Raw genomic sequence first — 64,948 nt, 5'->3', positions numbered from 1 at the left:
CCGGCAAGATGGCTGATTCCAGATTTTTCTTAGCTTTTTCACAGTGGTCTGTCCCTCACAGCCCCTCCTTACATTTCAAAGAAATAGAAGCTAAAAGAAATTTTAACCCTTAAACCCCTAATCCATGTATAAATAATAAAACTGCAAGAAACATTTATTTATTTTTAATTCCTGTAGCTAGAGGTATGGCGTATCCTTTGCCTACACACTGTACTAAAAAGGCATCCTTCCTTCTCTCAGAAAGTTGGGAGGTAAGCTTATTGCAGTGACCTGTTACATTGGTTATTCTGCTTTGGCTTCAGTTAGTGTCACAGATGTGATGTGTATCCATAGAAAGCAGGAAGTTCTGACCTCTTACACTAACAGAAATATGGAAAATCTTTCATTACATCAAAGACCCTCTGTATATCAGATCTTTCATCCTTGGGAGCTGAAATGGTGTCATCCCAGCTGGGCATGTTGAAAATATAAAGGCAAACAAAAGTAATAATTAGCTTCACTAGTAGTTCCTCTAGAGAAAGTCACACGGTATTTGTATTTTATTGATACAGTATATAGAATAACAGTCATCCATCAGAATGGGTAGATCCACAGGCAGCATGTAATGAAAGCATGTCATAGTCTTGAATCTTTGGAAAACCTTAAAATACATTCTGCTCTTCTTTTAGGTATTATTTACAAATGAGCAGCAGCATTAAATGGCCAGCACCATCTTCGTTATTGAAAGCTTTTTTTTTAGTTATTTTAAAATTCATAACCATGGTCACAAACGCAAGTATACAGCATTGGTGACGCATTGGGAACTCTAACCTATTCAAGCCTAACTGTCATCTCACACAGCTTGATATGAATAAATTAAAGTCATTTTAACAGAAGATAGTGCCAACCATTTCATGCCGTACAGATCTAGTGACCAGTTGGATTAGGTCAAGTCAGCTAATTCACTGGGTGCCTCTGGACTACTTTAACATACAAATGAGCCAATGCATTATACATCTTTTGACTTATAATGTTGTTTGCTGATCTAAGCTGAGATTTTACATAAACACATTCCATACACATCCTGCACATGTCCAATATGTTCTATGCGCAAAATCTTCTTTTGCTGACCTAAGATAGGATTTTGCATACATAGCTTGTAGATGTCCATGGTGTTCCAAGCAGAATATTTTGTATAAACTATCTTTGTTCTTATCAGTACTTTCATATAATTTTTGTCCTAGTTTTAAAGCTGATCCCTTTATATTGAGCAGGGGCACTTGAGTAAACACAGTTGGTGTGCATAGACCCGAAATGTTAGTTCTAAGCTCCACATAAACATCCTAAATCACTCAGGGCCCATTCACACTTTTGCATGGGGTAACCCATGGCTAAATTCATTCTGAATGGCACCCCAACACACCTTCCAGATGGATGCGTGTTGTGGTGCACTGCCAGAAATGTTACATGCACATTGTTTTGGTGCATTTTCATGTGTTGGGCAGCCCAGTGAAATGAATGGGATGCTTTAATGCAATGCACATTAATGCATATGTGGGAATGCACCTCAGTGGTATGAATGAGTCCTTATAGTTACAAGCATCCTCCATGCGAACAGTTCAATCGGTTACCACTAAAATAATGTTAAGGACCAATTAAACTTTGTTTTTTTTTTTCAACAATATTTCTTTTATTGAAAAATGTTTTGTTTTTTTACAACATAAGGAAGTTAAAACAGCCGTGATACATGAGAATGAAGTAGATACAAATAAAGAACTTTCAGTTGGTACATACATAAGGATCATCATGTACTTGTGACCAAGTCCTATATGTGGTGTGGAGAGGAGGTCAAAGTGTAGATGGTATAACGAGTCTAGTAACACCTGTATCAAAACTAAACAACACAAATACAAAACAAAAAAAACACCCAAAACTCTAGTGAATATGTATGGCCACCGTGTGTAGTATGAGCTTGTAAGCCATTTGCATCATTGCCTATAAAATCGATGGAAAGTGTGATTTTTTTTTTTTTTTTTATATATATATATATACACACACGTTCGTATGAGCATTGTAGATTTGGTCATGTGGATCACGTCTGAGAAGTTAGGAGGCGAGGGGGAGAGCCATTATCTTGAGATTAAAGACTGCTGCATAGAGAATATGGGATACGATAACTCTGGAACATGGGAGTTCAGGTCGATATGAAGCAATGCTAGTGAGATAGGTGAAATAGGGGTGGATGTGAATTGGGAAATGAGTTTGAATACTTTGTTCCAAAAGGAGCATAACGATTTACAATGCCAAAAAATATGGGCTAGAGATCCAATGTCACCGCATAGTCTCCAGCAACTTGTTGAAGGACCAATTAAACTTTAATTTTAAATTAGTGTGATACTTTCCAGGTGCATCAAAATAAAAGGTATGCACAGTCTTGCAGTTTGTATTCATTAAACATTAACCACAGCCTAAGTAGAAAAGTCTGTCCCCTGCCAGCATGCTGCAGAATGGGAGTCTAGCTCTCTGTGGGGAATAAGTAATCCCTCTACAGAGGCCCGACACACCCCTTGCTGAGTCCGAGCTAGAGTTCTGCAATCAGCAGGAGTTGAACTTTGCTTATTGCAGGGTTATAGGTCTGACTCAAAAGGACCGAATGTCAGACCATGGCAATGAGACCACTGCTTCCACAAAAAGAGCAAGGGTCCCACTCAGCAACTGCTGACAGGGGACAGGAATTCTACTCAGGCTGTGGCTGTAGAAAGGAAATGAACTGTAAGACATTGAACACAATTTGTTTTGATGAGCCTGGAATGTATATAGCTGATTTCAAATAAAAGTGTATTTTGGCCTTATTTGGTACCAATTCATACAACAGGTGGTTACATGAAAACATTACTGCTAACATTTTGCTGTCTTGAAAAGCAACTAAACTCTGAAAGTTGTGCCCCAAATGGCAGGTGCCAAAGGACTAGTCAGCAGTATTTCCTGTGGTCTCTCTGCAGCAAATCTTTCTCTGTCTGACTTACCATGTCTTGTCCTGAACTGTGTCTCTGTGTGAAGTCGGCCATTTTATTAGAGGCCAGAGTCTCCAGCAAAGAAAACAGTGAGCAGCACAGTAGTGATGCCAAATCTTACTCCAAATCTGCTAAGACTAGCAGTTAGGGCCGGTAGTGCCTAAGATCTTACACTGCAGATATACAGTTATGAGGCTGTAGACACAGGGGTTCCTAGACACACTCACAGACCAGGTTGTGCATTGTTTTTTAATTCAGAAAGAATCGCAGACAAAAGGTAAATTTTCAGGGTACTGAGTATAGTTCAGTTCCACTTTATATGACCCTGACATTATAGAAGTACAGGGGCAAGTGCTGGCTGCCTTCTATAAAATACCCCGACTATGTCTTAGAGGATGCCATTGGTAGCCATGCTTTCTATGATTCCCTCATGACAGGTTTTCTTTCGTCACCCCTCCCACAACATGCTTTTTGGACAATGAAGGAGCAGCAGAACACTGATAAGGTCTTTCCTGAGCTTTCCCCTCCTGTGAGCATTTTTGTTCACAGTTTTAAACTGACTAATGCAGTGGAGCCCTAACAGCCTCAAAGTGAATGTAACATGAATACAGCCACTCTATTAGGTATTATATTGTAAGTATGTTTTGAATAAAGTGACCCTGTTGCTTTACAAAATTAACTCAGCCAAGTTCTCCATGTTGAGCATAACCGTATATATTAATGTCTGCTGCCACCCGTGCCGACCAACATCGCTCCATTCAGAAGAAATTATCCTCTTAAACCAACACTTTCAGAGCTGTTGATTTCCCTGTGACCTCTGCTGCTCTCACTGGTTCCTTCTGCTGACATCTGTGTTCTACTATATGATGTGGAGGTCAGCAGGATAAACCAGAGCATGGGATCCAGGAGATCGGCAGTCCTAGAAATGTGGGTTCCCTATGGATCTTCGGGGGACCATTTTTTCTGAGTGCAGAATTTTCAGGTGATGCAGTTGAGGTAAGTACTGTATATACTGTGTTCTTTTACAGGGAGTGCTTGGCTGAGCAAATATAGTATAAGATCAGGGTTGCAGTAATATTTACTAGTAGTTCAGCTTCAAATTAAACTGTTAAATCATCCACATGTCGTAGTTACAAGCTACATCATTTTTGGTGATGGGAAGTCATAAAAAATTCCCACCTACTTCCCAACCAGTGACACAAGACCTACCTAAGGGATGGGTGGTTTTAATTTTTAAGAAAACCAAGTTCTCTTAATCACTGTATGTAGGTGTTTTTGCATTGTGCTTGGCTAATAAAATGTTTCATTGAGCAAGACCTCCTAAATGTGAATAGCTGTTTTTCGGTCAGTGTAGACCATGGACTTACAAATTCTGTCCTTGCAGTGAAATTAGTCTTTGAATGGTGCTTAGGTCCATAAAGGCAGCCATGCATATCTTTGCTTCTGTTACTTTGGTTTCAATACTGTACTAGACACTATATTGGGAACTTTTGCATCGTTATCTTGTATCTCAAACCTCAAATATTGGCTTTACATATACGGTGCAAAGTTTTACATGCTACCTTAATCAGGGCAAAAGATTTCTTTAATAATGAAGTGTGACTGTACTGCATATTTAGGACATCACACTCTCTATATCAATAGAAGAATTACAGAGTTTACTCCTTGTTTGTTAACATTATATTCGTTTCCCAAAGAAAGAAGAGATCATGATGATTTCATATAGTACAGGTGCCTGGCCATTGACCCAGAAAAATTATCCTATGCAGAAGGAGCTTGAGTCCACTCTGCAACATGCATTTTCAGATCCAGGAAAACTGTGGAGAAATATGGGTAAACAACGCGATTTAACAGCCTTTGAACGTGGGATGATTGTTGGCGCTCAAGCCATGGAGCGAGTATCAGCAAAACAGCAGAATTTATTAAATGTTCAAGAGATGCTGTTAAAGTGTTTAAAGACTGGACTGTCAGACGAAAAGCTGGGTCTGAACATGTGAATTGTGGCCGTCAGCGACTAGTCAATGTTAGGGCAGAACGGAGAGTGGCAAGACTGGTACAAGACAACAGAAGGGCAACAGTGCAGTATCAGATTCCTCGCATCACCTTTCAACATCTTGTGGAGTCACGAGGCGGCCCAACTAAGTACTGATGGGGTGGTCATCATAATAATCTGGCCACTCAGTGTATAATACATGTTTTGCTTGCCCGCTATATATTCGACATGTTCTTTTTTTTTTTTTTTATAACCCCTTTATTACAATATAAAACCAATCGGAAACAACTGTTGTTGATGGATAAAGGTAATGCTGAGCTCATCAGGAGCGACATGGTCCTTGATGGCTATACTTATGTTCTTGTGTCTATTATTATTTTGGGATAAAAGAAAAGTGCTTGTTACTCTTTAAGATGACGAAGTAAGATTTTATAATGACTCTGTCTCAAAATTCATTGTGATCATTTCTAAACCGTGCTACAGGTAATCATTTTTTTGTGACTAGCTACTACAGGGATTCTATGAGCTGTTTAGAGACAGGTGTGCCCCAATTAATGCATGTTTGTCGAAGACGTACACACTAAATTAGAATTTGCTCTAGTAATTGGTATGTGAAAAAGAAAACTTGTTGAGAGGCCAGTTTAACCATCTCGCTGTGTCTCATCATGAGTGAAGGGAAGTGAAATATTTGCACATCCTCTCTCAAATCGACGAAGCATCAGATTATCGCCACTAACTCAGTGGGTGGTTGCATATGGCACACACAGTCAACACTTTTTTTTTCTTCTACCTCCTTAAAGAACACATTGTAAATTTCCTGGTAATAAGAACTTTTTAACATCTTGTCGTGCTGGCCCTAGTGAACTTTTACATGGCATGGAGTAGTGGGAATGGTTTCGGCCCAAAAAAGTTTTTGGCCTTAAAGAGATGAGCAGAGGTGCCTGGCGAGGAAGCATGGCTGTGGTTTCATAGGGTGAGAAAACCCTATGAAGCCACAGCCATGCTTTTTTACAAGGCGCCTCTGCTCATCTCTTTCATGAGAAAAAGTTTTTTGGGGAAAAACCATTACTACTACTCCAGACAACATTAGGTCCATGAGCAGTCCTGCCCAGCCCAGGGTCACCCAAAGAACATTCCTAAAGAGCATTGAGTACCACTTTCTGTGTGGGGACAGACACATTCCCCACAAGCCTATTTCCAAGGTTGCTGGAGATCCCACATGGAAAATCTACAGCACAACAGAAGAGAGTATTTTGATCTATTTCTATATACAGGTGAAACTCGAATAATTAGAATATCGTGCAAAAGTAATTGCAGTAAGTGCTGCAAAAGGGGCCCAAACCAAGTACTGAGTACATATGCAGGGCCGGCCTTAGGGGTGTGCGAGCAGTGCGGCCGCACAGGGCGCCATGGCAACAAGGGCGCCGTGCGGCCGACACAGCTCGTCCTGGGGGCGGCTTCTCTCCCCCTCACCGCTGTTGATGTATATTACATCACGTCCGCATTCTTGTGTCACTCTCCAGCTTCAGATGCTGGAGAGAAGCTGATGAAGCAGATCTGTGCTTCATCAGCTTCTTCAGGGGGGTCCTAGGTGACAGGGGTCTTGGAGACCCCTGATGTCTCCATAAAGAGGACCGGTCACATATTTTGCTATCACATAAGGGGGTTAGAAAACCCCCCTATGTGATAGCAATAAAGTTAAGTGGAAAAAAAAAAGGAAAAAAAAATTAGGTTTCCCCCCAAAAAATTTAAAGTTACAAATAAAAAAGAATAAAACATTTTTTTAAAGTCCCCCCCATACATACACGCATGCAAACAGGCGTCGGGTGCTCATACGTGTGAAAACGACGATTTCGCCCATTACGCCGCACAAGTTACATATCGCCGTCGGAATGAGAGCAATAATTGTAGGGCTATCAATCACTGATAACACTAAACTGATGAGCGGTAAAAGCTTTTAAAGCGTCACCTATGGTCAATTTTGGGCATGGTAGTTTTTTTCGATTTCGCGGGTGCGCGCAATTTTAAAGCATGACATGTTTGGTGTCTATTTACCCGACGTGACCCCGCTTTTTATATTTTACCAAAAATATGGGTAATAAATGGGTGTAGTTACTAGGGGTGTGGTCACTGAGGGGCGCTGTAAAGCTTTCTCGCACAAGGCGCCTAAAGACCTAAGGCCGGCCCTGTACATATGCATGCTTGTACTTTTCAGAGGTCCGATATTGTTCTATGTACAATCCTTGTTTTATTGATTGCATGTAATAATCTACTTTTTTGAGGTTGTGAATTTGGGGTTCTTGGGGTTTTCATGAGCTGTAAGCCATAATCATCACAATTATGACAAATCACGGCTTGAATTATCTTGCTTTGCATGTAATGAGTCTCATATATTAGTTTCACCTTTTAAGTTGCATTAGTGAAATAAATGAACTTTGCACGATATTCTAATTATTTGAGTTTCACCTGTATACATTATATCCAAAAGAAAGCTCATCGGGCTCAGATAATACTACACTTTCTCTATTTTTCGTCTCTCCTCCCCCGCAGTAACCCCTCCTCCATCCTACATGGCCTGATAGTCTTCTGATAGTTGCAAGTCATGCTGAAATCTGTTGCAGCTATTGCAACCACTGGGCCATGAATAGCTTCCCTAAAGGCCATGTCAAACTAGCAATTTTGTAGCTGCTACAGAGGCTGCCCTGTAATTTCTACAAACTGGCAGAGAAACTAAGCAGGGATATGTCACATTAACAATCCAGTCATTAGTGCCAGCTTCTGAGAGCACTTACTTGTACCCACGACATTGCTCTGAATGCTGCACAGTCTCCTTCACCCGCGAGGGAGCAGTAACCGAATGATACCTCATTGATACAAAGTGCTTTGGGCTAGAAGTAATCTATCATAGTACCAGAGTATCTCTCCACTTTCCTCCACCGTGGCAGTCTCCTCTAAATCCCCCCCTAAACTTGTTTCTCGTTTATCCTCCTTATGGGTATAGTGGGGAAATAATCATTGTATATCATTATAAATGTGCATGGTGGCCTTTATTACTGTTCATGACCTTGCATGTGAATGAATGAAATATATATATTTTTACACACACACAAAATCATATTTATTGGATCCCTGGTCATTTCCTAATTTCAGCATTGTGTCTTGAGTGGGGCAAGTAACAGAAAGTGACGTGCTTTTAAGAGTTGGGTGTGCAGATTGCACTTATTGCTGATCTGCTGCTGAGTAATCTCTCACTACAGCAGGTACAAGTACAGTCATTTAGAATTCAATCCATTCTACCTGTTTTCATTAAAAAAACACTTTAAGGTCTTCACTTCTCCTTCAGAGGTCCGGACCTCATTTATACCATGGTTCTGGCTCTTCCTTCTTTACCCAACTGCGAAAAAACAGCAAGACAAAGAATGAGTCAAATCAAATTATTATTATTTTTTTATCCAGTAATGGAACAGATAGGGCACATTCATCGACTGATCATGTGATATTTGAAAACTGTGATTGTGTTAAGATTACCTGGGAAGTTCCTTTTGATGCCAGTTCTTTGTGGTTGATAGAATCAAAAGCAATCAGCACCTCTTGCAGCAGATGTGGTCATGATACAAACAAGCACACATCCCTGGCAAGGAGCTGAAAGTACTTTGAGACCACATTTCGAACACCATCTGCATGCTATTATATGAACATTTATCTAAGATTAATAGATATTAAGATATTATTTTACATAAAACTTATATTTGGAGAGAAATTATCTAATTTACAATTAGAAATTAGTAATTTATTATTTTTTTTGAAAAACAGTAAAAATCAGTCAAAGTGTATGTGAAGCCAAAACTTTTTTTAGTTTTAGGTAGAGTGGGGAGGGGATAAAACCCCTGTAAGGCTGGGCACACACCTTACAACCATCGCAAGACTTTTGTCTTGCGATGGTTGTAAGGTAATTAACACCGGCCCGTCCGGCTTTTATCTTACGAGCATGCTACACACCTGCCGAACATCGTACGATTCTCGTCGGTTTTTTGACCATGTTCGTAAGATAAAAGTCGTGCGATCTTACAGTAGTAGAGGTCGCACGGCTTCCACACACCTTACGATAATCGTACGATCGCGGGATTTCCCACGATTATCGCAAGGTGTGTGGGCACCTTAAGTCTATTTCTTGCTGCCCCTCTTAGTTGTAACCAGTACAGGTGTCCTGATAATCTAAAGCCAAAACTTTTATTTTAGATTTAGATAGGTGGTAAGTGGTTAGAATACTTGTCAAGTTGTTATTGCTAACATTCGACATCCTGTAAGGCACCATTGCCAAAAATCAGTGTAGTAGGGTGAGTGGCCAACAGTGTCATTCCTTAAAAGAGAACTATGGAAAAAACTTTTTTTGGCCGTAGATCTCTATAGGGTCACAGGAGGACATTTACTAATGTCCTCCTGTAACCTAAAATTCAGCATATAGCAGGCTACAGCACAGAGCCGCACTGCAGCCGGGAAAAATCCTGACAATATTGTCAAGATTAACCCACCGCCTGATTGACAGCTGGCTCTGCCTTTCTAGAAGCAGAGCCAGCTGTACCCGCCCCCTCCTCCCTCTATTCCTCCAGTCAGGGCTGGAGGAACGGAGAGGGGAGGGGGAATCCTTGTGGGGGAGTGGTGACTGACACTCACTGCTTTTTGTAGGAAGAAGATGCCTGCGCTGAGTGATTAGCGGTATGTGACCGCTTAGTTGGGTCAAAAGACCCAACTTGTGAAAGCTTCAGTGTCACACGGCTCTAACTATGGGGATCAGCGTATTTTACTCTCCCCATACTTCTCCTTTAAACAACATGTATTAAAATCATAGGCGTTAGTAGCATATATTTAATTTGCAGCAAATCTATGTGGAACCCACACAGCCCCATCAATGCCAGTCTGTACAGTATGGTCCCTAATCTAAGGCTGGGCACACACCTTACAACCATCGCAAGACTTTTGTCTTGCGATGGTTGTAAGGTACTTAAAAAACGTACGATCTGCCTATCTTGCATAGGCAGATCGTACTTGCGATGAACGCAAGCCACGCCCCCTGAGGGGCGGGCTTCCGAGGACCGCAATGCCGAACGGGCAGTGTGCGCTTGCGCACACCGGCCCGTCCGGCTTTTATCTTACGAACACGCTACAGACCCGCCGAACATCGTACGATGCTCGGCGGGTTTTGAAACATGTTCGTAAGTTTAAAGTCGTGCCACCTTACAGTAGTAGAGGTCGCACGGCTTCCACACACCTTACCATGATCGTACGATCGCGGGATTTCCTGCGATTATCGTACGATTATCGTAAGGTGTGTGGGGACCTTAACAAAGCAGTGTAGGTTCCACATAGATTTGTTGAAAAGATATATGCTACCAACCCCTCTGCTTTTAATACATGCAGGGGAATTCAAAAAGAGTGTAATTAAAACAAACACAGAAGAAAAGTGTCATTATATGCAGCAAATTCACATACAAGGCCGCATATGCATTGCTTTCATAAATGTGGCACAAACCTATGAAACTGGTGCTGGCTTGCGAGACAAACTTTGGGACAGGTTTATGCACATTGATAAAGTACATAGATGTGTCGCATATGTGTCTGAGACAGATTTCAGTTGGCACCTGAGGTATGTGTTGCATACTGTTACAGACATATACAATATGAACATGCAACAGACTAGTTATGCTAAAAAGGACTTGGTCTTACGTTGCATCACTGTTCTTATTACCAAAATGTCAGACTTTATTGAATATGTTACAAGCACAGCGCAAGAATGAAATACGGTGCAAATAAGAAATGCTTGAATTTGGTGCTGGAGTTGGCAGTGGTCTGGAAAATGACGCAGTATGTTTCAGAAATTGGTGCAGACGGGCTGCATTCATTATTTAGCGCTGACTATTTCTACTTTGGATTTATACCATCTGCCAGCATTGGCCATGCACCCTGATAGTTTTGAACAGGATGTAGCATGTTAATTACTTTCAGTGGCGGAGCTAAGGAACAAAGGGCCCTGGTGCAAGATTATTTTTTTTTGGGGGGGGGGCCCCCTCCCCCCAAAAAAAACCCACAAACACAGCACTCTCCTTCTGCAGCACTTGGCCGGCTGTCACTTTCTCTCCTCCCCGCTGGGAGACGGAGCAGCGTCCAGCGGGGAAAAAAGAAAGCACGGATGCACCGCTGTATCAGCAGAAAAATTGCACTTTCGGCATTATGCCAAAAGTGCCATTTTCGGTTAATATGTTTTGGCGGCCAATATATGGTGCAGCCCTAATATTTACAGCAATACAGAATGGCACAGGCTATAGAGGACTACACATCCCTGCAATACTTTATATAACAATAGCATTTCTGTATAAAGTACTGCCGAGATTTGTAGTCCTCAGCAGGCGATTGGTTGTAAGTCATACAGCAATCGCCTGCTGTTAAAAGCAGTACCAAGAGCAGCCGTGTTCTTGTTTTAACCACTTCTGCGGGCCACAGTCTATAGACGTACTGCGGCCTCGAAGTGGTTAAAGTGACATTAAAGTAAAACTAAACCGGCGCGCTGTGTGCAGCTTCTGAGAAGATACGCTATTAGCATAGCGGATCATGGGGATGTTTTATTAAAAAAAAAATGTTTTTTATATGTTAAAATTGTCACCTTACCTTAGCCTTGACATGTTGGCATTGGTTACACCTCTTTTTCTAGTGACAATTCTAAAATTTGCATTCAGATTTTGCTTTAACAGATTTCAGAATAGTATGCAGCAAGGGAAGTCCGATCATCTGCTCTGCATACTGGGACTGCGAAAGTCTTAACGCTTTGGATCAGCATCAAAAGCAGAGATCAAGCATTTTCAGAAGGAGATTAGAAATGGCAGACCTTCTACTTCTCTTGTGATGGGGTTTCTAGTAAATAATTTTTAACAAATGATAAAAAAAAAAAGAAAAATGAGATAGACGCGTGCAACACCGCTCCGTCCCGTTACAGAATCGATCACACCGACCGGCCTCTATCTCATCACAAATAGCCTAGACGAACCGGACTACTATCCCCGCTGATATGGACAAATTTATATCCCGTCCGAACCAGCCGAAACGAGCCATTTTACCACCGACTGCGGACACATCGGACCCAGCCAAGATGGCGGATGAGGATGACATGCTGGCATCGTCTGGCGGCGATACCGAAGGTGAGCCCTCGTCAACCCACTTACTTAACCCTGATCACCAAGGCATAGCCGCAGCAGTGGCAGCTTACCTTAAAGCCGACATGAGAGATATAGTGAGGGACGCCATCCAGCAACATCTGGGCCCACTCAAGGCCACGCTCGACACACATACTAACAGCATCCAGGCAGCGGAGCATAGAGTGAGTGATCTGGAAGACAAGATGCAGGCCACGCAGAGATCATGTGAACACGCTAACTCCTCCATCCAACAATTACTGGAAAAGGTCGATGATCTTGAAAACAGATCGAGGAGGAACAATCTGCGGGTCATAGGCCTTCCGGAAACAGCCCCCCACACAGATCTCATTCGACTATGCTCCACTGCCATACCGAAGGCCCTGGGCCTCCTAAACACATGCAGAGTTGAAAGGGCCCACAGAGTAGGTGTGCGAAGGGCAGCTGACAGGCCCAGACCTGTGATTGTACGATACCTAGATTTTGCGGACTGTAAACAAATACTGCAGGCCTTCCGGGCACAATGCACACTGATGGTAGAAGGCCAAAAACTGCTACTTTTTGCAGACTATTCGGTGGCTCTCACTAAGCAAAGAAAGTCATTCTCTGAGGTTTGCAGCATGCTGGTGGAACGCGGTATCAAATTCTCACTGGCATACCCTGCCGTCCTGCGCATTTCTACTCCAAGAGACACCACGGAATCGTTTCTCTCTGCTGACCAGGCCAAGGCTTTCTTGATGGCCTAATCTGATCCCTACCCTGCTTCACCTTCCAAGAGCCCCCCAAGGAAGAAAAAAGCCTGAGAGATGACATTTCTTCAGGACTACCACCGGCTTTCAACCAGCACCTGGCTACGAGGCGACTCTGAGTTTCAGGACATGCCACATACTTCACGGCCGTGATCGTTATGTACTCCAGTATCTTCTGGCTTAACACCACTTGCTTCACGGGACGGAGCAGGCTTTCGAGACTCTACCTTTGCGTGAGTATACGCATTTAGTGCTCCCATGTGCTGACATTAGTTGTGTGATGTTAAACATGGTACCCTCCAGTTGCACCCCTCATTGGGAAAAAAGGAGGTCATTCACAAGGATTGATTTTAGTTATTGTTGCTTTACTGCTGTTCGTTCTACGTTGTTTTTTACTTTTTTGGGGGAGACTAAATATGATCACTACCTATATTACCTGTTTTGCCCGACCGCAGAAGGGAGGAGTCACACGGGGTCCTCTCACAGCCCCGGAGTACACCGATTCCTATGTTTCACCGCTCGGTGATCTCTTTCTTCTTGGGACCTACTTATCTAGGGCCGATGTGAGCGTAGGGACACTCATCCGCCCACATCCTATCTGTTTTCTGATCCACAACACTATATCTCAACTCATTCCTCTTAAAAGCTGGGATCCCCACTGAATATAGTGTCGTGGAATGTCAAGGGCCTTAAATCACCGAATAAACGCACACAAGTCTTACGGCACCTTAAAAAATTGAAAGTGGACATCGCCCTACTCCAGGAAACTCCCTGAGGAGGATTTCTTCCGCATGCAACGATCCTGGGTAGGAAAGGTGGTAGGTGCACCTGCCAAAGGAAGGTCGGCTGGTGTTCTCATACTACTTAGCAAATCGCTACCCCACTCCCTCTTGTCTCATCGCAGTGACCCCCAGGAGGGCCGCTGATCGTGTGCATTGCTCCAAGTGGGCACCAGCACCCTGGGCGTTTGGAATATTTACGGACCTAACTCTGACAACAAACTGTTTTTTGATACCATATTGTCACAAACCTCTCAATCTGCACCACACGCCCACCGCATACTAGGGGGAGACTTCAATGCGGTCCCTTCCCCCCCAGAGGACCGATCCGATGGACACGGAATCCCACGCACATCAACTTCTCCTCAAGACAAAAACCTCTCCTATGATTTCAGCAGGCGGGTTGATCGATGCCTGGAGGTTCCTCCATCCGCTTGAAAGAGATTACACTCACTTTTCGCACGCGCACGGAACGATGTCCCGCCTGGACTTTTTTCTTCTATCACCGACTCTTATGGGCAAGCTTAATAACATCCACATCAGAGACATGGTTATTTCGGATCATTCCCCAGTGCTCCTATCATTGCAGGATCTTTCCATTCCAAGATCACCTGTCACATGGAGGTTCCCCACATACTTGTACAAAGACGATTCATTTCGAGCTGAACTGAAAATGTGGTGGCTAGAATATTTAAGCCATAACTCTATACACCTCGATAACCCCATTCTATTTTGGGAAACAGCCAAAGCCGTATTGCGCGGTAGGATCCTGGCGTATGTTTCTTCCCGCAAAAAAAAACACGCCAACAATATACCACCTCTTGCTCCGAAGCTAGGGATGCTTATGTGGCTTATAAGCGCTCCCTATCTGATTCAGATAGGACCAGATGGATACAGGCTAAGCAGAGCTGTGATCACTGGCTTCTCCAATACGACCAACTAATTCGCTCTTATAAGACAGTAGAGCTATTCAGATTTGGAATCAAATCAGGTAAGCTTATGGCCAATTTGGTGAAGGGCACGCTACCCACCTCCCACATACTCAAACTAGCAGATAACGCAGGCAAAATACACACTGACCCAGAAACCATCTCCGACATATTCTGCCAATACTATAAGACACTTTACAGTAACGATCACTGCGCCACAGGAGATGGATCTTCATTCCTAGACTCCCTCAAACTGCCCTCTTTGTCTGCTGAGCTTGAGTTAGAAGAGGTTATACGCACAACCCCATGTTCCAGAGCACCAGGCCCGGATGGGCTTTCGTCTGAATTTTACAAGATCCTATTGGAGGATGTGTCTTCACCTCTGCTTGGCCTGTTCCAACACATCTTACGTGACCGTAACTACCCACCAACCTTTAATGAGGCCTTCATCCGCCTCCTGCCCAAAAAAGGCAAAGACCCACTACTGCCAGGATCCTACCGCCCTATCTCATTGTTAAATGTGGACGCTAAATTCTTGTCAAAAATTATGGCTAGGCGCCTCTCCTTTATATTGCCTAATATGATTTCTACTAACCAGGCGGGTTTTATTGCAGGTAGATCAGCAGGTATGAATATTCGAAAGGTGTTATATGCTGTAGATGGTTATCGCTTGTCAGACGCCTCCTCACGCCCAATGGCACTGTTAGCTTTGGATGCCGAGAAGGCGTTTGACAGCATTAGCTGGGAATGGCTTAGAAAAGTATTGATTAAGATGGGGTTTACTGATACCTTCCTTCACTATATCACCACCCTCTACTCCTCTCCTGAGGTGCGGATCTTCACCTCCACATCAATTTCACCCTCATTTAGGCTGCACAGGGGCACAAGACAAGGTTGTCCGCTTTCCCCCATATTATTCAATATTGCTGAGGAACCCTTGTCTCTATCCCTTGAATACAATCAGTTATTCTCCGGATATCGGAGAGCAAAGACAGACCTTAAATCCATGCTTTTCACAGACGACATCATGCTCATACTATCAGACCCAGAGCTACAGATCCCCACAATACTACAACACATATCCCTCTTTGGTACCTTTTCTGGCCTAAAAATAAACCTAGACAAGAGTGAAATATTGCCCCTCACTAACAATTGCCCTCCGTCACTATTATCTGTCATCTCCTCTCACAAACTCCAGCTCAGGAAACATGCGATCTCCTACCTAGGCATACAAATCCCCCGCAACACTTCAGAACTATATAACCTGAATTTTAAACCAGTCATTAATACCATAATACAGGAACTCTCCTCCTGGTAACACCTTCCCCTGTCCATGACAGGGAGATGCCAGCTGCTACGCATGGTCAGTTTTGCCCGTCTCTTATACCCCCTACAAACCCTTCCTATCCTGCTCCGACACTCAGATATAAAACTCTTGAATTCGACCTTTTCAAGATTCATATGGGGCGGTAAAAAGTCACGAATTGCTCTAGCCAAAATGCAACGCCCAAAATCCCACCTAGGCATGAATGTCCCAGATATTCGGCTCTATAACTTAGCCAGTATATTCCGACACGTAAGGGACTGGATACTGGATACTTCGTTTTACTCTAATACACCACTGGAACGACAACTGACTCACCCGTGGTCTCTCGCAGGCATCCTTAACTCGCCCCTGCACACCATACCCCTGCATGTTAGATCACATGTGCTTATTAAAGACACTGTCATAACGTGGAGGGAAGTCAGGATACTGGCAAGGCTGCCGGGCACCATCTCCCCATGGCTGCCTCTATTGACATCGCCGGTCTTTCCGGCAGGGGCTGAATCCCTAAACTTCCGCACCTGGAATGCCCGGGGTATACATACCATTCACGACTCACTGTCGCCCAAAACTCCTGCTTAACATTCAACGAAATAATTTCCAAGTTCCGCGTACCCCCCACACATTTCCTCCAATACGCACAACTCTCACGCTTCATACATACCAACAGACTACAGGTGAAAGACACTTCCTCTCAAACCTTTGCAAGATTGCTGACTCCCACACCGTCCAAATTATCCCTATCCAATTTATATTTGGCTCTTCGCGACATTCACCAACAACCTGACAATCACATCCCTGCATTTGTACACCTCTGGGCCCAATTACTGGACATCTCACCGGAAGATGCGTTTTGATAGCATATTACGGAGGAGGCAACACATTAGAAATCACATCATCAGTGAAACGTGGAGGGAGGTCCAATTTAAACTACTCCACCGGGCATACTATGCCTTCAATTATGCTCCGGTCTCTGCATCACCGGATTGGTTACAACATTGCCCCAAATGCAACATACATCACCCCGACTTCCTGCACCTGATATGGTCTTGCCCTCTGATCCAATCCTTCTGGTCTCGGGCGATACGATACATGAACTCCCTGTCAGGTGAAACAAGGGCCCCACGACCTGTACTGTCTCTACTACACGACATACCCCAGGGGGCATCTTCCCCTGGCCCTTCCATCTCGCGATGGGAGCACCTTTGCATATTAGCATCTAAAAAAAACATTCTCACTAAATGGCTCCTGCCAACAACCCCCATGATAGAGGACCTGCAGAACACCCTACGTAAGCTTATGCTCCTGGACAAGGCCGACACACACCTTGGGAGCCCTAGATGTGCTCTAGACACGCCCTGGAGGGCCTCTGGGTCCCCGTTTGTGCGATAATTACTCTTGATGCCCTACCAATCACTTGTTCGATTTCGGTGTTATTTACGTACATGACTGTATGACACCCCTTGATATTCATGTAGTCCCACGAGAAAATAAAATTGCTACACTCCAATGTATATCATAAATCTGTAGATATAGGTACTGGCAATACTGCTTCTCATGTTACTACTTTTTTTCTTTTTTTTTCTCTCTCTTGTGTACTCCGGGTGGTGATCTTAATTTAATTTCGCAATGTTTTCTTATGTTGTATTCTGTTCTGAGAGGTAGCCTTGAACCACATGCTCCAAACTGTCATTATACACACGACAGTGAGATGCAAAATACTTTAACCATACCGACTCAAGTTTTCTTCAATGTTCTGCATCTAATCGCAAAACTGCATGAATACCCCTCGTTGTGTATGTACATTCATTACTGAGATATGGTAACCTCTTAAGTTATTGTTATGTGTGCTTTGAAAATTTAATAAACACTACATGCTCAAGAAAAAACAAAACAATATTCCGCTACAGTCATGTTTCTACAGAATGTTTATATTTTGTTATTCATTTGGTCATTTAACGGTGTAATCAGTTGAGACTTAACAAAGTATCTCTAAGCAATATTTTACTTTGAGCCCCCTACACCATTACATTTTAATAGAGAAGCCCCTGTCGCTTCTCTAAGAAAATCCAATTTGTACCCCGTAATGGAAGAAGATAAACACATACCCCTCCAGCAGGTCCATTTCCAGGTGTGTTGGATAACATGTGCCCTGCTGGGTGCCATGGCTCCTTCCACTGGTCACTAATTTCTGTAGTGATGTTGTGGCTTAGGTGGAGGAACCAAGGAAACCCAGCAGGGTAACACTATATTCAACACACCTGCAAGTGTTGGAGAGTAGCAGTGCTGCTAGCTCTGTAAAACAGCAAAGGATAGACTCTGCCTCCTGTTGGAATCGAAATTATTCATCCTCTTCTATTACATGGTACAGCTCAGGGCTGTCCCTATAATAAGGCAGCCTCAGAGTGTTGACTCAGGTGGGATCACTTTAAGTCACGTGGGGGCATTGGCAGGCAGAGTCTGCCGCCCCTTTTCAGCTAGAGCAGTTTAGATTAGATGTCATCAGCACACCGGCACGACGGAGACTCATAAGTCAGTGGAAATCTATTTAATTATAAATTTCAAGCGCTTTCGGGGGGCCACACAGGGTCCCCTTCATCAGGCTCAGAGTAGACGTCATCAGGCTCAAAGTGACACGTCTACTCTGAGCCTGATGAAGGGGACCATGTGTGGGTCCCATTCAGTACAGAGCTAGCTGGTATGCTGATGACATCTAATCCAAACTTTTCTGTGTGCGACGACATCCGCTGTCATTTTAAGCACCCATTACATTATTGGGATTTCCAGTAAGGAGTGCTACAAGGACTTCATGACATTTTTTTTCAGCCAGAGCCCCCCAGGTTGCTAAGAGATGGGCAGAAAGATGTTCAAGGGCCATACACATCTCGCCTCAAAGCTCTCGGCAACCTGGTGGGCTCTGGCCGGCGTACCGCCCAGATCCTGGCGACCAGTGATGTCACTTGCCAGGAGCAGAGTGGGGATGCTCGGTCTGGTGTCAGTGAGCTGGGCTGGATGCTGGACAGAGCCTCTGGAGTGGTAACGGGCATTCTTCCAGCCACTCACTAACACCACCCTTGCAACACCAACCTCCCCGGAACAGCCATTCCCTGACAGTACAACTACCCCCCCTTCATCCCGGACTGACCATTCACTGACCGCATCCACCCATCTCAAGTGGCAAATAGTGTAGGGACAGTCCTGGTTGAAACTCATAATAGTTTCTACTATCTACTATGTTCATGTCTTATATGACTATTGAACTACTCTGATGTTCTTACAAAACTGTAAATTATTTTCCTTATGCAACTCTGGGTTAACAGCTATATTTCTACTGTAAGTACCTGTGTATTTTTTTTATTTTAGTATGGGGTATACCTTAATTCTGGGTTGAACAGAGTATTCTTCACCAGGTAGATGGTAACATTAATCATTCCCAGGCCTGTGAAACCAAGCAATGGTACCAGCTGTATGAAAAATAGAAAGCATAACATTAATAACGTTAGAATGACAATGATAAATATAACTCATGTATATCACTTTGTAAAGTTATCATTTACCTATCCTTGGTGGGAAAACAAAACAATTTGTTGAGGTTGACCATATCAATTCATCTGGAACCTATGGCTTTATTAAGAGATCAATGAAACCAAGAGCTGCTTGTAACATGGATACATTGGTGCTGAATCTAAGTATACTTATACCTGTGCTGTAAACAAATTATCTGGCATTATTGTATTTTGCTGTAAAAACTAGTGTTATATTACATTAGTTTTCAGTGCTGGTAATTTTTGGCTTGGAGCTCTGAGAGCAAAGAACAAGTGGACATTACAGTGAATACAGATTTCCCTTTTTCGTGAATATTCACTATGCAGTGAAAGACTCTTGTTCTCTGAGACTCTGAGTGTTTTTCTAAGGAGTCTCAACTCTGCCTCCCAGCATAGGTCACACGAAGTTTAAACATATGTTGTTCTAGACAAGATATGTTATTTATACATCAGAAATTGCTTAGTGAGAGCTTTTTATGTAGTCGCAAAGAGATGCAACATTTGAGGGCCACACTGGCTCCCCTTTTTCAGGCAACTGTTGTTTGATAAAGGGGAACCCTGTGTGGTCCTAGAAATGTTTCACACCTTTTATTGTGATTACATTTCTCACTGAGCAAATTCTTATGTACAGGTGCGATTATGGAAATGGTACCATCTGTTTAAGTTGTTCCAGCACCAAGATTACATCGTATGGAGTATGGCCGGTGATTTCTCCAATTATTTTTATTCTGCTGTCCAGATATCCTACCCAAAAGGAGTGTATGTCAATCACCCCTACTCTGCCCTTCACATTCCAGCCACCAGAGCAATGACTCCCTCTGTCAGTCTAATTTGAAATGTTAAGGACAACTTCACTTTAATACATTTTCCATCCTTTTAAAGTACCCCTCTGACTGGCAGTTGCCTTCCTAAACACTTCCCTACGAGTCATAGGAATGAGTTGGCCAAGTGACATACATGTGCATTAGGAGCTGAATGTAGCTGGGACTTTTTTCTGCAAAGGCTATGTGGCACAGGGCCACACCATGAAGAAATAGAGAGTGAGGCTGAAGGTAAGTATGTAGGTACTTGCAACTCATAGAAATTGGGGGGGAACATTTAAAGGTTGTCATTTAAACAGATACAGAAAATTATGGCAATTTAAATTTAAAGAATATTTCAAGGTATTTACACAATGCAGTTCAATGAAAATAAATATACTGTTGCGCTAAACTGAGAGTTAACATTTGCTTACAACATATCAATGCTGTCAGTACAGAAAGTTTGTCCTTAAAGAGAACTATGGGCCAACCTTTCTTGGCCATAGTTCTCGAGGGTCACAGGAGGACATATACTAATGTTCTCCGGTGATCCAAAACTCAGTATGTAGCGGGCTATTGCTGCTATAAGCTGAGAATGCAGAGCCACGCCGCAACCAGGACGGATCATGACAATACTGTTGAGGTCTGACCTGCTGGCTGATTGACAGCGGGCTCTGCCTATCTAGAGGCAGAGCCAGCTGTGCCCGCCCTCTCCCCCGTTTGTTCCTGCAGAGAGCGCTGGACAATCGGAGAGGGAAGAATCCCTGTCAGTCACCACTCTCTGCAGGGAGAGGAACAGGAAGTCAGCGATCGGCGGTAAGTGTTCACTGACTTCCCTGTTAATAGAGCCGACCTGTGACAGCTTCATTATCACAGGATGGCTTGAATTATGGGGAATTATGGTTTTCATTCACCACATAATTCTCCTTTTATATGTAGTGTTCAGTTACTTCTAATTGCACAAAAATGTTTTCTGGATATCATATAAATGCAATTAAGTTTTCATGTGATGTACACTTGGAATTATCCTGGGAATAAGGCTGGCCATGTCTCCTATTGTATGATGTTATTTGATGACATGTTACTTATTTGTGTATCACACAGAATAGATGACCAACAAACAAACTGATGAAACTTTACTAGATGAACATGAAATTTAGATTTGGTGTATATATCTTTTTAAACATTTTTCAAAAGAAAAATCACTTCTGATAGATAGACATGCACTAGAAACAGCACTAAGTGGCTGTAGCATTCTAAAACTAAGGCCTTGTTCTAAGCAATTCCACTTGTCAGTGGGAAGACTAATATTAATTTCCTTCCAACTGTGTAACCCAAAGTAATTGTATTAGTCAGGGCTATGATGTCACAGCTATGAATAATAATCTGGCAGAGCCATAGGTGATAATACAAGCTCTCCTTTCATTCTCGCCATTGTTCTGCTTTATCAATTTTTAGCAACAAAAAAAAAAACTATCTTATAATGCATTTTATATGTGAACTATTAAGCGTATTTATCCACACAAGTATTCATCACAGAAAAAAAATCACAGCATTTTTTGTAATTGTAATTTTTGTTTTAAAGATACATTTGGATCTGATTTTAGGTCACACAGTAAAAAAAAAAAAAAGTGTACCTGTCCCTCTTGCACAGCCGGCTTCTAACAGCTTTTGAGAGCACTTCATGCTTCAGTGATCACAGAGTAGGTCGGCAATCACAGTTCGGACAGAACTGCCACTCTACCATTTAGTTACGGCTAGTATACAGTATATTAGTAATAAAACAGCAGCAATATGGAACAGATAGAGAGAAATGTTCTGACTTATTTTCTGTTAACGTTATCACTCCCACAGTCTGGTGGGCATCCAAAAGTGCTGCAAATATGTAAAAAAAATGGCTTGTGATTTACAAAGGCATATTTACATACCGTCATTATTTCTATTTTAATTTGTTTTCCTGCATGTTGTTTTCTTCTGGCTATACTGTAGATGTTTAAAGGGTCAGTCCATCCACAGCAGACATTTCAGTTTGTGGAAAATGCTCTGGAGTTGAACCACCTGATAGTAACTGGATTTGGTACTTTTTGTAGACTATGTGATACACAAGACTTCTAAAATAAAAAAAAAAATGCTTTAACTTCCTTGAGTGAGTCAAATCCTCCTTCCACATACTGAAGCTCACAGTGGGAGGGTTTCAGCAACAAAGGCAGTGCTGTCAATCCAGAACAGTGGACCAGTGGACAGGTGGTGACTAACAAGATACAGTCACAATATCGATTGCCAAGTCCCCTGCAACATCTTCTCATTCACTATAGGCAAGCATGTGCAGCATACATGAGAGTAGCAACTCTGCTCTAAATTCAGGAGCAGTGCACCATGGTTGCCACCCCATCCCAGGAAGCTCCATCAAATCACCTTCACTGGCAGGATCAACAGGTATTCATGGGACTTTGCAGGGGGACTAAGAGAAAACTGCAAATGCATATATTTTTTAATGGGAGGCCACAGTTGTAATTTAGCTTCTGGGTAGGAGTCCCAAATTTAAAAATACAGCAAATTAAGAGGCAGCAGAGTGATTAATCTTGTAGCATAAATGAGCAATTCACACCCTGCTAGGTTAGTGGTTTTACAATGGGAGAACTGCTATCATGACCAGGGAAACTCAGCAGCCTGCAGTGCCAAATGTCTGCAGGTCACCCTGCTGGGGGAAGTCTGACACTGCAAGACCTAGGACTGCTATTTTCTGTAACCGGTTGTATACAATGTCCTTTTTCGTTTTTTGTTGTTGTTAAATTGTGTACGTGTTGATCACTGGCGTCAAGAGATTTAAAGGGTAATTCCACTTTTCCAGGTGAATTTGGGAAAATCAAATTACCCCCTTGCTCCCCCTGCTATATTACTTACCTTTCAATGAACACTCCTTTCCCTCCGCTTGTGCAGGTATACTATCTGTACTTCGTACTGCCGTCTAGCACAGCCGTACACTCTGGATTTTAAATTTCGCTCGCAAGTGGCGAGCACCGATTAGTCACTGCGATCAGGTTGGAGGGGACCAGATTGAAGGGGGTAATTCCATTTTCCCAAATTTGCCTGTGAAAGTGGAATTACCCTTTAAATTGCATATACTGTATAATCAGTTTCCTTGGTGTCATGGCAAATGAACTTTAAGATGAATACTGCCAGGCAACTGGAGATATTGCCAGGATCTGATGATTAATGTAAAGGTGTAAGTCCAAGCACTACAGCGGATGAGGAATTTTGACTTCTTTTTCATTTCTCTTTATCTATTTCAGGTCTGAGACTCAGAAATCCAAGAATCCTAGCATTTTCAGGAAGGAGGTCAGCAATTAAAACTTACATACAGTATTTCTTAAAATACTTATTTCCTGTAACATTTATCTTTTACTTGTACCAGTACTCTTACAAATGTATTGCATGCAAATAACCTGCATTTAATACATAAATATCATACTACGTAACTGCAATAAACAATTCTGGCATTAGATCAATACTACAAATAAGTATAACCATGCATATATACAGTAAAATAATTTTATTTTGCCCATTATGAGACTTGCTATATATTTTGATATGTATCTTTCCTGATCTTGTTCCAAGATGAATGGCTTGTTAAATGAAAGCCGACACAAAATCGTATTGTAATCTTAGCAGTGCTATACCATCTCCAGCCTCTCCAGCACTCGATGGGTCAATCTCCTGCATCCTTGGCTCTCTAATAAGAGTTTTGTTTCTCTATTTCTCAGAATAATGGCTTTTGTTGCTGTCTCTAGGTCTACTTTGCCTGTGTTTATCCCAGGGGACAGAGAGCTTTGCCCTCAATCGGATACTATACACAAGCACTTGACCTTAAGTAAGCTAGAGTCCCCTGCCAGGTTGTGTCGTGCTGCTGATTGCCTCATTTAAAATGGACCAATTGCACAAGGAATACCACTCGCAAACGCACCCTGGAAATAATGACAATAAATGGGGAGGGTAGAATGTGATTTAGGGCAGGTGGACTACCTAGCTAAGTAATCATCTGGAAGTCTAAACATTTAAGCTTTGCTGCCATTATTTTCCAGCTCTAGTTTGTTCTCTTTTAAAACATGTCTTACATTTATACCATTTAATTTTTTCAACTCTCCATTTAAAGCATACATAAACCCAATCACTAAAATGTCACTGTCATTTAAAAAGTCATTTTTCAATATTTTTACATCTGCAGCTTTCATTAGAATAATACCTGGTGATCCTGTTATGAAGGACCTTCCTATTCTAGAGTGGCAATTTGCTGTCTCTGGTTCTTAGTTGTGCAGTTTTACTGTCGCAATGGCTTCTAATGAAGCTAAAAGTAGCTGTTTTTACATATATGACACTAGTATGGTCCACCTTTGTCATAATCAGGAAAACCGCTCGCTGGAGTAAATGCACGTAGACAGGAAGTGGCTGAAAAGAGGTTCCTGAAGGTCAGTAGCACTGAGATGAAAAAAGCTGGAAAAAAATTGAATTTGTTTATGATAATTGTTTATGGCCCTCCTTACCATCTTGTCTTGAATTGCATTGTAATTGCAATGTCTTCCTTATATATTGTAAAGCGTTGCGCAAACTGTTAGTGCTCCATAATGATATGCAGTGCTTTCGAAAAGTAAATGGCATTTAGTTAGGGTTCACATCTACCTTTTCAACATATTTTGTCTTTTTAATAGAAATACATGACATCTAGAACATTAAAGTGACACTTAACTCAGAAGTTAAGTCTTAAAAACACATTCACATACCTTGATAATTATCAGTAATGTATCTTATTTGTGTATTATGTGGCTGTAGATCCTCAAATCATCTCTGAATTCATGCTGACACTGTACTTCCTTCTGGAGGGTGGCTACTTTTGTTCCCCATGCTCCCCATGTGTATTGTAAAGTAGCCACCGCTCCAAGCTTGCTCCGATGGACTACAATCTCAATACAAATTAGTAAACTAACCATTCTGCTCCTAGAGAAGCTCATGTACTTTTTCAAACTACAGACAACAAGCGACAGAACGTTCAGATGTGAAGAGAGGCCATTGAAAACAATTGGATTCCGCCTGTTGATTTTGCAATCTTTTTTTAAGCACTTCTACTGAAGTCTGTTGGGGCCAAAATGCTTGCCTAAAGAAGCTCATGTACTTTTTCAAGCTACAGGCATTTTGCTTCAAGTGACAAAATGCTCAGATGTGAAGAAGGGTAATTGAAAAGAGAGGGATTACTCCCGTTGAGTGTAGTTGTAGAGCTTAAGCTTTCAAGCTACAAAATGCTTAGGTGTGAATGGGAACCAAAATTTATTTACCACGTTTTTAGAAGTAAAATTAAAAAAAAAAATTAACAAATGGGTTATACAATTACGGGTATGCCGCTGGGGAAGTCAGAAATGGAGAAGGATTTGGGGGTCATTGTAGACCACAAACTGAAAGGTAGTTTGCAGTGCCAGGCTGCTGTAAACAAAGCTAGCAGGGTCTTGTCCTGTATTAAAAAGGGGATGTATTGCAGGGACAAGTCTATAATTTTGCCACTTTATAGATCATTGGTTCGACCTCATCTGGAGTACGCGGTCCAGTTCTGGTCACCAGTACTAAGAAAAGATGTCCTTGAGTTGGAAAAAGTCCAGCGGAGGGCAACCAAACTAATTAGGGGTATGGAGGACCAGAGCTACGAGACAAGGCTACTAAATTTAAACATGTTCACATTAGAGGTGAGGAGATTAAGGGGGGATATGATTTCCATGTACAAAATGTTCAATGGTGGTAGCAACATTAGCGATAAACTGTTTAAAATTAACTCCGTTACAAAAACTAGAGGCCATCACCTAAAATTGGTGGAAAAAAAATTCCAGCACAAGGGGCGAAGGGGGTTCTTCACAGTAAGATCAGTTAGGGTCTGGAACTCACTGCCACAGGCGGCGATTTCAGCAAATAATGTGGAATTGTTCAAGAAACTTTTGGACGATTTCTTAAGGGACCGTAATATACAGGGGTACAGGTATTCCTAGAATGAGATCCTAACAGGTTGGACTTGATGGACTAATGTCTTTATTCAACCTCAAATACTATGTAACTATGTAACATTCCCACCCAGTAACCTCCGCAGAGACCACAACATTACTGTACTGACATAACCAGAAACATGTCTGCAGGGACGCAATCAGCAGCATACTGAAACAACCAGAAACAAGTCAACAGACTTGGAAAAAAAAAATCAATGCTGTACTGACACAGATGGAAAAATGTCTGCAGAGACGCAATTAGTATCATAGTAACCGTCCATAGAGAAAGAATCAGTACCGTACAGTCTGAAATCTTTACACAGTGACACAATCAGTATTGTACTGACACACCCAGGAACATGTCTGCAGAGACACAATCAGCACCACCATACTGACACAACCACGTCCTTAGAGACACAATTAGTACCTTACTGACACAGCCACAAGCATGTCCTCAGAAACACAATTAGTACCTTACTGACACAGCCACAAGCATGTCCTCAGAAACACAATTAGTACCTTACTGACACAGCCACAACCATGTCCTCAGAAACACAATTAGTACCTTACTGACACAGCCACAACCATGTCCTTAGAGACACAATTAGTACTTTACTGACACAGCCACAACCATGTCCGCAGAGACACAATTAGTACTTTACTGACACAGCCACAACCATGTCCGCAGAGACACAATTAGTACTTTACTGACACAGCCACAACCATGTCCGCAGAGACACAGTCAGTACCATACTGACACAATCAAGACCCAAATTCTCAGGTACACTACCACAACCAGAAACCTTTCCACAAAGACAAAATCGGTTCTATTCTGGCGCAAGCAGAAACATTTCTGCAAATAAATATTCAATACTGCACAGACACAACCAGGAACATGTCTACAGAGACCAATTTAGCATTGTATGGACGTAGCCAGGAACATGTGTATAGGGACAGAATCAGTACCCTACTATCACACTGGAAACAGGTCTGTAGTGACACAGGCAGAAATACAATAAATACGATACTGACACCATACTGAGACACAATCATCACTGTGCAGACACAACCAGGAACATGATGGAATCAGTACAATTACATTGCCATAGGAACACCTGTGTCTTAAACCAGCTCTGGCCTCTGGCAGAAAAAGGAGTTTTTCAAATACTAACTTTGATTAATCTTATAGTTATTCTGTTGCCTTGGTGAAAAAAAATAACGTGGGCAGCCTGTACAAAAATCAGATGAATGCTCATCTTTTCCGGCAGGTGTTAAGTCAAATCTTTGTTTTCTTCAATAGATACTGCTGTCACTGCTTTTCAACACACTTCCAGTTGTGTTGGATAACATGTCCCTGTGACAAGCTCTGGTTCCTCCTGCCGGCTACCACGTCACTGCAGGACACAATAGTTCGAGGGAATGATTAAGGACTATTTGGTAAAATTTGTTCAGGATAATGGCATAGTTAATGACATTCAGCATGGGTTCAGGAAAGACCGTTCCTGCCTGACTAACTTGCTAACTTTTTATGAGGGGGTAAGTAGAGATATGGATAGAGGGAGGTCGGTAGATGTGGTATATCTGGATTTTTCAAAGGCATTTGATACGGTACCACACAAACGCTTAATACACAAGCTGAGAGCATTGGGCATAGATGAAGTGGTGTGTTCGTGGATAGAGAACTGGCTACGGGAACGTGTCCAGAGAGTATCTATAAATGGCACCTTTTCAGACTGGGCTAGTGTAATGAGCGGTGTGCCTCAAGGATCTATGCTGGGTCCCATACTGTTCAACCTATTTATTAATGATATCAGGGAGGGAGTGAATAGCCATGTTTCTGTGTTTGCAGACGATACAAAAATAGGGAGGGTATTAGAAACGGATTGTGACAATATAACATTACAGGAGGACCTGGATAAAATAGGGGAATGGGCAATAATATGGCAGATGAGGTTTAATGTCAATAAATGCAAAGTAATGCACTTTGGAAATAAAAATAAACAAATGGATTATACAATTATGGGTATGCCACTAGGGAAGTCATAAATAGAAAAAGATTTGGGGGTCATTGCCAGGCTGCTGTAAACAAAGCCAGTAGGGTCTTGTCCTGTATTAAGAAGGGGATGTATTGCAGGGACCAGTCTATAATTTTGCCACTTTAGACCCCGTTCACATTGAGCGATTTATCGCGCGGTAATTCGCGAAGCCAGCTTCCTAGCCAATCAGGAAGTTGGTCATAATGTGCTGCCCCAATGATTGGTCAGGAAGTCAGGCTACCTAGCGACAAGTGAAGCTGGCTTCGTAGCCAATCAAGAAACTGGGAGGCGGGGCATGATGTGCTGCCTGGCTTCCTGATTAGTCGGGATGCCCGATCCATGTTCCTTTGTGGCACTGTCGGTCAGAGGGAATCTTCCTCTGACCAGAAGTTCCTGTATCGGGGTAAGTATCGGAGCATACACTGATTATTATTATTAGGGATGCAACGATACCAATACTGGGTACTCTTACTCGCCCACTTACTCAGTATTAATATCGGTGCATCCCTAATAGTAATAATCAGTGTTAATGCCCGAATAGTAAAGGTTTGTGCATGTAGCAAGTATATGCAGCAATATTAAAGCAGAACTGTACAACAAACCTTTTTTTTTATTGTGAGCACAATGGGTGGGATTTGATCCCTGCTAGGTCTTTATTGCTGTTGCCCTAGAAAGAAAAATCACACCCCACCTTTAGTATTGCTGTGACAGCCAGACAAACTGCTGTGATATAAACTAGGGGCTAGGTATGTCATTTTGATTGCAGACTGCACTGCCAAGGGATAATCCAGGGAGTTCACAGAAAAGAACTGGCTGTCACAGACAGGACTCCGATTGAAGAAATATATATACAAAGTTTGAGAGAGGCTCAAACCCTGCCTTACTCTACCAAAAACTGGGTAGAGTTTCACTGTAATACCCATATTAATAATATTATTTAAAAAAACTTCCCTAATGATGAAACTATTTTACAAAAGAATAGGTATTTCTATATAGTCTGCCAGGTTTCAGTACATCAAATTCAACAGAGTTCATAAGAGAAGCAGCTAAGGATCATGAGACTGCTACCAATGGAATGATAAAGAACCAACACAGGTTGTTATCATGTGATAATTCTAAAGGACATTAATGAGTTTGATGGGAAAACTGTGTATAATCAGCTACTCAGGGATGACTCTGGGGAGGAAGCAAGGTCCTGGGAAGTGTGCTCTGCTTCTGGATAGCCTCCAAATGAAAGACCTTTCACCCTGTAGTGTTAAACATTAGAATTCCAAGCACACCAGTATTAACATAAAGGTTTACTTTCATCTTCTCAAATATTTGCAATGTATATCCATCAGCAGTAACATCTATAACAAACAACATAACATTGCTTTATTCTACAATGACACAAATAAATACAAAATAAAATTTACTAAAATGAATGCAGCAAAAACAGCCATACAAAGTTGTAATAAAATGCTTTCTAAACTTACAGATCTTTCTGCTCCAGATGTGACTATTATAGGAGTAGAATATTATGCCAGTAACTAGTTGACATACATAACTGTAAACTTTATATGAAGAAAGAATAGGGATATGGCATCTATTAACCCATGTTTTGTCTAGAAATTAATATTATCATAGGCATCACTAGACCCTGGCACGTGGGGCAAACAACCAGATCCACTTGTATGGCTTAGCCTAGTCTAGCAACAAGTAAGTTACCACTGGTGCAAATGGTCTATAGTATTTAGCTACCATTTACTACCAATATAGGGGAGCACTACACAACTAACAATCATCATCATGGAGTACTATTCTTACTGACTGACAATGAAAGATATCGCTTCTCTGCAGCCACCAGTGTTAGAGTGCAGTGCAGTACACTGACAACCATTGTAAGGGGCAACTTCACTAACCAACACTTTCTTCCAATGTGTAAGTGGGCATTTCTCCCACTGACCATTAATGTGAAGAAAACCGTGCCACTTACCTCCAATGTAAGGGGCACTTCACCAGAGACCACCAATATAAGACACAGTTTTCCACTGACCATCAATGGAAAGGAGCACTACACTGACCACCATTGTAATGGGACACATCCAATGACAACCAAAGTAAAGGGGTACTTCTTCCACTGGCTATCAATGTGAGGGTGAAAACCACTAATTTCCAATATAAGGGAGCACTTAAATAGCCACCACCACTGTAATGTAATGTGAGGGTCAACTTTGCCAATTGCCACCAAAGTAAGGGGAACTCCACCACTGATACCCAATATAAGGGAGCACCTAACTAGCCACTACCAATGTAATGGGACACTTATCCAATGACAACCAAAGTAAGGGGTCACCGCTTACGCTGATCATCAATGTGAGGGTGAACTTCACCAGTGGCCACTAAAATAAGGGGAACTTCACCACTGATTTCCAATATAAGGGAGTACTTAAGTAGCCACCACCAATGTAATGGGACACTTCTTCCACTGGCCATCAATGTGAGGGTGAAAATTGCCAATGGCCACCAAAGTAAGGTGGACTCCACGACTGCTTCCCAATATAAGGGAGCACTTAACCAGCCACTACCAATGTAACGGGGCACTTTACCAGCACCAGTGGGCACTTCTCCCCTTACAATCAAAGGAAGGCAATACTAAACTCATCAACACTACAAATGGGAACTTATTGACTCACCACTAATATAAGGGGGCACTACACTGACCACCAGCATAATCGGGCATTTCTCCACTGACCCCCAATGTAAGAAGGTACTTCTCCACTGAACACTAATGTAGGGAGAACGTTCCCACTTGCCACTAATGTAAGAGGGGAACCTCCACTGATTATTAATGTAAGGGGTATCTTTGCACTGAGAATGTAAGGTTGCACAACTCTAACCACTTAGTGCAGTGTATACCCCAGGCATACTGCTAATCACTGCACTCTGTAAGTTTTGCTGTTCATTACATAGTCCATATCACATCACTTTGGAAGCTGTGCAATACATTACATACCCCTGATGCTGCACGCTGTAAGCTGTGATGTACATTATATATCTAAGTCCAAAGTATTCATTCTCCCTAGGAGTTGGTTACTAATTAGTGCCTATCTATTTTAAAGAAAGTTATTTTTTAAGGGAGACTCAAAAATGTGTTAGCTCTTTGTTTATATTCTGAAAGCAGAAAGGTCCCATATAATTGATTGTATGCGAAAAAGAAGAGTATCATTTTGTTAAAAATATTTTCTGTCTTGAGATTTATGTACGTCTTTGTGATTCTCATTTGTGCCACAGTAACTAAGTCAGAGCACCAGCCAGAAACAAAATAAACACGTATAGGCCATAAAAAGCTCAATTTTAAAAAAATCAGCTTTTGTTGCAAAGTTCACTTTCAATCTGGAGCTGCCCTCTTCCCAGGACTTTATTTCCTCTACAAAATGTCGTCAGTCTGATATTGAGCATCATTTAGCCCACTTCGTCTGAGCCCAGACCGCCCTTAAACACCCCAGCCTGTGACTAAACCGTGAAAGGAGCAGCAGCACAGTACTGAGCTAAAATCTGCTTTCTCCTCCTATCAGCATGTTCACTGTCCGCACATGAACTTACTGCCTCCTTCTGCTGCTTCTTCCTCTTGAACACCAACCCTGCTGAAGAGGGACTGAAAATGGCTTCTATCAAATCAAATGTAGGTACTTACACTGTCTACATTAAAAAAAATGTTACATTTGATGATGTATTAATGATTAATAAGCTGCATTCGTTTGTATATTTTATATCTACCTAGAGTTCAGCTTTAAGACATATTTTGTGTGTGTAAGGACTTTGGAATATGGGTGCAGTATATAGAAAAGTAGGCTTAGTTTTTTTTTTTTTTTTTAAATGCCCCCATAAACCCCTCCCACTGGTCAATGTGATCTGGCCCCCTGCTCTGGTAATTGCAGTTTTTCTCTCTTTAGTGAGCTGTTCCATTTTTTTTTAATGTCCCTGAATATCATGTGGAATCACAGAAGCATTGCTGTCTGGAATGACTGTATATGAGTTATTTGTCCCAGCTGTCTAATGCTATTCCCTCCAATGGATTGACATTATACGTCTATGTGTAGGGCTGTCACAAATGTTTACAAACTTTTTAGACTGGTAGAGAACTAGACTAAGGCTAAATAACTTCTTTTTAATGAGCCGTACTATTTTCAGTTTGTACTACACATGAAGTACATTTTCATTGTATTATTATTTGTTGTGCTGTATCATATTTTTATAGGCAAATATTTTACCAGCTGATTTGCATGTCATCTTTTATTACCCTATTAACATTTTATCTGTATACAGCACCTTTGTTTAGAATCTGTATTTTTCTTTTTTGTACTCTGCCAGTTCAGCTTTGATCTGTCAATAGACCTGAAGAAGGAACCTAGCATTCTGGAAGCTTGTATGTTTAATACGTTTAGTTAACCACTAAAATGTATCACATGACAATACTTTTGCCTTCTCTACCTTTGCATTCATTTGACAATTTCAGGGATTAAAAAAATCATTATAATGCTTCAACGATTTTGTATACCTATTCGTAGTAACCAGATATAGAGCTCTGACACATACAGAAATGTAAGTTTAAAAAAAAAAAATCATATTGATTTTCAACAGCTAATTATTCAGCAAGGGAATATGGAATTAGGAAGTGGAAGCAATTTCTATCCATTGTACAAAACTGCAATTTTTCTTGAAATTATGAATAGTATGTAAAGCACTGCAAAAATCCATGTTGCTATATAAACACTTACATTAACTTAAAAAAAATAAAAAAATAAATGTGTATGTACAAAAATGTGATGTTTCTTTAAATAATGAATAGTATGTAAGGCATTGCATACATTGATGGTGCTATATAAATATTTATAATACAAACAAATACAAAATGTACATACACATACATATATACACAGTATATTAAAATAAAGATTTGCTTTGAAATAAACCTGCAAGGAAACTAATTCAGAAGTTGTATAATGTTCTGATCCTGGTTTCACAACACCTGTGACCTGGAGTATGTAGACAGGGTGACACTTTAGACTATTCAGTCTTCACTGGCTGCATACTTGCTCTGGGTTTCTGAGCCACTAGGCAGTGAAACAAGATATAGTTTACAGCCCTAGAGCTTGCCAGTGGCAGCTCCTATATTTCTTTCCTGACAGGGTACCTTTAATACACTAAATGTTCTCTTGCTGATACTTTTCATTCTGAAGTGCTGAAATAAGGGGCAGCAGTTTGAATACAGTTACATCATTTACAATAGGTCATTACTACTTGTCAGACTGGCTGCAGTAGTATCATACAGATTTTATTCTTACAGCAGAATAAAAGATGCATTGTACCCAGTACACTTCCCAAATAATGAACGGTGACTATTTTCTCACCTTCTTTTCATCTGACTTAAAAAGCTTACAACAGATGTACATTATGAAGTGCCTACTATCTTTGTCAATACTAGAAATCTAAAATAGAAGCTATAACAATAGTAAATGCAGGACTTACTCCAGGGTGCTTCTTCACCTGCTTTGAAAATGATGACATCTTCCACCACATTGTGACTCAGTAGGTTCTCTGCCTTGTCCCTTCTGACTTCTGCCAGCAACAAGTCTCAGTTAAGACTCGGTTCTAGACAGGGATATTTAAGGATGGGGTGATAATAGAGGGAGGTGGGTGTGTATAAAGTATATTTGCAGCCTTCCTCTCTGGTATCCCTCCTCCTACACCTATTAACATAATTTTGTTTAGAAAAAAAAAAATGAAGGGGATGTAATTTAATTATTTTCCTACTATTTCATTCTGAGTGTAGTTTATGGTACACATAGCCCCTGGTCTCCTTGTATGTATTGATCTTTCTCTCCCCATTGCAGTGATCATTAATTACTTTGCTGTAGCCTACTGTACATGCTCTCTGTAGTATCCCATACAGAAAGAATCACCTTTTCCCTCAATTGCTCAGCTTTATTTTGATCAGTCCTCAATGAAGGTAGAGTTGTATAAAGTGCCTGGATAGCTTAACCTGTTGGTCACCATATCATTCTGCAACTGGAATTCTTAGTGGCCCCACTGCATTATCCAACTGCCTGTATTCTGCTTTTCTGCAAATGATATACAATGTTTGCTTTTTCCCAGGGGATTCTTGTACTGACATATGCTCCATCCGATAGACTCTATCGGATAGAGCATATGTCAGTACAAGAATCACCCTGGGAAAAAGCAAAAAGTGTATATAATTTGCAAAAAAAGTAGAATTTGCAGCTGCTTCAGTCGTTTTGATGGTCAAAATTACATTTAAGATCTTAGTTTTAGAGGCTGTAATAGGGAAACATTAACTACATATTCTGAGGGGAATTTATACAAATCTGGAGCAGCTGTTCACAGCAACCTATCAGCTTCTCTCTTTCATTTTCAGATCTGATGGATAAAATTAGACAACTGTTAATATTTTCAGAAGTCTAAAGGGAACTAGCAGTGGTGTTACAAGGGGAGTGCGGCCCGCACCCGGGTGACACCATGGGGGGGTGGGGGGGCGGGGACACCAAAATGACTGACATTCATTTCGGTGTCACCCCCTCTAAAAAGTCGGGAACTCGGTCATGGACCGAGAGCCCGACAGTGTAAGGAGGGAGGAAGGGACCCTGCGGCATACCTCACCCCACCGGGTGAACATCCCCTCTTCTCTCTATCGGCGTCCATCACCAAGATGGCCACTGACAGGTGTCAATTAGATGGCCTGACATGCGCGATGACATCACGGTGGAGTGGCACCTGGTTTCCGCTCCAGGTGACACCCGGCCTCGGGACGCCCCTGGGAACAAGCCCCATTTTTTTCATAAGGTAGACAAGGGGAGTAGTGAGGAACCTTCTAATACATCAGGTAGTTTCAACTTAGAGGAGGTTGACCAATTAGAAAAGTATGGGTCGTGTTTGCCTGGTGGGAAAAAAATCAGACCCTGTTAGAGGTATAAGTATTGAATTATAAGGGTAGTTAAAAAGGTAAAGTAGAGGAAGATAAAAGGTCTCTCTGAAGGACGAAGCCAAACAATATCAACTAGTGGGGCTTCACTTGTAGTGATTTACAAAGATACCCAGAACTTCTGTGAGGTGTTGAAGGACCAGTCCGTCACCCTTGTCAATTGAGCTGCAGTAAGATAAATGCAATGTTAAAAAGAAGAATTCTTGGGTAGAGTGGAGAAATTCTTTAAAAGCCGTATCTGATCTCCATGTTTCCCGCCCATATGCTCCTGTACCCTCTACAGAAGTACAAAGCCAAAAAACCTTTGCATATTCTCTGATGCTTCTGTCAAAGCAATAGCAGCTGTTGCATACTTAAAAACTGTAGATGTTACAGCACAACGCCACGTTGGATTCGTCATGGGCAAAGCAAAACTAGCGCCCCGCCCAGAGCACACTCTCCCTAGCCTGGAACTTTGTGCTGCAGTATTAGCTGTTGAGCTAGCAGAACTTATTTCCTCAGAAATGGACATTGATCTCATAGATGCCAAGTTCTACACTGACAGCAAGGTAGTTTCAGGCTACATCTACAATGAGACCAGACCGTTCTATACTCATGATAACAGCAAAGTGCTAAGGATCAGGAGATCCTCCAGCCCAACACAATGGCACCATGTTCCCATGGCTCATTTTCCTGCAGACCATGCTACGAGGGCTGTTCTGCAAGTCATCCTAAGAACACAACATGGCCTACAGAGCCTGCTCTCTTATATGACACAGGACAGACTGTGTCCCAGAGTGACACGTTTGAGCTGGTGGATGCAGACTCAGGTGCTGGGGTCTGTCCTGGGATCTCTACACACTTCAAGAAGTGAAGTCAAACAGTAAAATTAAATTTCGCAAATACAAGAAACTCAACTTGGAATTCTTTCCTTTTGAGTTGTTGCCTACCTTGCTCGCATCAAAGCTAACTTACAGAGAGTCAACAACCACCTCAGTGGCAAAGGGGACAGGGGTGGGTGTGGGCAGAGGGGTAGATGCATGCAGACAGGCCCAGCGCTACCGCAAGTCAAGTCAAGCGGCCGCCTGAGGGCGCTGCATGATGAGGCCGGGAAAAACAGGGCATTTTGACAAGTACTTGTACTTGTCAAAATGCCCCGATGCTTGCGCTATGATTTTTTTTTTCTTCACTTACCTTCGGTGCGGGAGAGCAGTGGCGAGTCAGTGCTGGTCCAGTGGGAGGACCCCACCTGGAGCTCCTCCCACCGGACCAGCGCTGACTCGCCGCTGCTCTCCAGCACAGCGTGCCGCTGACTACAACCTCACCAGCGAGGCACCTTCATCGAGCAGTAAGTGAGGGCAGGGGGGGTCCCTAATAAGAACTAATGATTATTAGCAGGTGATAATTGTGCAATGATTATTAGCAGGTGTAATTGATAATTGTAGAATTATCCTCTGCTAATATGAATGGATTAAATGATCTATAGTAATATGTACAGAACATGTAGTTGTACTACGGGTCATTTAACCCATTCATGTTAGCCGAGGATAATTGTAAATCTATTGTCTGCAGTGTATACTCTATATGTAGTACATAGTACATGTACGTTACACACGTCCACTGCACTACAGCAATAGATTTACAATTATCCCATGCTAACATGAATAGGTTAAAAGATCCATAGTACATAACATGTAGTTGTACTACGGATCATTTAACCCATTCATGTTAGCAGGGGATAATTGTAACTCTATTACTGCAGTGTACGTGCTGTATACGTGTATGTGCTGTATATGTACTGGATGGATCATGATTTAACCTATTCATGTTAGCAGGGCAGAATTGTGAGCGCCTCCCACAAGCTGAGCACCGAGACGCGATGCAGCGATCCTGCCCAGCGACGACTACAAGAGGCACCGCGTGAGGCTACAGGGATCGGAGTGAAACTGTGGGTGAGGGAAGCTGGGACGGGGCTGGCTGTAAATCTATTGCTATAGTGTACTGGACGTGTGCAATGTATATGTAGTACATATATACAGCACACACCTCCACTACACTCCAGCAATAGATTTACAATTCTCCCCTGCTAACATGAATAGGTTAAATCATGATCCATAGTACATAACATGATAACATGTAGTTGTACTATGGATCATTTAACCATTTAACCAGTTAGTGGAAAGGGAGTGCGGCTAGTGCTAGTTTATGGTCCTGCTCAACATATTTTGCGGTTCTCCGTACTGTTATGGCGGGGGGACGGGGGTGCAAAAATGCACCTTCGCCTGTGTAGGCAAAAATCCTTGCACCGGCCCTGGTCAGTAGGTATAGAGTATTCAATCTGTAATTGGATAGAAAACTGGCTTAAAGACCGTATTCACAGAGTGGTGATCAATGATTCATACCGTGAATGGTCTGAGGTTGTAAGCGGTGTCCACCAAGGTTTAGTGTTGGGCCTCTTACTGTCAGTAAAGTAAATCATACACAGTGTAATATTATATTAAATACAGTTTTTCTTGCCCATGATTGCTGTTTCTCTGAACTGAAAGTCAGCTTATTTCACACACTTGGCAAATCAGGCTCACTAATTAGCAATAAGGCCAACCAATCAAATTTGAAAATATGTGTTTAAAGGACAGTTATTGGTTTCTTCATAGCAATACAAACAGTTCTCACATCATACACTGAAACATACATTAACCAGTTGCCGTCCGCCCGTAGAATTCTCATTTTGTCTCTCATAGTTGAGGTCTACCTATGATACCAATTACAGGCCTCTCTCATCTTTTTAAGTGGGAGAACTTGCACAATTGGTGGCTGACTAAATACTTTTTTGCCCAACTGTATATGTGTGCAGGGCTGGCGTTAGCGCAAGGCAACATGGGCAGCTGGGAGAGCATCCCGGTATTTAAAAAAAAACATTTTCATGATCCTGCTGTGGCAGGATCATAAAAAGCATGTATAGATATGAAGAAGTTGTACAACTGACAATACTAGTGTTATGGGACTCGCAAAGCGGAAACATGTCCCTGAGCATATATATTGTTCTAAGGGAATGCAAAAATAGTCTAAAGATGGAGCAGATATTGATTCCAAAACATGTATCAACAATGTACTTCAATCAACGAGGCGGACAATCATTTTATTCTTGTCTTTCTGCCTGGAAACAATTAACCACTCCCGCTATCTATTTTTATGACAAGTGTATGCTTTGTGAATGTTCACAGCTATCTATGTAATTACTTTCCACATTAGGAGATAATTTGCAAAACAGTAATTGACCAACCCACAAACAGACAGTAAACAATAAAGTAAAAATGGCTAAAGCTATAGAGCCACTCCAGGAAAAAAAAAAAAAAGTATTTAATAATTGAAAATGTAATGATATTCAAGAAAACATTGCAATCGTACTAACTAAAATCCACACGCTTTCAAGGACAAATGTCAGGACAAGATGAAAACATAAACAAATTCAATACATTTCTCCAACACATGCCTATGCTTTGTCCCTTTAAAATGCTGAAAGTACAGAAAAGTACTTGTTGATCTGCCAGAAATCCAGTGTGTGTCCCTGCCTGCTGGACTACAGAGGACCGCCTATGCCCCATCCTCTTGGTCTCGTTTCACAAGCATACACCAATTTCTTTGGTCTCATTCCACAAGCATACACCAATTTCTTTGGTCTAATTCCACAAGCATACACCAATTTCTTTGGTCTCATTGCACAAACTTGGGAGCTTCTGGGGGCATGCCTACATCAAAAAGAACTGAGCTCCCGACAGCTGCCCCTGCAAACATTTTACAAACCTGGTAATTATGTCACAAGAATAAAAAAAAGTAAATTCCTGACACAAAAACAAGGTGTGAAAAAACACTGGGACATGATTTAGAGGGGGAGGTTTGAGGGTACATTTGGGTAATGCATGGACATATACTTTGATATAATCTGAGTTTAAATAATTATTTGCTTCAGGATTCATAACACCTCTTATGGAGGCACCTGGTCATGACAACAGCCTCTTGTGATTCTAAGCTATACAACCTCCTTTCTGTGAGTGTGGGAACCAGAGAACAAAATGGCCTGAAATGTGTTTGGTTTATATTTAGGGCCTTCTAGAAGATGAAGTGCAGAGGATGAACACTAGAGCTTTTTGGCATATATTCTGATACTGTTGAGTAAATTAACTGCAAAAATGTTCATGTTTGACTGGAGTACCAGTCAGAATTGAAGCATGGAGTAAAATATTAGCTGTGAGAAGTCCACAGTGTTGGTTACTTTTCAAGATTTTCTTGGAACACTAAAGCAGGCACTCAGTACCCATCTGCTAAAATTACTACAGCACTATGCATTTCCCATAAGCATAAAAGCAACATTAAAATGTTTATCATTCTTAACCAATGTATGCAATTTAATTAAAATGTTAACATTAAAAATAACAGGTTTATTGGATGATGTTTTAATCCCATTTACAGCCGAAGAACAATGTGCTAAGTACAGTAACGCATAGCAAGCAATCATTATTCACTACTGATTGATGTGACTTCAGCAAAGTGAAACTGAACTGTATGGTGACTAGTTAATGTACTCTGTATGCTTTCTTAAAGCGGACCTTTACAGTCAAAAATCAAATTCTACCAATGCATCTCTCTATGTATGATGATTAATAATAACATAGACATCTCAGGTGTAAAATGATATGATTTTAAAATACTTACACAGCATTCACTTCCTGCTTTGAAAGCACAAAATGACTTCAGTTTGCCAAAGCAATGCACACTGGGATTGCCTTGTCATCAGCAGAGCATTGCTGGGAAATCTCCTCTGTAATCTCAGGAGATCTCAGAGAAAGGCATTTTCTTCCCCTGAGATAATGTGCATGGCCTAGTCACATGTGCCAGAAAACCAGGAAGTAAAAGAGCTAGTAATCTGCCGTTAGTAAACATGGCCACTGTTATGTGTATGTAGATTGTCATTACTAAACATTTCTAAAGGTGTGTTTGTTGTTATTTTAAAGATACGGGCAAAGGTCCTCTTTAGTTTACTCTTATAAATAAGTGTCACCTACCAATATGGCCAAAAGTTCTGGACAGCTTATCATGACACCTGCAGTATATGGCCAAAAAGTATGTGGATATCCATTCAAACTAGCAATTTATCTGTCTTCATTGAAGGGTAGTTAATGCTACAGCATGCAAAGAAATTTTCGGCCAATATAGTTTTAGTGGATACACATAAGACCTTGTTCAAAAGGCAATAAAAAGCTCAAAGAACAATGAACTGAAAATGTGAACAGTGATCAAGGTCCTGAAATGTTAGGGGTTGCCATCGAAAGATAAGCTTACAATGCAGGGTTAGGAGCAGCGAAAGGAAACATGGATCAAAAATAAGGTTGAGGGGGTTATTGTGAACTCTTGACCAATGGGGTCATGTATATTACTAATTCAATGCCCTTCATTCTGTAAAGCAAGTGCATTTGTTACGGGGAGGATCTATCTGGCAAGCTGCATGTTATCAGAACAACATTATCATACGCTGATTCATCACACAGACAGATTGAGCTGCGGAGTTTGGATGCTCGGCAGCCAACGTTTATTTACTGCTCTTCTATTATATATTTATATAGATTCCATGTCATCTTGGCTAGTAAAGTATCCAGTCATTTTCCAGGTTCAACAAAATAATTCAGTTCATATTCCTTCTACTAACAAGACAATTTGAAAACTTTAAACTTGTAGGTCAAATAGGGATAGGACATTTAAAAGGAAATAGGAACTTATAGATGAAATAGGGATGGAACATTTTAAAATAAATATTCATAACTTTTAGGTCAATTAGGGAGCCGACAGTTCAAAGTAAAGATTCATATCAAAATCTGAACCCTATGTAGTTGTCAACAAGGGTCTACCGTGCTGTTCACACGGGATCTGCAATTTCAGATTTCCCCTGCAGGTAAAGATTTTTAGGGCTCATACAAATGGCCATAAAAAACACAGTTTTTATTGGTGCAACATTTTTATTTTTATGGATCTGAGCACAGTTCTATTGTTTGCTATGGGCCCATGCTCACAATGCATAAAGATCAGTAAACATTTGCTGCGTTCAGATCTGTAAAATCAAAATAGAGGAAAAAAATCTGCATTGGAGATCATTCATTTACTTGTGTATACATATAAAGGCATGTACATGTGTATATGCGTACGAGTGCAAATTTAATATTTTTTATTTTATTTATTACAGGTGACAATTTTACGCATGCGCTTTACATCAGTCCCTGCCCTCAAAGAGCTTACAATCTAAGGCCCCAATCGTATATATATGCATAAAGGGCCACCTGGAGGAATCCCACACAAGCACAGGGAGAGCATGCACATTTTTTGCAGATAGTGTCCTGACCAGGATTAATAGAATGGAAGTAAGCTTGTATCCATCTAAAGGCTCTTATTATTATTATTATACAGGATTTATATCGCGCCAACAGTTTGCGCTGCGCTTAACAATATAAGAAAGACATTACAATCACAATACAATTCAAGAAAAGATGATGAGGGCCCCTTTTGAGCGTTTACACCCATGTAAACAAATGCACTTGGACCAATTCATGTTTTTTTTAAATATCTGTTTTACATCCTATTTCATCTGCATAGATGGTCAGTATTTCATTGCACATGTGTGCGAGAGCCCTTATAGTGGCATGGCCAGTCAGATATATTGACGTTTCTTACGCTGGAAAGCCCAACTCCAGCCAATATCTTCTTTTACTTTTGTTCTTATTGGGAAGCTCACCCCACTCTTCATAAGGACAAGAAGTGATGGGAGATTTCTCTACTGGGGGCACAGACAGCAGCAAAATATGTAGTAAAACAGAAAAAGTTTAGAACCTGGGTCAGGTTTTATGAATATTGGGTGTCTTCATGTCTTATTTCTTGTCCTGGTGTCACCAAGAGAGAAAGTAGGGATTCTTAAATGGGGTCACAGACAAGAATGAAAATTGACATAAATGTTGTGTCAATCTTCTGGCTGGACTTAGGTTAAAGTGTAACTATGGGCAAATTAAAAAATGACATATGGTATATGATGCAGTTTGCCAATAGCATTAACACAGTGGTTTTTGTTACAGGAGTCTACCCTGCAGCATAATTTTATGACATGCTGATCCTGCCAGTAGATATTTTTCCACTACTTTTAACAGAATGGCCATGCTGTTTGTCCTGTAGTGAAATTGTACAGCAGAGTTATCACTAATACTTTTTTTTCTTATACAAATAGATGTACATGGATCTTCTTTATTTTGTCCAACAGCATTAATAACAGTGTGAATGCTTTAATTTATCGCATAAAACTGGCAAGAGAAAAAAACGGGGGCTGCCATTCGTTACTTTTGAAAAATGCTATTTGACTTATATACTGGCCCTTTAAAATCACTGAAACAAGTATGCAGATGAGGAAAGTCGGAGAAAAGTCAGAATTCTTATCTGCATACTTGTTCCAGTTGAGTGATTGAAAGCATTGAAGGAAGAGTCCCAAAAAGGCCAGCATCCAAACTTGATCTGATCTTTAAGCTTTTATTACAGCTTGTTAGATAAAAAAGACATCAAGGCAAGATGTGGCAAACATGCATCTAGTGATGATGTCCTTTTTATCTAACAAGCTATAACAAAAGCTTTCGGATCAGAGCAAGAGAAGTTGATGCCCTGCACCACCTGCTGTGGTTCAGACCTGAGATTGCACTAACCACGCAAGCTGATGACAACCTTCCTATTGAAGGAAGCGTCCCAGCATTGTAGACAGACAGATGTATAAATATACTTTAGGTCTGCTATAAAGACTATGCACTTATACTGAGCAACCAGCTCCAGAGGAGGGAAAAACAGACATCTTTAAAATGGTGGATCATGGCAGCACAATAGAGGTAAGGAAGAAAGAGTGAATGTTCTAAATAGTTACATGACACTAAGGGGGTTATTCACAAAGCTGCCAAAGGGAGCCGAGTCAATAACCCAGGCGAAGTGAAATGAGCCGAACGCTGTTCGGATATTCAATTCTAGCCTGTATGGCTAACATCAGCTGTACATCGGCCGCCATAAGATCAGCTGAGCCGAAGTGCAGAAGGAGTTCGACTCAGCCGATCCGACATCTGGAGTGGCATTCGGTTCGGCTATTCTGCTCGGTACCATTGCTTAAACATTTTTGCTTGGATTATTAATCCTCTATAGCTGATTATATTATTCTTCAGTGGCAGAACTACCAGGATCACAGCGGTTGCAGCTGTCATTTGTCCTCCTGTAAATATCCGATTTCCCTAGCCTCACTTGCCCCATATGCAGAGACATTGTCTTGCAGTCAACCACTGCTGTTGTATCACATGCTCCCTTAGCAGAGAACCGTAAACCAGATTGCAAAAAAAGATCACACTTTTTCCCAATGCAGGTTTGTAAATTTTGATGTTTAGCACTAATTTCAGTTCCTTGCTACCTATATTAGACATTTCTATGCTGCCTTGTATACCCTCCCGCTTTTGGTGCCTGCTATTCATTTCCATCAGCTAGCTAGTGGCAATGAGTTGATACCTTTGCCATTGTCACACATTATGTAAGTATAGACATTAGGCAGGGTCAGTTCTCGTCAAGGTGAGTTTCAGGCAGGGACTTTTTAGTGAACAAGGGTTAATGCTCGGCCCTAGGACTGAACATTTTAAAGACATTGGAGATTCCTGCTTAGTCGTCAGCCAAAGATGTTCTAAAACAGTGACCGGTCTCACTGAACTTTTTCTGCTATTGTTGGCTGACAAAAGCCAATCATATTTTTTCCTGATGTTCTAACATAAATCTAAATAAATCTGTCCTACCAATATATCTTTTGTATATTCAGGCTGTAGAGGCAGAAACAATTCCTGTGACAGTGTGGGGTGTACAGAGTGCTTCATCATCTTAGACACTCAATCTTCCACAATGGCTATTAAATAAAATAATAAAAAATGTTTATACATGTATTTGAATAGTTTAACTGTGTGTCCACTGGGCCCCTATAGCAAAACCCTAAAGGGCACCCCATCTCTCCATCTCAAAAGTCATTTCTCTAGCAATGCCAAATACTAATTGCTTTAACAGTAATAATACAGAGCAGGGGTAGTCAAACTCCGGACCTCCGGCTGTGGTGAAACTTCAAATGTGGTGAAGCTCCAAATCTCATCATGGATCTGCCTCAGGGAGTCATGACTATGTCTGTCAGAGTCTTGCAGTGCCTCATCGGATTTATAGTTGCACCATAGCTGGACTGCCAACGTTTGCCTACCCCTGATATAGAGATTTCCATGTTTATTAGTAGCCAGACATTTCAAGTCATCCTGTGTTTCTGGGTCCTATAACAGTTGCATGACCTATGTTGGCTATAGTTACACCTTTTATTTACTGCTTTTATTGGCCCCCAAATACTAGCAGTGCTGTGCATTTTTCTAAAATTCTAACAGAAACGTTTCCTAGTTAATATGAGTCTTTTAATTTTTGGGTGCCACAGAGGAAGACTTACACTGGACCTAACGTATACTTCAGGGTCACAGTCTTTCATCCTTCAAGCATGCTGTCAAGTGAATTAGCATTGCCACATATGATTATACAATTAGCTAACTGCTGTTGATAGCTCACAATACTAACCACAATGTTACATGGTTACAGGGTGAAAAAAGATATCATCTGGTTCAACCAGAAAAAAAAACATTGTTTCCTCGACATTTGAGATCAAATTTGCTGTAAGAGGACAGAGGGCTAATCACCACTATTGCTTGTGGTTTCCTTGCATCTGATCTTTTCCCCAATACTTACCATGCCTTGTTTTGTACTGTGTCTCTCAGGTGCATGCAGCCATCTTGGCAGAAGCAGGGCTTTGCTTTCTTATGGCAGAGCTTCCAGAAAGGAGAACAGTGGACAGTAAATAAGTGAGATCACCAAATCTAACTGCAAATCTCCTAGCAGAGCTAACGCTGCAGGTATACAGCTACAGTATGAAGCTGTATGCACAGCAGATCCTAAGCACTCTCGCATACCAGCACATGTACTGCTATTATTCAGGAGAAATACCAAACAAAAGGTACATTTCTAGGGTACTGTTTAGGCAAAATTAACATTTTACATGTCCCCTGGAACATAGCAAATATACTTTTTGAGTTCAGGTCTACTTTAGGCAGGTATGTTTGAGTTGATCGAGGGCATATTTTTATGCATTGAGCAGATTCACTGGCTCAAGCTTTATTTTAAGGGACCCTTTCTCAGTAAAGGAGCCTCAGACTGGCCTGGCTTAGAGGGTTTGACAGGTACTGTTTGGGGAAAAATGTTTTTATATATGTATTAGGGATGCACCAATACCTGCACGAGTGCCGATATTTATATTTTGGTATGAGTGCTGATACCGAGTATCGATACCAATATTTCCGCTAGCATGGAGCCGGCTTCCTGGGCAATTAGGGAGCAAGGCAGCATGTTATTAACCACCGCCTGGCTCCCTTATTGCCTGTGAAGCCAACTCCATGCTATTTGGTCAGCTCGATACTGATTGGCCGGGAAGCCGGCTTCCCAGCCAATCTGAATCGAGCTGGCCAAACAGATCTGATAATATGGTGACACAACCTCCACCTTGCAGACACCCCTTTCTCCTCACACCCATATCCATTCTCAAGAGTAGTCATTACCATAACCACAGATGTTCCTCGGCCAACTAGGCAGACACCACTCTCCAAGCCGCTTTACCTCTCCCGGATCTGCCCATGTCTCAGTCTCGCGAGATGTACAACCACCACCTGACTCCGGTGTGTGTACAGCACCCGCATTGCCTGCATGATCGGCCCTCTGCCTGCTACTGGCTTCCTGGCCAATCAGCATGGAGCCGGCTTCCGCCTCCACGTTCCCTCGCGGCACTGTCGGTTAGATGAAATCTCCCTCTTCTGGTATCGGGGAAGGTATCAGAGCATCTGGGTGAGTACGAGTATTGGGGCATCCCTAATAAACAAATATATATATATATATACCGCTTCTCTGGCCCGGATTCCCCACAAGGCCAGGCCTCGGGCGGTAGGGCGCAGAGGGGCGGCAGCGGTGTGGAATCCCTGATGCCCGGAACATAAAGTTCCAGACGGTAAGTTGCCTGCTACATTTAGTCCTGCTTTGGGAAGGGAGGACTAAATGTAGTGGGGGAAGCCGCTTGTTCATTTACAAGTGATCGTGGCGATGTCGCCGCAATCACATGTAAAATGTGTGCAGCCTGTCCATCCTCCCCTCCTACCCCCCACCCCTTGCACCTACCTCTCTCCTCTGGTTCCGTCCTCCCCCTGGCCGCCGAGACTCTCGTCACTGGCTGTCGATGTGGGGAGCAGAGCGGCTGGGTTAAAACTAACCCTGCCGCTCCGTGTATACAGTGAGAGGGGAGAGCTGTGCTCTTCCCATCTCAGCTGTCACAGGAGTTCCAGCACAGTACTGTGCTAGAACTCCTGTATTGGAGGTGACAGGTTCAATAAAGAGAACCTGTCACCTCCAAAGGCTATAACACAGGGGCTTGTTAGCTAGCTCCTGTGTTATAGCAATAAAGTTAAGTGACATTTTTTTAATAAAAATTTTAAAAAAATGATAAGAAATAATTTGAAATGTCCTTGCTACTAAATATTCCACAGTCAACTGTTAGTGGTATTATAATAGAGTGGGGTCAGCGCATGCTGAAGTACAAAGTGCACAGAAGTTACCAACTGTCTGCAGAGTCAATAGCTACAGATCTCCAAACTCTGTGTGGCCTTCAGATTGGCACAACAGCGGTGCGTAGAGAGCTTCATGGAATGGGTTTCCATGGTCGAGCAGCTGCATCCAAGCCATACATCACCAAGTGCAACGCAAAGCGTCGGATCTAGTGGTGTAAATCACACCACCACTGGACTCTAGAGAAGTGGAGACGTGTTCTTTGGAGTGACGAATCACACTTCTCTGTCTGGCAATCCGATGGATATGTCTGGGTTTGGGGGTTGCCAGGAGAACAGTACTTGCCTGACTGCATTGTGCCAAGTGTAAAGTTTGGGGGAGGGGGGATTATGGTGCGCGGCTATTTATCCGGGGTTGGGCTTGACCCCTTAGTTCCAGTGAAGGGAACTCTTAAGCCATCAGCATACCAGGACATTTTGGACACAATCTTGCTTCCACCTTTTGTGGGAACAATTTGGGGATGGCCCCTTCCTGTTCCAACATGACTGCGCACCAGTATATATATATACATATATATATATATATACACTGTACACACATAGTATGAATTATGATGTGAACTGAATAAAACAAAAATAGAATTCTGTATGTCCTATTGTTACAAGTTATTTACTGGCAGACTATATTGTTTTTTCAAAAATATTTGCACAAAAGTAAGAAGCCTAGTGCTGCATGCTCATTTTTTTCTGCTCGAGTGAGTCATTGAAGCACACCAATCTACCACTGAAAAAAAATCACGGTGACTTTCCAACTAAGATATACATCAACATGTGGATTACAGAATCTCACTCATCCAATATAAAATAGAGGGGTTTGAATTTATGTGCCTGATCATTTACATATTTAGCATGTCAATCACCCATGTAAACATGTGCTGGCCTCTGCTCGCACTATGCTACTGAGGATGCCATTGTTGGAAGCACTTCCCCATAGGTGATAAGAAATATCTTCAGCAGGGACAGGGACTGCAACATTTGAGACATTTAACCACTTGTATTATGCTGAAATTAATGTGCTGATAATGAGATGATTGTCAACAAGTGGTTAAGTCTCTCAGTAACAAAGAGATTCATTGCTCTTCTAGCCACAGTCTGACTCTTCTCTACAGGTTCAGCCATCAATCCTATGAAAAAAGTGATATATTCTTAGTTTTAGTGTTTAAATGTAAAGCTTCCAAAAGCAACCATAAGTGCCCAATTGCTATGTCACTCGGTTAAGCCACAGTGCTTTTTTTAATTTTTGGAAAATGTCTCGCTGATAGTCCAAGAGCTTTTGCAGACTTTCTCTTCATTTTTTACTGTTCGCATTTTCACCTTACCTGCCAAGGTCCAAGACTGGAAGCCCATAACGCTTTGATATGGTGTTAGTGCAGTTTAGGTGGTTTAAGGTCATGCTGTGTGAAGTGTTCCAAACCAATGCAGATGAACAAAGAAAGGCTCATAAGTAATATGTTTAACGGTGTTCTTTAATAGTCTTTTATAGTATGCTGGTTATTAATTAAAAAAACAAATTTAGTGCATATACAACCACTAAGTTACCTTCAGTGCAACATCTGCTCCTGACATCACTTTACATTATTCCAGTATTTGCATAAAAGTATTTTGGATGGTTGGTCCATTTGTTCATTCTTATCATTTGAATACGCACACTTCTACCTTTTTGTTTCACTTCCCTTGTATTCTACTTATACATGTAAAAATAATCCAGCTAGAACTTCTTTACAAATGTAATTTGAATGGTCTTTGTAAAAATCCAAAGAAACGATTGTGTAATGCTACCGATACAAAAAGATGTTTTGTCATTTATTTGGAAAGAAGCCTATCCACCAGAAGAATGATCCTATAGTCACATTTACTTTGAGTAGAGCTGAATCAAACTAACACTCCGTGACTCCACACAATTTTTTTGGGGGTGCTTGCAGCCAAAATTGTGGGTGTGGTCAAAAGTGGGTGATTGTTTACAGTGTATGCCTTGTAGTGTGCCACCTTTCCCCAACTGTATTGACAAAATAGGACTCAGTGTGCCCTCTTACGTTTGTAGTCAGTGTTCAGTGTGCCCCCTCACAGTGGAGGTCAGTAATCAATGTGTCCCTTTACAATGGCTGACAGTGCTCAGTGTGCTCCTTTACATGGGCCGTTAGAGCTCAGTGTGCCTATTTACAATATGCCAGTACTGTGTGCCCCCTTACATTTGTGGTCAGTGCTTAACATGGTGTTTGATGTTTAGTACTCAGCGTGCCCCTTTACATTGGTGGTCAGTATTCTGTGTGTCCCCTACAGGGGCTGGTTTACAGCACACCTGTTCCCACAGGCAATTGCGCATAGGGACAGGCTTAGGGCAGTCAGATATGTGGGCACTATTTGACTTCTCTAAAACATTTATGCTGGCTGCTGGGTCCTTACACATGATGTCTGATCACTTCTTTCCCGGCAAGCCTGAAGTAGTGGTGTCTGCTACTGGCCCGCAGAGATTAGATAGTTTCTAATACAGCCAAAAATTGCCAGATTGGGAGATTGTCATCCAATTTCTTTTGGCGCCTTAAAGCTGCATTCACAGTCCCCTCATATATTTTCCCCTTTGGAAGCCAACACCCCCTCAAGTGGGCAACAATACAGGAGTGGCTTTATGGGACTGGCTGTAAAGTGGGTAGAAAGCCTGTGAAAGTGTGGGATAAGGTAAGTAATTCTACTCAACAAGCATTTGAATACAGAACACAGAAATCTCGCGACACATTTACCAGCTGGCTTGCAAGAAAAACAAATGACACTGTCTAACAATATGCTTTAAAAAGAGAGGTTTTAGTTGTACAACTTTTGCTAAATATGTGGAAGCCACACTGCCTCATAAATGCCCCTCTGTGTAGTATGGTCCTAACTCCTAATCTATGAGAGCTTCCATACTGGAGCATATATAAGCATGATTAAAAACCAACAAAAGAAAACTCTATCTGTCCCCCCCACAAAAAATATAAAATTAATTTGAGTACAGTGTTTGCATGACTGAATAAATGTCAAAGTGCCTCAGCGCTGAATACGGAAAAATGGTCTGGACAAGAAGGGGGTTTAACACCCCGGTCTTCAAGTGGTTAGGCAGTCAGCATTAACACTAAGGGGTCTATTCACGGAGCTGCCGAAGGATCTGGCCGTAGCTTTGGCCGATCCTCTGAATAAAGAAAAAAAAAGACACATCAGTGTTTCTCTCCTTGGCGGGCTGGATCGGGAGGCATCCAGAGCGCCTGGGAGAGTTTTTTGTTCTTTTTTTTTGACATCAGCAGAGCCGCCGGACAATAGGAAACTATTGGGCGGAGCTAGCAGTCACTGCTAGCTCCGCACAATCGTTTGCTATTTACTTTTTTAACTTTTTTTCACTCTTTTTCTGTTCTGCTCGGTCCCTCTGAGGGACCGAGCAGAACAGCCGAGCCGAATGCCGCTCAGCGGCATTCGGCTATTCACTCACTGCTGTTTGGGATCTTTAAGAATAGCCCGAACAGCAGTGAGTAGCCTCGAACATAGCATGTTCTAACGTTCGCCGAACATTATGGGACATCCCACAATGCACTGCGTCGTCCGAAACGGTCATTGGCTACAGTCTTGCACCTATATATACAGTATATCTCAGACTTCTGTATATATTAGAGTTCTATATAAATATCAATAAAATTTATATAAATGTCATTTTTCCTTCAGCAGGTTCTATACATCATACAGATGCGCCACTTTACGGTCAGTGAAAGGGGACCCCCCAGGCACCATATATAAAGGAATTTTTTATTTTTAATGTTTCATTTTAAGTGATGTTAAATCACTGCTCCTTTAAAAATTGTATTTTTTAAAAGTGTTTTTTTCATTGATACATGTCCCCCAGGGCAGTACCCGGATCCCCATACACTTTTTATGGCCAATTAATTGCATATAAGGCTTCAAAATGGGGACATTTAATTTTCTGAGTTCTACCCCCATAGACTTGCATTGAGTTCTAAGTTCGAATTAGAACTTTTTCCATGTTCGAGTTAGAACCGAACACGGGGGTGTTCGGCTCATCCCTAATCCTAACACGCATCCTATTCTAGGGTGAGAACACTCACTACACTGTATCTATGAAGGAGCAGGGTTGTCCCCCTAGGAAAGGACTGCAAAACACCTTAAACTCTACTCTTCTCCATGAGGCCACATTCACACTAGGGCGAAAGCGTTTCAGCTTGGTTTTTGAAAGGGTGATTTTGAGTGATTTTCATCGTGTTTCAGCGCTGAAACGCAATAAAAAACACCCCAAAACACACTGATCAGCACTTTTCCTTGAAATCTATATGGAAAACGCGCTGATCAGCGCGAGAAAAGTAGCTCAGGGAGCATTTTGGGCGACAGGCAATTCGGATCGCGTGGAGCCGTGTGATTGAATGAATGGCCCCCATAGGAATGTATAGGATTGTTCACGTCAGCGGTTCAGCGCGGACAACCCCGTGCAACCGAACCGCCCTGGTGTGAAGGAGGCCTAACATGGGGGCAAGAGTGGTTTGTAGTCAATATCGGAAGGTGGGAACAATGCTAACTGATAACAGTCAGTAGAACCAAAGAACATCTTAAGTTAACAGCTCACAAGATTTCTAGCAGGATTTTCAGATATATTTTGCATTTATTGAACAGATATAACAACATGACTTCAATTTTTTTTAGGAAAAACTTGTATTAACCATTGCAGTGGGGCTACCTCGCACTGCAAGAGTTAACTGTTAGTTTTTGTCTAGGGAAAAAAAATAAAAAAAGTTAGGTTCCTGGAACATATCTCCCCCCTATGCTGCAGCGGTCTAAGATCCCGTAAATCATCATGTTCAATACACAGTGTATAGACGTGGGACATTCCAATACTGCAGCATAGGAGAGCGGCTTCAGTGACCAGAGAAGCAGGCAGCTGGCTCGGTGGTTTGGGTGAGTATAACCTTTTTAGCACCTAGACAAAAACAAGCAGTTAACCTTTGTAGTCTGGGGGTAGCCTCACTGCAAGGGTTAATAAGTTTTGCCGGAGTTCTTTTTTAGCGGACCAAAAGAGAGCAGATGTGAGACGATCATTGTTATGGTTTACATATACTCTAAATGCCTGTTCTTAGTGTTTGCAATATTGGTTATATAAGCGAATTGGCTTAGAATCTACCCTAAGACAACTGCCTCAATGGCTTTGCTGTTGGTCCAGGCCTGCAATAATACTGGGGTTTCAAAGGGAATGGTCCCCGTTCACTTACCAAATGGTGGAATTCGGTAGCTTTAAATAGGCTGCGGCCTGCTTATGTGCAAAAAAAGTGCCATTCATTTTGTATGATCCTTTGCCTATTTCCATCAGAGATTTGGACAGTTGATCTTCATCTATTTCCATTTCCATGTTCTAAATCACACTGAAGTCTAAAAGAAGGGTACTAAAAAATCTGTTTTGTCTATGCTCAAAAAAAATGTGTGTAATATACTGTGTGCGTGTGTCTATATATATATATATATAATGTATATGTGAATGTGTATTTTTTGTTTTGTTTTAAACATATTGATAAATCTTGCTTTAAATGGTATTAGCAGAAAACAATGTTTGTGAAATGAGCCTGCAGTAATATTCCCTGGTCAATACAGAACGAGCAGTGCAATGTCTCTAGGGAGTGACAGCAGTAATCCAGTTACTAAAAAAATGCTGATCTCAGCAGGTTCTTTACCCTAGAAATGAAAAATAACTTGATGAAAATATAACGTTGTTGCAAAAAGATGTGACTGAAAATAATGTACTGTTTCAGATTAACCCTTCCTTCACCTTTTCAGTGAGCAGCGTGTACAGATAAACACCTGTCACTGAGTCATACAAAGATACATGACATATATTCTAGCTGTGTATCCTGTTGTGCTGCACAGCACAGGGGCAAGGCGTCTTCTTTATTAATAAACTCTGACCAAATACACCAGAAGCAAAGGTCAATAGGATGTGATAATTAGATATTTGAAGGGAAAGCTGCAGTCTCTGAGTAATTGAACTGTCTCCTAGAGCTGTTAAAGGAGAACTATGGGGTCAGTGTTTTTCCCCATAGTTCTCCTTAGGGTAACGGGAGGACACAAACTAGCGTCCTCCCGTTACCCTAGGCTCAGTATACCGCGAGCTACAGCTCGCGGTATACTGAGACGCCGCACCTGGATCGGATCCCGACTTAGATGACGGGATCCGCCCAGCTGCGTGAGTGACAGCTGGCTCTGCCTACCTAGAGGCAGAGCCAGCTGTACCCGCCCCCTCCCCCGTCCGTTCCGCCAGTCAGCGCTGGCAGATGGGAGAGGGGAATCCAGCCCCTCCCCCTGTCATGGCAGAGAGCCGTGACAGGATTGAGAGGTGAGGGAACCCGGTATGTGTTCTCTCACCTCCCGATCTACTGAGCCGACCTGTGACAGTCTCATTGTCACAGGTCGGCTAGAAGTATGAGGTGAGTGGAAATCACTCATCTCATAGTTCTCCTTTAATATAGAGATAACTCATTGTTGTTGTTGAGTGTAATTATTATATTACATAAATTGTTATATAGTTTATGCACGTTATGTATGTTAAAGGGAATCATCTTTCTCTCATAGGATCTAAAGGATACCCTAAAGGACACAGGAAGCATTCTAAACCTTGATTGCACAATTTGAATCTAAAAAAATTAATTTGGTTGGAGTCTTACTTTAAAACTATAGAACAGCCCACGTATCAACTAAATATAAAACAAATATTATTTGACTGACACCAGACTGACCATATTTCATCAACTGCACTACATCCTCCTCTCATGAGCATTGGATGAACCCAGGGCTGTCCCTATAATGAGGCAGTCTTAGGCTGTAGCCCAGGCAGCATCTCTTTGGGTCATAAGGGCAACTTTCAGCCCAGCTCCTGGTAAGCAATTATGTCAATGAGATGAGCAGAATGCCGGCCAGAGCTGGAGCCAGAGCTGGTGAGATGATCGTCCCCCCCCTCCTTTACTGTACACAACCAGCAACAACCGCACCACCAGCACATGCTTCCCCGGAACTTGCACCACAGCCATCCCACCACCACAAAAATGCTAGTGACACCCCTGGATAAACCAACTATTAATATGGAATTTTCAGCTCAATGATACACATACATTGCATATTTTTCACATAGCTCCCTTTTTTTAATTAGAAAACATTTATTAAAACACATTAAACAGTATTACAAACCCCCATGGCTACATTGTCTTTGAAATATTCACATTTGCACATATCAATTCCCTCAGAGTTCCTCCACGCCATGCTGCTTTAAATGACCCCACCAGCCAGCAGGGCCATGAAATAATGCTCTACAATAACTAATGTACTTCTTTCATTACTGAATTCTCTGATGGGGCAAAAAGGCAGCATTCTATGCGTTTCACAATGACAACCACTGCTTTAGCATGTGATCAGTGTGTCTTTCCCCTATGGGGTACAGTATATTAGGGGGGGACGACAGTATATGTCCTCCCACTGCTGCAGGAGGATGCTCTAGATCCAAATTTCAGAATTCTATAATATCTTCTAAGACTATTGTTAGATAGTAACAAAAGAGTACATTTGGACAAAAAGAAAACATTATGGACACCCAACCATAACATTTATTTAAGCTTGTTGGATAAGCCATTCCAAAATGTAGTGCCCTGAGCGTCCACTTTTCTGGTGACGCTCTACACAAGATTTCTTAGTGTGTCTGTGGGAGTTTGTGCGCAAACAGCCAAAAGAGCATTTGTGAGGTCAGGTGATAATGTTGGAGGAAAAGATCTGCCTTTCAATTGTCATTTCAAATCCTTCCAGAGATGCTCAATAAGGTTGAGGTCAGGGCTTTGTACAGGCTCAAATACCTCCACACCAAGCCCATCAAATATTGAAGCTGATTTGGAACTGAGAATCTACACCAAATAAATTGTGTAAATATTCACTTTAATTATCAATACTATGAAAAGCAAATTTCTGTTTCCTTATTTCATCTGCACGTGACTAGATAACTGAAAATTAATATTCACAGAATTTGTTATGTGAAAATCGGCTACACTTTTAGTTAGGGATGCGCCGATACCAAGTACTGTACTCGGTACAAGTACAAGTACATGTACAGATACTTTTCAAGCTCCAAGACTAGGCAAGGCAAAAATTCAAAACTTAGGAGGCAGCTGTCATTTGTAAGGAGCACACAGAGCTCCTGGCATGTGTACATCTCTGTTCTAATGTATGATTTTGGTTTTATAAACATATATCAAGGGATGCCTCCGATACCATTTTTGCAAGTGATGCACCAATACACTTTTTGCAAGTACAAGTACTGATACTTGCCCAAGTACACGCAGATACAAGTACTGATACATTTTTGTTTATTGTCATGTGACAGTTTTTCTAAAAACAATACAGACTAATTATTTCAGGACAGTGGTGGCACACCAGAGCCAGGTCCCAGCTGCACCCGCTGCAACCCTGGTAGTTCTCATGAAAGTATCGGCGCTGGTATCTGAACTGGTATTGGTGCATCCCTACTTTTAGTAGATCAGACAAAATGTCTTTATGGAGTTGGCTTTGTGCAAAGGGGTGTAGTCATGCTAGAACAGAAAAGGGCCTTTCCCAAACTGTTGCCACAAGGTTAAAAAGCACAAATCATACTATATGCTGTAGTTTCACTGAAAAAAACTTGAACTCAATAATTTTGAGTAGAAGTGTCCAAATACTTTTGGGCATATAAATGTATGCATCAGTCCTTAAACTGAGCAATATACTAGAGACTACACTGCAAATAAATATATGCATCACATTAAAATAGTGCGGCATTACAAAATAAAAACAATTCTTTTAGTAAAATAATCATACAGTGAAATTGTTCCATGAAATCAATAAAATGACCACCTATGTACTTTTAGGGCAAGCCATGGATTTAATAGGGACTATTTTCAATGTCCGATACGATTTTAGCATTTAAATATATCAGCTCTCACTTTTTTAGATTCTCCCGGTATTGTTTCAGTAATTTATTTTTCTAAACACCTAAGCTCAAACTAATTCTATTGACATAATACCAAAGCCCATTGACACAGGCCCTAAACAAACTAGAGTTTTAGGATACTGAAGCATATGCTGTCTGCTCTGTTTGTTGCCATGATGTTGTTAGTTTCTGCAGAGGGAAAAAAGGATGGTGCCAAATTCCAACATTTAATGATTATAAGGGCTTAAAGTGACACTAAAAATGCATTCAAATTCCATAAGTATTAAAAAATGTACCGTACCTTATTTGTGTATCACTTGGCTATAGATGCTCAAATCATCTCTGAATTAGTGCTGACACTGTTCTTTCTTCTGGAGGTTGGCTACTTTTGTTCTCCATGGTCCCTGTGTGTGTTGTAAATGAGCCATCAATTCAAGCTCGCTCCCATGATGGACTACAATATTATGTTTAGTTTACTCATTTGTATTGAGATTGTAGCCCATCTTGTGCGTTAGCTTGGAGCTCACCTTGTTGCTTGGTTTTATAATTATGTCCCTATTACTCCACAACTTATCTAATGTATTTCCATATTAGATAGATTATCTTTCAATATCATCACCCAATCAATCTCCCACAATTCATTAGAGATTACTTCCAAAAATATGGAAATGTTTTTATTTGAATTCTATGAGTATTCCTTCTTCACCGTTTTGACCTTGTTCAAAAAGTTTGTCCAAAATGTTTAAAACCTTTTCCTCTTGAAAATCCTTATTATGGCCAGGGGAGCTCTTTTCTTCTTCTGATAAAACCAATGAAACATAACTGTGGAGGAAGAGGGAGAGATCTTTATGCATTTCAAATTTATTTCCTGATAGGACCGGTGCAAAACCCAAGCCCTTCTGTAACAGAGAAATGTGCTCAGATCTTAGTTCAAATAGGGTCAAATTGATGACATTAATGACGTGGTTTCCTATTATCATTTGTCCTTGCCCCCCTTTTACCCTGTCCATTTTTCTTGGGAACAAGTCTCATTTTTTAATTTCATTCTTTCTATTTCCATGCCCTGTTCTTTTTTATTTATTTGTTTATTTTTAAAGTTCTGGATTACAATATTAAAGCTGAACTCTAGGTAGATATAGAAGGCACAGATAAATGCAGCCCCCTAACCATTAATGTATCATTAAATGTGTTTGTTTTAATGCAAGTAGTGTGAGCTCATGATTCTGACCTGGTTTCAGACTCTTGCAGTCCCTGTACAGCAGGGCTGGACTGTAAGGAGCAGAAACAGTACATAGAGCCAATCAGTTAATGTTAATGTGCTTTCAAGAAGTATGCTGATTGAAATAGAAGGGCTCAGAGGAAGAGGGCTGAATGATGCTTGCAATTCAATTAAAGACATGTAGCTGTAGGAAAAAAGTAATGCAGAAATCTCTTGGTTGAAGGTAAATATTGCTTGGTTTTGTTATCTTTAAACCACTTGGTGCCAGCTCCCAGCCATTTAAGGGGTTCTGAACGATGGGAAATGGGTTTCCCAATCATGTTATCTCTGTTATGTCCCACTCGTCACATGATTGGGAGGCCACCCCACCACCTCCCAATCCTAAACAGTGACTGAGAGCTGTTGGCAAGCCCTCAGCACAGAACAACAGGCCAGCTGACACGCATATGCTTACAGCAAGCATTAAGACCCACCAGGGTAACTCGTATATATGCTATGCCGGCAGAAAGGTGTTAATGGGCATTTTATTTTCTATCTTATCTGGAGTTCTGCTTTAAGGGTATGATAGATATGACTGTATGCAATAAACACTTTTAGCTGGTCAAGCAGAAATCTATTGCTGACGTAAATGTATATCGTAAGCATTATTACTAGTAATAATATTGAAGAACTGCAGGGAAGAGATACATTACCATATCCCTTTTCTCTGTAAACACATCATGGTGACAATGACAAATATATGCCTAGATTGCAGTATGGAGGCAGATAGATTTATTAATGAAAATCTATATGATGAGCTTAGGGTGAAACAATCACATATATAATGATTTTATGACACAAGAAAAAAAAAGTAGATGTTTAGGACTATTACTCTGTCTAAAAGAGAACATTGACTACTACTAAGAGATGTAGTTTTAAGCTAATGATGAGAAGAACTGTAGTGATATTGTTAAGTGCTGATAATAGATCCATCAGTAATCAGCAGGGTGCACTGCACTAACTGGATAAGTGTAATCGAGCTGGAAGTGTAGAGCCCCTGGGGCATACTTGTCATAGATGAATCGTAACTTATTAATTATAGAATGCGTGAGCAGCAGAATCCCGCTGTTTTCTAATGTTTAAACAGCAATGTGGAAGGTTACTGGGAAGCCACCCAAATAGGAACCCTGGGGATTTTCACTATATCAGAAATCTAAATCATGGGGTTTTGCTTGCAGTGCAGGTGGATGCATTTTAAGGAGTTTGCAGACACCAGATGATTGTTTACTGGTTCTGATACTATCATCCAGATTGGCCAGTGGCTCTTTTCTCTGTGGGTAGTTGCAAATATTCTCAACTGATAATTCAAAAGGCAATTTATAATGTGAATTTAACTATGGCCAGCTCAGTTGCTGTATAGTAACTCTACTGCCATTCATTTCTACTGATATTAACATATGCATTAGGATGGAGGAAGCATACATTGCACAATTATTTCACCACTTCTAGATCTTAGACATAGGTAGTAAATCCAAAACTACGCAATCTAAAGATCTTGGGCTTGGCTCATACTAGTGCTTCCTACTCCACGATGCTCGCTCCAGGAGTTGTAATTGGAGGTATTATCTGTCAGTAATTTTGTAGCTGCAATCCGTAGCAACAGGTTGCAGCATTTTCATTAGCAGTAAAAGTGTACTGAGTATTCCTCCAATGAGGATGCTCACCACATTGTCAAGAAAATTAACAATATCCTGCCACCATACAAAAGTATCTATGCAGGCCGAGTCTGCCCCCACAAATTCTTTAAAATCTGGCAGCCATGGCTGGATACAGTTCATGTTGACATTACCTGTAGTGGTCATAGTGCCTATATGAATGGAGTATGGTAAACAAAAATAGGAATGTAGAGATATGTGAATGGTTAAATGTATGTTGTCTTAATTTAACCAAACTCCTTTAAAAACAAAGGGTACCTGTACTGTGATTGTAGTAGTAGAGGTAACTATATACTGATGGAGTATATAAAAAGCTTATCAAATATGTTCCCATTTTCTCATTTTGTTCCAGAAGTGCTTTTTTTTAGGATGCCTGCAAAGGTTTTTCTTATGCAGGCCATGGTACATGCCACATAACTTAGAGGAGCTTGAAATAATGAGGGTAGCCTGCCTTGCTGTTCCTCTCCCAGAACCCCTGTGGGCAGGCCCGGATTCCCCACAAGGCCACCGAGGCATTATTCTACCGGGCCTGCGCTTTCAGAAAATATATGGTTTGGGGGGTCTTTTACAAACGCTAGCAACGCAGCAGTTGAAAATCAAATCAATAGGAAAAAATTGCAGAAAATTCAAAAATGGCTTGGCCAGCTGATTTGAAAAATGTTCCGGAGGGCTTGGCAGCGAAAGGGTTAAGAGACCAGTGACTACAAGCCCTACACTAATCTGTCCCTATGCACTTTATCAGCACCACACCTTTTTGCTTTCCTTAACACAGCACAATGTCCATAAGGCTCCTGGGAATCCATTCTTTTATGTATTTTTAGCCATTTTAAGCCACCAGATCTAAGTGCAAAGGCCAGAAAAGTGCATTGTTGGCAGTTGGTTGCCATGGCAGTGAAGGGCCACATCAGTTCACTATTTCCACAAAAAATAGGAAATTTGGGAATATGCCGCGCCAACAATAATCAATGTGTAGGTGTTAAAAATGAACTGTGATTAAATATATTTTTTACGAACACAGTTCACTGACTATCAACATTTTTTTCACGGTAGCTCGTCACTAACACTGATTTGTTTCCACAGACCCTGTGGGATTAATGATCCAGGGCATCACGGCTTTTTAAATACGAATTTTAAATCACAACAAAAAACTTTATGGATTGTGGAATGTTTTATAACACATATATATTTTAATATTTATTTATGTTTTGTCATGATGGGATTTTATATGTATGGTTGATACATTATTCACACTTGTTTATTGCATAATTCACGATTTAATCACAGTTCATTTTTAACACCTACACATTGATTATTGTTGGCGCGGCATATTCCCAAATTTCATAGCATTTGACTCGAAGGTCAGTTTTGCTGCAGCCCCCAAATTATTTATTACAGCACTTATACTTACATTTTTTGCACTTCACTGATCCAGCGCAGAATCACCATAATAATATACACTATTTCCACAAACCAAATGGGTTGGGTTTACCACGTACATATGCTTAACCTGAACGTGAACCTCATCACTAGTTATTTCTTTTTAAAATCTAAAGTGAGTTGTCACCAATCCTTAAAGTGGGAACGTTTTTGAAATGTTGGCATCTGTAAAAAAAAAAAAGCAGTATGGGCAACAGTTCTGTGTGGCACCACCTGTATTCCAGACACTGCTGACTCCAACCAGTGTGATTTATCTGCCTCTCACATGCAACAGATACAGACTTCAGCTAGCTGGCAGGTATACAGATGCTGTGGCGAAGATTCCTAGGTGACTTATAAACTTTCTAGGAGCATAATATACAAAGACAAAATACTGTATTTCTGACAGAAAATGCGCTGATCTGGGCAAAGATTCAGTCATAGGGGAATTGTGCAGCAGAGACAGGAAAACATAAGGAAGAAAATAGCTTACTATTCTACATAAAAATAAATGATACCAGCATTTCTGCAGGAAATAACAAAAGAAGTGCTCTACAATTATAATAAAATTCTGTATATTTAATTTTATTTTGTTGCCTTCAATGTCAGACCTTCCTGGAGGCTTATTCATTGTGCAATCACCCATAGTAACAAGAGATAATACATGTGATGTCTGACTACAATAAACTGAAATTTGATTGTTGCCAAATTTATATGCAAGATACAGATTATCATTGCTCCTAAACCACTATGCCGAATAAGATTAGTTTACTAGAGGAGTAGAATATTTTCACTTAGCTTAGTGATTAAAGTCAAATAATGTTCATTCTGAAAATCCAGTCATGTACAGGGGAATAAAAGAAAAAAGGGATTTTGCTTTGAGCATGATTCACTGTGCTAATAGTAATATATAATAATATAAAATAAGTAGCACGGGACACCACACCACTATACTGTGATTCATATTATAGAGACTAGGTCCTGTTTCTTCCCAGCCAACCAGCATAGAGTCGGCTACCCGGCCAATCAGGAAGCCGGGAGGCAGGTCATTAAGCTACCTGGCTTCCTGATTGCCCGGGAAGCCAGATCCATGGTCCCCTACGGCACTGCCGGTCAGAGGAACACTTCCTCTGACCGGAAATTCCAATATCGGGGAAGTTATCGGAGCATTTGGGCGAGTACTGGTATCAGTATCGGTGCATCCCTATTTACAACAATATAAAACTCTGGACATTTATTTAACATCTGATTAAAAACATAACCTTATTGATATTAAAAACTCTTGTTGCATTACATGCCTCCCCTAAACCAATTATACATTAACAGTTAAAATTTTTCACTTTCAACATTACTTGTCAGATATTACAGAGTTCTCAACGTGTTTCGCACACAGCTTCATCAGGAGGGAGGAGTCCTATAGTTTCATATATGAAAAATGATTTGATCAATATCCAGGTGTATGCTACTGGGATTATATAGGTACTGTATGATGGTTACAACACAATTATGCCTCTATCTATATGAAACACAATACTCTACCTTCTTCATTGCCTTGTCTAGTTTTGCTCATTTGGATTTTCCAAATATGGTACAGCAGTTCTTTCATGCCATTAAATACCACTAATGTGGCATTGGTATGAAAAGGTTTTGTCACCAAATCCCCTCCCTCCAACGCCTGTACAAGAAGATTAGGGTGCTGCGCATGCTATTTATTAATAATTTGATTATTGTACACTGTCAATGCACTAGAAAACACCCTTGGTTTTTCATTTCTTCTGGTCGTTTAACTTTCCCTTATAATTGTCCACCCTATGAAATCTTTTCTGTGCTTGCATATCATTTATTATTGTAAACTAGGTTCTCTTTTCTAGGCAAACCAGACTTATAACTGTGAGATTTCTTTAATGCATTTCAGATATTTGTATACTACTAGCAAATAATTAAGTTAATAAATAACTAACTCTATTCATGATTACATGCACCCCATTTTTCTTTATATTTGTACTGTTATTACTTGAGAATACTGTGAGGCATTGTTTTCACTGGAAAATATCAAGAAAGTCAACTGTTAAAAGGCATGCTAAATGTGCTAATAGAAGTAAACCAAAGGAAAATAGGGAACAAGTACTTGGAGTTTAAATCCCAGGCAACAAAACAAGTGATTTGTAAGACCCTGTGGAAATAAACAAAAAGTAATAACTAATGCGGTATAAGAAACATTGAGTGTAACGTAACTGACACAGGCAATCTATAACAAAAAATAATAACATACGGTTCTCTAGACTTTCTCTGGTTGGCCATATCCCACTTCATTTAATGGAACACTAAGTAGCAAATAAACAAAGGTATAAACATAAACAGCTTCCATGCACAGGCAAAGCAAGCTTGTTGACTTTATAAACAATTAGGTTGGAAAATATTTTGCGATTCATTTTTTTGGGCAAAGTGGAACAAAAATGGAGTAAAAGCTCAAAGATCTATTGGAGCTAACTGCCAATTCAATAAACCCAACTACTACAAATAAATACAGAAGCTTTCAAATGTAGCTCAACAGAAATCAATTGAAAACAAATCAATAAAAAAAATTACAAACTGTATCATACTTTGTCTTTTAGAGCTTCCAATGCATTGGCAATAGATTTTTGGCACAGGCCATAAAAACGTTGAAACCACCGAAAAAAGCTAGGCCCAGATGGCTTTTCTGCTGCATACTATAAACATTGTCAGATACCCTTTACCCTTATCTTACTAAAATGTTTAACAAATTCCAGATGGGCTCTGTATTGGGGCGCAACTCCTTTTTGTCTACTACAGGTGAAACTCGAATAATTAGAATATCGTGCAAAGTTCATTTATTTCACTAATGCAACTTAAAAGGTGAAACTAATATATGAGATAGACTCATTACATGCAAAGCTAGATAGTTAAAGCCGTGATTTGTCATAATTGTGATGATTATGGCTTGCAGCTCATGAAAACCCCAAGAACCCCAAATCCACAATCTCAGAAAATGAGATTATTACATGCAATCAATAAAACAAGGATTGTACATAGAACAATATCGGACCTCTGAAAAGTACAAGCATGCATATGTACTCAGTACTTGGTTTGGGCCCCTTTTGCAGCAATTACTGCCATTACTTTTGCACGATATTCTAATTATTCGAGTTTCACCTGTATATGTATGATCTCCAAAGCGCATACTGATCATACCTCTTGGACTGACTTTCATCATATTTCCCTGATCAATATTGATGTTAAATTGCTAGACAAGATTCTCACCTACAGGGTCTAAATAAATATTTACTGGCCTTATCTCTTAACATTTGGTGGGTTTTATAATGAGGAGAAAGGCAGGAGACAATATTTGTCATCTCTCTCTATAACATACGGTTCTCTAGACTTTCTCTGGTTGGCCATATCCCACTTCATTTAATGGAACACTAAGTAGCAAATAAACAAAGGTATAAACATAAACAGCTTCCATGCACAGGCAAAGCAAGCTTGTTGACTTTATAAACAATTAGGTTGGAAAATATTTTGCGATTCATTTTTTTGGGCAAAGTGGAACAAAAATGGAGTAAAAGCTCAAAGATCTATTGGAGCTAACTGCCAATTCAATAAACCCAACTACTACAAATAAATACAGAAGCTTTCAAATGTAGCTCAACAGAAATCAATTGAAAACAAATCAATAAAAAAAATTACAAACTGTATCATACTTTGTCTTTTAGAGCTTCCAATGCATTGGCAATAGATTTTTGGCACAGGCCATAAAAACGTTGAAACCACCGAAAAAAGCTAGGCCCAGATGGCTTTTCTGCTGCATACTATAAACATTGTCAGATACCCTTTACCCTTATCTTACTAAAATGTTTAACAAATTCCAGATGGGCTCTGTATTGGGGCGCAACTCCTTTTTGTCTACTACAGGTGAAACTCGAATAATTAGAATATCGTGCAAAGTTCATTTATTTCACTAATGCAACTTAAAAGGTGAAACTAATATATGAGATAGACTCATTACATGCAAAGCTAGATAGTTAAAGCCGTGATTTGTCATAATTGTGATGATTATGGCTTGCAGCTCATGAAAACCCCAAGAACCCCAAATCCACAATCTCAGAAAATGAGATTATTACATGCAATCAATAAAACAAGGATTGTACATAGAACAATATCGGACCTCTGAAAAGTACAAGCATGCATATGTACTCAGTACTTGGTTTGGGCCCCTTTTGCAGCAATTACTGCCATTACTTTTGCACGATATTCTAATTATTCGAGTTTCACCTGTATATGTATGATCTCCAAAGCGCATACTGATCATACCTCTTGGACTGACTTTCATCATATTTCCCTGATCAATATTGATGTTAAATTGCTAGACAAGATTCTCACCTACAGGGTCTAAATAAATATTTACTGGCCTTATCTCTTAACATTTGGTGGGTTTTATAATGAGGAGAAAGGCAGGAGACAATATTTGTCATCTCTCTCTTTTTTTCTCCATTTTGCACATCAACTGATCTGCCCTATTATGCTCCTTTCATTGGGCATCTTAAAGGCTTTTGACTCCCTCAGCTGGGACTATCTATACTATGTCCTATAG

The 64,948-nt window shown here is 41.0% G+C and overlaps 1 long non-coding RNA gene across 1 annotated transcript; it reads right to left on the bottom strand.

Annotated features, from left to right (window-relative positions):
- Positions 1–4,710: 4,710 nt before the first annotated feature.
- LOC108797947 lies at positions 4,711–33,963 on the bottom strand. Its single transcript, XR_001941916.1, has 4 exons — positions 33,864–33,963; positions 19,327–19,415; positions 8,284–8,380; positions 4,711–4,810 (listed from the first exon to the last, which is right to left on the bottom strand). It is a non-coding gene; the product is annotated as an uncharacterized LOC108797947 (long non-coding RNA).
- Between the last annotated feature and the right edge of the window lie 30,985 nt (positions 33,964–64,948).

Source organism: Nanorana parkeri, unplaced genomic scaffold (genome assembly GCF_000935625.1).
Source record: "Nanorana parkeri isolate BGI_ZX_2015 unplaced genomic scaffold, ASM93562v1 scaffold35, whole genome shotgun sequence".
Classification (NCBI taxonomy): Eukaryota; Metazoa; Chordata; class Amphibia; order Anura; family Dicroglossidae; genus Nanorana; species Nanorana parkeri.
This window is presented reverse-complemented; position numbering and strand designations above follow the sequence as displayed.